Consider the following 60948-nt stretch of genomic DNA (forward strand, 5'->3'; position numbering starts at 1 on the left):
AGCCAAATTGTTTAGAGTTTCAGGTGAAGCTGCAATAAAGAGGCATCATATGGTTCTTGTTTTCACCATGTAAAACCACTAATGGAATATGTACACACTCACAATACTGGATTTTCTCTCAGCTGTACAAGTGTCAAGAGAACTGAATTTAAGATTTTTCAGTGGGGTGAACAGCAACAAGTTATTCAACATGCCCCAAGTGTGATGTGTGTAAATTTGTAAACACAAAATATGAAACGAAAACTTGTTAACATTTTCTGTGCTTTCCAGAGATAAATGGACTGTTGAGAGCGAAGCAATTTTTTTGATGCAAGTTGCTAGACAATAAAACAAACACAAGTAGTCACAACCATATTTAAAGAAAACATTGTCAAAATTAATTTACACTACTTTTCAAATGACAAAATTTGCAACCTGTAATTTTTTTTACCCAAGTACCATCCTGTGAATCGGCATGGGCTATATTAATTCGTTAAAGATGCTAAACAAATACAAGTAATAGTCTTATATCAGCAGGTATCACAATTCAAGTCCATTTGTTATGCAATTATGGAGTCTGGGAATATGTTAAATTTTAGCAACCATAATTAAAAACATTGGCAGGCAGGCTTCTCCTTACTTATTCACAACTGGGAATTGCATTAGTCTGGATGATGGGTGCTATAATTATCTTGGGGATATAGCATTTTAGTTGTAATGAGGATTGGGTATAAATAGATTAAGGCTGCTGCTCAACTATATTGGATAAAATAAGTGATTAAGAGATCCACAGATGCAACATTATATATTCATTCTTTCATAAAGAAAAAAAGCAACTTATTTACTAAATCATTAGTTATTGCATCACCACAAAGTTGTAATTTAACGTACATAAACAGAATGCAGTCGTATTTCTTACACACATTACTAAATTGCTAGTAGTGTCTTAAAGCTAATAAACAAAACTAAATTTATGTAAATTAAAGAGATCAAAAGAAACAAATTTCTTGCTGAAATCTGACAATAATCCCTTCGATTTATTAAGTAAAATACCAAAATTATAGAATGGCAACAGATTGTTCATTTCAAACAGACATTTTCATTGTGATTATTAGGTTTCTTTCAATAATTAGATTGACATGTCAAATGTTAACTTTAACAAGGATGTATTTATTAGAAAAGACCACTGCTTAAATCAGTAAATCCAATTAATTAATGTATTTAATAGAAAAGACCACTGCTTCAATCAGTAAATACAATTAATTAACCACTAGCCTCATCTGGCTGATTGAGAAGCCAAATGTGGCTAATTGGCTTTTTAATTAGCAAATAAAATGAAATAATAGGCCATCATTGGGCATGTGATCTCAATACTAAGCTACACAAGTGTATACATGTTTAATACTAACATGAGAAAGTGGTTAGTCTTAACTAATGTTAAGTAGCAAATTGAGAATTTACGTGTGTTTTTGATCACTGTGTGCCTTATGTTGGTTTCTGCTCATTACTTATTCTTCTAAAACTAAAGCATAAAAAAGAGTGAAAGAGGAACTTTAAAAAAGAATGCCTTCAGGTTGTTGCTAAAGCCTTGAAGGCCTTTTAAGGTTCTTAACACATATTCATCATACAGAAATCAAAATGCATGAGAGATGCAACATTGCAGAAAACCAGATGCCAAACAATAGACAGAAGCTAACGTAATGGGATAGGTCAAGGTTTAGGACAAGGTTAGATGTATGACCATCTAAACTTGCAGAAACCATTTGACTATATCAGACTAGACTACTTATTTTTGCATCAACAACAAATGACTTTGCAGCTCTTACTCATCTAGGATAGATTCCTCCACCTGAGACATCCATTTCAGGCTTGGAAACGGTATTCTTGGTAACATGTTTTGGTTCCCATGGTACTACAGTAGTTTAGTGCATAAACAAGTTGTAAAAAATAAAACAACCTGAAAATACCTGACCAAGCATAAATTCAAAAGATGCTCTGCATTTAATGTTGTAGAAGTGTCTAAATTATCTGGGAATTCAAAACTGTAGTAAGTATTTGTCTATTCTGTTAAGTTATTGAGCTAAAAGTAAACAAAAACACTCAATTGAAATATTTTAATTATTCAAGGTTAGTATATTTGAAACTTCACTAAATAATTCAGACATCAGTTAATGCCACTTATTGTTGATTGATTTAAATTCTACCTTACAGCATGAAATAGCAACACTAAAAATAACTCTTAAAACCTCCATCCTTATAGATAATTTATAACAAGTTTGGATGCTTGGAAAAATGACTCTTGCTTTTTTGTTATTTATACAGAAATTAAATGGCACCAATCTGTACATACAAAAGCAATGACAAATGCTTCATCAATTACACAGATTACACTGCATTCTTAGTCGGTATTGGCAAGATGATTATGACAATAAAGTCAAAAGACTATTGGTGCAACAGTAATTAATTTTGGCTGAATACAAGCAAGCTGTATCGGAAGATATTTCAAAGCAATTGCTTAGTGGAACACATGGTTCATCAAATGCTTTCTTCTCTATAAAAGGTATTGCAGGGATTTGCATTTTGCACACTACAGAAGGTGACAGCACACTGAAGCATTACTTCCTCCACACACACAGCCAAATACATACATTAAGGATTGAATAGAAAGAGGACCTTGATTGTTAAATTGTTCACGAACAGCCTCTTTTGGTTGACAGAACAGAAAGTAAGGAGGAAGTGGTGACTGCAGAAATTAACTAGATGAGCGTATTTGGAAGAAACCTGTTTTCGTGTAACCAGAATAAACTATTTAAGAATTTGATAATTCTTTCCCCTCTTCAACAATGTCCAAAAATGTAGACAGATCTTATTCATTGTAATTTGCAAGACTTAAGTAGAATTTGGAGGCATCAACTGGGATTTTCCATTTCTAAATGGAGCTGGGGGGGGGGGGGAGAAGAAACAAATCAAAGCCATGATCTCAATGTGTAAATAAATGTAATCTAAGCAGCTAGAAATAATAAAACTCTGAACAGGAATAGGCCACTCCAGGTGCGAGTTCACCACTTTTAGTAAATTTCTTCTCAGTCTGAAATGGCTTACTCCATATCCAGAGATCACAGCTCCTTGCTTTGGCCACACCCTACTGTCATAGATGTACAGCACAGACATCATACCCTTTGGTCCAACTGGTCCATACCAACCAGAAACCCAAACCTAATCTACTCCCATTTGCCAGCACTTGGCCCATATCTCTCTAAACCTTTCCTAATCCAGATGCCTTTTAACTGTTATAATTGTAGCAGCCTCCAGTCAGGGTATTCATCACCACTGCATTCAGAGTGTTTAGCCTGGTCAGAATTTGATTTTTTTTTATACGAGTATCTTCCAATCCTCTAAACTTCAGTGAAAACCAGGGTTTTCTGACAATGGCATGAAAGGGTGCTCCTTTAAGCAGTAGAGAAACCAAATATCATAAAATTAAAATATTTATATCTGAAGCCAGTTTAAAAACTCTGGCATCAGATGGCCACTTGTACAATCAGACTAATGAGAAACGCAAACACATATCAATTGACAGTGCAATTCAAATACAAATCTCAAGTCAATGTTTAATTCTTAAAGCTCATTCTCTACATTAGGCATAAGTATTCTCTTGGAATCTTTCAGTTATGTCTAGAAGGCTTCACTTCCAGTTGGACACAAGGCCAAATAACCAGGGGTAGTCACAACACAAACCAATCCAAAATGCTAATCTTCGATCAATTGGAAAAACAGTGGAAGGAATGAAAAACATTCAGAAAAAAGCATTAAGGATAGAGTGGTGATGACACAATTGAAAGTGTTACTGCTGACACGAAGTACTTAAAATATAAAAAATGTTCCATTCTCTGGTGCTATTACCTACCTCGATGAGAACAAAAAAACCTCATGTTTGAAAAAATACTGCATACTGGTCAACATTCTGGAAAGAACTCCTTAAAACTGACCAGCCAACCTTAGTTACACAGTGAAATAAAACAAGTAGGCAGGTTGCTTTATATACTTTGTTTAATCTTAAATGGTGACAAATTCATTCATTTGGCTAGCTAGTTCTTAATTAAGTGTCACTAAATGACAAAGTGTTCAAATTAAAATGAGACAACCAGAAACCTCAAAGTGATGACGATAGAAAAAACAAATTTACAATATAAAAAGTGTACAGCAACTGTCAGATCACACATTGAGAGGAATTTTGTAATCTGACCTGTGGCAGTGAATAGAATTTAATCAGGTGGAGAGGTTGATGGGTGAGAATCGGGCCACCTACAGCCTGATTAATTCTATGCTGGACAGTCTCCCTGTCCCGCTGCCAATATAGGCTAAACAGGCAATTCATTCCCAGTTAGAGCCTCATCCTGCCAAAGCAGATATTAATTCAGTACCAATTGTGATAACAGCTGCTTTTCTTGTAAAGGTTGGGGCGGGGTGAGGAATGCACGGGGCGTTTGCCATCCAGGGAGCACAACAAGCAAACTCAGGAGTAAGGGAAATGCCTAGTTCAAAGAATTCAATGCCTGAGGGATATGGCACTTCATTGGTTGTCAGGGAGGGGAGGTGAAAGCCAATACCAAATTCATGTGTCTCCTCCACATGCAATCAATCATCCTTATCTCTATTCTATTAAAGATCATCGCGGGTGTCATACCAGGGGTCTTCATCCTGGAAAAAGACCTGCTACTGCGCCCCACAAGGTAGTGTATGGAACATAACATGGTGGGCCTTCCCATCCACAATTTCCACAAGATTCCATCTGCAATTGTCAAACTACATCGGATTCCAATTTTGGCTTTCCCCATTCATCAATTCAAGTTTAAACTGCACAAAGGCATTAGATATTTCAGGTCAACATTTTCTGCTTACAACACATTTATAATGCCAAAGTGGCATTCCTGGATTTTAAAAATAGAAGTTGATTCAATAGGATGAGAAATTGACAAACAGGCAAACATAAGACATGTCCTGTGAGGACAACATTTTAATCTTACACTTTACAAGTACTCTTGTAGAAAAGTCTTAAATTACTTTTTACAGAGAGTTCTTTCTAGATAGCAACCTTCAAAATCCAGGACACAATGAAACTGCCTCAGTGAAAGAAGGGTATCTCATAGCCGATGACTATTCACAGAATCTGTATCGACAAACTTTTGCAAATTTGGTTTAAAATCTCAAATATGCAATGCTCCTCTGTATTTTACTGGAATTTAACTTTTTTGTTCTTCTTTCTCTCAGCTTTAAGTACATCGTCATGAGCCTTCCTCTTAGCTGCCAACTTGTTTTGCTGGAGAGAGAGATTAAAAATAAAGGTTGGATAGAGTAACAATAGTGTTAAAATACAAGTCTTCAAATTTTAAACAATGGTAGCTAGCAAAAGGAAAACAGGAATTTCACTTCACAATCTAGAAATTAAGTTAATTTCCTGGGTTGCCATTAAATTTCCTGACCAGAACAGTACAAATTGCTTTTTTAAATACAAAAACATTGAGCTTGTTCTACACAGATGCTGCCTGACCTGCTCAGTTTTTCCAGGCTTTTCTTATCTCATAAGACAGTCACCAAGAAATCCCAACAGGATATTAACAAACTTCTTCAACCAAGAGTGGAAGAATATGGAAATTGTTCTCACAGGAAGTGCTTGAAATGACCAGTATATACATGTTTAAGGGAAAACTTGACAAAAGTGGAATAAATGCTTAAAATGCTGAATTTAGAGGATGAGAGACAAGATTGGAGGGACTGAGTACAGAATAAACATTGCTGCATTGCCTGGTGCTGAATGGTTTCTTTCTGTTTTGTACCTACCATATATTCCTACATTTATGCTGGTAGGAGACTGGGTATTATCCTATAGAAAGCAAATGTCAGTCTGTTTCTCCCCAGCTATCAGTCAACCTTATAAAAGTCACGTTTTGAAGCGGAGGGACAGGGAAGAAAAGGAATGCGAACTGAACATCGTGAATATGAAAGACTGTTTTATTCCCACTAGTTGGTCCCCTTATAGTTTAAGAATTATAAGAATTTCAATTATTTCCAATAAAAATGTGGGCATATGCTTTTTTTCCCTCATATAAAGACATAAAGCCTTTCTTTTAAGCAAAAGTAAACTTCAGGTAGTGTGTCACAAATGGTTACATGAGGGCCAAACAGCATCTAGTACACATGCAGGATTAAATACTCAACTGAACTTAAATAGGAAATGAGTTAAAAGTTGCAACTCAAATTCATCGTTGAGAAGACTTGTGGTTTTGACTGGCCTACTCAATAAGGTCAGATTTTTGGTTCCAATTATTTTGTATGCTAAAACCATAATGTGCTCCAGTCAATGTAAACAAGGAAGACATTCAAGCCTGCAAGCAATGCAAATGAGGAAAACAAGCTATTCAGCCTTGAAAGAAAAAGAGACTTACAGTGCATTTCCATTTTAGTTCAGTCTTGGTACGGAGCCAGTCAGTTAAACTGATCCTTTAATTTTGGCTTGCACTCACTCGCTCTATTGTAACATTTTCATCTTACACTTTCAAAGATTTAGCTCCTTACTTACAAAATGTGGTACAGCTTTATGAACCTCCCTTCCATAATACTGAGGTTTTTCTTTGCCTCACCTTATTCCTGGTGCCCCTTTCACTGGGTAATAATATCTAGACTTAAGGACTGAACCAACAAAAAAGATCTTATCATTTAAGGCCACCCCTCGTTAGCCCTCAACACTTGCAATAAATTCAATTACTAGTTTTTGGGTAACAATTTTGCTCCCACCAAGATCTGTGAAGAAATGAGAATGATGTTTCCAGTCTTAGTTAGACCCTTTAAGAAAATCTTAAAGACTTGTATATTGTCATATCTTATTTAGTACTCAAGTACTTAAGACCACACAGCATTTCACACTGTAGAAATAAAAACTGATGAAAATACAAACCTCACGAACTTTTCTCTTCTTGCCAAACATAATTTTGTTGTACAAATACTTCTCTTTTTTCTTCATCATCATGATAGCTAGGCGCTTCTCTTCGGCTTGTTCTCGTTGGGATGCTTCTGTTTTGTTTTCCAGCTTGACTGCTCCTGCAGTTACTTCCACATTCAGTTGCTGTGGAAACATCCGTAAAATCAGTGACTCAAGAAATACAACCAAACGGATTAACTTGTGGGTTCATAAGTAGTCAACGAACAGCTAATCTCTTCCTGAGTATTCTTATGAAGATGCTGAAACATGCAAGTACACCAATTTTGCAGCTACAGCAAAACAATCTTCCACTTGAATTGTAGCAGTATTTTTTCTCAAAGCACTTGGGTGTATTTGACTGTCTGTTTATGACAAAGATGCATGTTAGAAGTCAACGCTCAACTTGCTACAATTAGGCTTTTTATACTTTTGGGGAAAAAAACTCAATTTGCAGGAGATACCAAAATGTCTAATTATATAGTTGAAAATTCTCTGCAAAAAAAAACTTAAGGAACACGACTGTTCCAAAACAGTAAGAAATTCCTTCCTAACACTATTTACGTTCTGCTATATGACTGCTGTTCTATATTCTATGTCATGGTCCAGTTAAGCCACTGTTTAAGAAGGGTGGTAAGGACAAGCCAGGGAACTAAAAACTAGTGAGCCTGAGGTTGGTGGTGGGCAAGTTGTGGGAGGGGATCCTATATGTACATATATTTGGAAAGACAAGGACTGATTAGGGATAATCAACGTGGCTTTGTGCGTGGTAAATCATGTCTCACAAACTTGATGGAGTTTTATGAGGAAGTAACAAAGAGAATTGATGAGGGCAGAGCAGTAGATGTGATCTATATGGACTTCAGTAAGGCATTCGAAAAGGTTCCCCATGCGAGACTGGTTGGCAAGGTTAGATCTCACGGAGTACAGGGAGAACTAGCCATTTGGATGCAGAACAGGCTCAAAGGTAGAAGACAGAGGGTGGTGCTGGTGGGTTGTTTCTCAGACTGGAGGCCTGTGACCAGTGGAGTGCAGCAAGGATCAGTGCTGGGTCCTCTACGTTTTGTCGTTTATATAAATGATTTGGATGTGAGCATAAGAGGCACAGTTAGTAAGTCTGCAGATGACACCAAAATTGGAGGTGTAGAGGACAGCGAAAAGGGTTACCTCAGATTACAACAGGATCTGGAGCAGATGGGCCAATGGGCTGAGAAGTGGCAGATTTAATTCAGATAAATGTGAGGTGCTGCATTTTGGGAAAGCAAATCTTAGCAGGACTTATTCACTTAATGGTAAGGTCCTAGGGAGTGTTGATGAACAAAGAGACCTTGGAGTGCAGGTTCACAGCTCCTTGAAAGTGGAGTTGCAGGTATATAGGATAGTGAAGAAGGCGTTTGGTATGCTTTCCTTTATTGGTCAGAGTATTGAGTACAGGAGTTGGGAGGTCACGGGGCAACATTTCCACACAGAGGGTGGTACATGTATGGAATGTGCTGCCAGAGGAAGTGGTGGAGGCTGGTACAATTGCAAAATTTAGGAGGCGTTTGGATGGGTATATGAATAGGAAGGGTTTGGAGGGATATGGGCTGAGTGCTGGCAGGTTGGACTAGATTGGGTTGGGATACCTGGTTGGTTAGGCCACTGATGGAATATTGAGTGCAATTCTGGTCTTCTTCCTATCGGAAAGATGTTGGGAAACTTGAAAGGGTTCAGAAAAGATCTATAAGGATGTTGCCAGAGTTGGAGGATTTGAGCAATGGGGAAGAGGCTGAACAGGCTGGGGCTGTTTTCTCTGGCGCGTCGGAGGCTGACGGGTGACCTTATAGAGGTTTACAAATTTATGAGGAGCATGGATAAGGTAAATAGGCAAAGTCTTTTCCCTGGGGTCAGGGAGTCCAGAACTAGAGGGCATAGGTTTAGGGTGAGAGGGGAAAGATATAAAAGAGACCTACGGGGCAACATTTCCACACTGAGGGTGGTACATGTATGGAATGTGCTGCCAGAGGAAGTGTGGAGGCTGGTACAATTGCAACATTTAGGAGGCATTTGGATGGGAATATGAATAGGAAGGGTTTGGAGGGATATGGGCTAAGTGCTGGCAGGTTGGACTAGATTGGGTTGGGATACCTGGTCGGTATGGACGGGTTGGATCAAAGGGTCTGTTTCCATGCTGTATATCTCTATGACTCTAAGAAGTGTACAGCACAGAAACAGGCCCTTTGGCCCACAGAACTAAAGAATATTCACTGAAGGTTCAAGTAATGTGTATACCTCTCATCTGGTCCAGACAGATATGGCAAAAAAATCTGTGACAATCAAGTAACTGAAACCGCTCATAAGCAGATGTAGGTTTGGAGGAGGAAATCTTAACTCACCTAGCCCCACTTGGGAGTGGTACGCCTTTCCTGATTTTGCAGGAGCACCATTGCTCAATGTGTGCATGGACTGTAGGGTGATATGAACCTTGGAATACTTATGCACTGTAACAGCTGACATCTGAAAATAGGGCTATGTGAATTAAACAGGCCCACCCCCAAATCGAAGTCTCTAATTTGCCATGGTTGAAATCAGGAGTTCCACAGGCTGGAGTTTAATTTTCAAAGTGTAAGTATTATGTCATAACAAAAGACTGAATCTTACACGTATTTAAATCAAAAGGCTCCTTCTATTGGAACTCACTTTGTTTTTCACCTTCTCAGCCTCCATTTTCTTCAGCATTTCTTCATCTTGCTTTTCAGTTTCATCCATATCCTCATCTTCTTCATCCTCAGACTCATCATCCTGTTCATCCTCTTCGGATTCATTTTGGCTTTCATCTATGATAAAAACCATGATACATGCAAGTTGTATGATAACAGTGACCACTCAAAACAAATTGCATAAAAAGAGACATGGTGAAACCGGATCCCCCTATCAATGCTCATAAAGGGGAGGAAGCTTAAGTCAGCTTTTCAAAAAACATGGCTGACATTTGTCTTTTAAGGGGGTCATGGGTATCAGTAGCACTAACAAGTTTCATAATCATCTTGGGTAAAGTTAAACATTTTTAAAAATAGTTCTTTGTCTTTTTGATTTCAATGTTATTTGCACTTGGAGTAGATTTTAATTGTATTTTTAAATAATGTCTCACTTTTCTCCTCCAACTGCAACTTTTCCCTCAAAATTTCAATTACTGAATTACCAACCTTTATACTTTACTTTCATTAACTTCAATTACTCCATTCTTAATTGGACACAGCATGATATTGACAGATGCTGTTAATTTTCAATCCAAGATGGATAAATTTTTGTAAAGCAAAACGTATCAAGGGAACATGGACCAAAGGCAGATTTATGGAATTAGGCCACACATCAACCATTATCTCACTGAATGGTGGAACAGGTGTGAAGGGCTGAAAGCCCATTCCTGTTCTTATGTTCAGATGTTTTTAATCAGGTGGAATTTAACATTGAGATCAGAAAGTGCAAGGTAGGCATTAACAACTTGCATTTGTATGTAATAGAATATCGCAAAGTGCTCTATAGGACCGTTCTAAAAGAAAATATGACACCAAACTACATAAGGAGATATTAGATCAGATGGGCAAAAGCTTAGTTTTATGGAGCATTTTACAGGAAGAAAGTGGGATAGAGAGGCAGAGAGGAACAGGGATGTAAGGAATTCCATAGCTTAAAGCCTTTGAAAGAGTGACAGGCAATGGTGCAGCAAGTGAAGTCTGAAAATGCTGAAGTGCCCAGAACAAAAGGAATACAGATACCCTGGGGCATTATGGGGATGAAAGGAAATAGGTTTCCCAACTATAAACATCACGATCAGAACTTAACTAGACCAGATATACAATACTACAGCTAATGCAGGTGAGAGGCTTGGAGTTACACAGTTAACTAGTACCTATCTACCACCTACAAACACAAGTCAGGTGTGAGATTGAATGTTCTGGACAGGTGCAGCTCCATAAGACAAAACCAGAAGTTGGCTATTTGGCCACTGAGTGTGCTCTAAATTCAGTGAGAACACTGCTGATCTGATAATCCTCAAGTATATTTTTCTGCCTTTTCTCCTTGATTGCCTCACTAATTTTTAAAAAATCTATCAAAGCAGTAAAAGTAATCATGTCCTAGCCCCTACAGCCCTCTATAGTAAAGAATTCCATAGACTGACAACTCAAATAATTTGTTAGATATGACTTAAATGGGTGCACCCTCTTACACTACAATTATACTCTCTGGTCCTAAACTCTGCCACAAGGGGAAACAACCTCTCTACAACTACCCTGTCTAGCCCGTAAGAATCTAATGTGTTTCAATAAGGTCACATCTCATTTTCCTTAATACAGGCACAACCTATTCAACCTCTCCTCACAAGAAACTCCACACCTCCGTCATGCACAGGATCAATCTGGTGAATATTCTCTGGACTACCTCCAAGTTGGTGGCACGGTGGCTCAGTGGTTAGCACTGCAGCCTCATAGTACCAGGGACCTGGTTTGATTCTGGCCTCGGGTGAGACTGTGTGGAGTTTGCACTTTCTTCCAGTGTCTGCTTGAGTTTTCTCCGGTTGCTCTGGTTTCCTCCCACCAAATCCAAAGATATGCAGGTCAGGTGAATTGGCCATGCTAACTTGTCAATAGTGTTAGGTACATGAGTAAATATAAAGGTTGGGGAATGGGTCTGCGTGGGTTACTTTTCAGATGGTCGGTGAGGACTTGTTGGGCTGAAGGGCATGTTTCCATACTGTAGGCAATTAATCTAATCAATGCCAGCATACCTTTCCTTAGTTCGGGCTTCACAGTATTCTAGATGTTGTGTCAACTAGCATAATTTTAGCATGACACAGGTACTGTGTTTCCTTTGAAATCAAGGCAAATGTCATTTGCCCTCCCTATTGCCTGAACTTTTGTTCATAATGCATACTGTCTTCCTAATCACTTGTCCTTTCACCTATTTTTGTGAAATTTGCAAACTTGGCGATAATACATTCACTTTGCTCAACCAAGACATTAATCAATTGTAAATAACTGTGGCCCCAGCACTGATTAACTGGTTGCCATTGTGAAAATGTTTGCCTTATCCCAAATCTATTAGTTGGCCAATCCTCTACCACAGTCAACAATAGCCTTACCTTAAGTAGCCCTATATGCAGTACCTTATCAAATTCTTTGAAAATTAAAGTATATTACATCTACTGCGTCCCCTTTATTTATACTGCTTGTTACAACACTCAAAACATATTACAATTCACGAAAAAGAAAACCATATGACAGACACTCCAATGCCTTCAACATTCACTTCCTTCACCCACCAATGCACAATGGCAGATAGCATACCACCTAATGGATGCAATGCAGCAATACATCAGGCTCCTCCAACACACAACTTCTAACACCAAGACACAGCAGATGCATGGGACCATCATTACCTGCATGTTCCTCTCTAAACTAATTACCATCCTGATTTAGAACTATATTGCTGTTTGTTCACTGTTGTTGGGTTAAAATCCTAGAACTGCCTTCCTAACAGTACTGTGCTCACCCCCATACCTCAAACACTGCAGCGGTTCAAACAGTCAACTCCCCACTTTAGGGAATTATGGTGGGTCCAGCCCAGCCTATGATGGCCATATTCCCAGAATGAATAAAAACAAAAGACAAACCAATGGATGTGAATATGTCAGGAATCTTTGCAAGGACAGAAGAACCAACTTTGATTTTTTTTTTGTTGAGGTAGTGTTGGAGTGATGTTAATAGTACTTTTGAAAGATGGAGAATGGCACTGTATTGAGAAGCATGAATATATCAATAAGACTGAGGTACAGGTCAAGTATGTAATACAACTGGTAAAACCTTTTGAAGGTATTTACATCAATTCATGCCCATTATGAAAGAGTTGCATAAAGTCATTTAAAATGAGCAAGCATTATCGACAAGACTGCTTTCAGTTTTGCAAGTCAACCAATTTAGACCATTTTTTCCCCAACTTATGAAGTTTTATATTTTTGTAAATCATAAATCTATTAAACAGAAATTGATGTCTAAAAATTTTGTACCTCAAACTCCTGATCCCCTTAAGCTTGCAAATCAGGATAAATTAGAGTAGTGTTCAGGGAGAATATGTGCATTTGGAAATAAACTAAATACAAATTAACGAATCAGCCAGCTTACACGTGCTCTCGCCTCTCTGAATGGCCAAAAGTTTGAGTTTCTCTGGTGGAATGTAGTCTCCTTCTTTCTCCTCCACAAATGGGGACAGGTGAGGTGGTAAGATTACTCCCAGAAAATAAGCTTCTACAGGAAGAAGTGTTTTAGTATTAACACTATCATAGACCCACTGAGGCTGGATATAATACCTGCAAGTTAAAAACAGAGAAGAAAATAATTGGAGCAGTTTAGCCAGTTATAGTAAAAATGAAAGTAGGTACATCAAACAGAGAATTCACTTTGAATGGAGAAAAAAGAAGAGTACCTCATCACTTTCAATGGTACAATGTCAGATTCAAATTCCAAGCCTGTATTGGTAGGCTAGCTTTAGCCATAGCATTCCATTGTTCCAGCTCCACTGCTGGCTGCTATACCACAACTATCCATTTCAAGGAAGGAGATGCAGAGCAGATACGGAGACTTAATAAATTGTGTGACTCATCTTAAAAGTTGGTGGTTAACCTTTCACAATATGCTTTTTTGCCTTCTACTCCTTCATGGAGGAGAATGTTGTTGGTTAGCCCAGCCTTTATTGCTCATCCCAGAGAACAGTTAAGAGTCAACCACATTGCTGGTGGCCTGGAGTCACATGTAAGACCATAAGACAAAGGAGTGGAAGTAAGGCCATTCGGCCCATCGAGTCCACTCTGCCATTCAATCATGGCTGATGGGCATTTCAATGCCACCTACCCGCACTCTCCCAGTATCCCTTAATTCCTTGTGAGATTAAGAATTTATCAATCTCTGCCTTAAAGACATTTAACATCCCGGCCTCCACTGCGCTCCATGGCAATGAATTCCACAGGCCCACCACTCTCTGGCTGAAGAAATGCCTCCTCATTTCCTTTTTAAAATCGATCCCCTCTAATTGTAAGGCTGTGCCCATGGGTCCTAGTATCCCTGCCTGACGGAAACAAATTCCTAACTGTCCACCCTAAGCAACGCATTATCTTGTAAGTTTCTATTAGATCTTCTTCTAAAATCTAATGAATACAATCCCAGGATCCTCAGCCGTTCATTGAATGTTAGGCCTATCATTCCAGGGATCATCCGTGTGAATCTCTACTGGACAGGCTCCAGTGCCAGTTTGTCCTTCCTGAGGTGTGGGGCCCAAAACTGGATACAGTATTCTAAATGGGGCCTAACTCTCAGAAGCACGTTACTGCTTTTACATTCCAACTCTCTTGAGATAAATGACAACATTACATTTGCTTTCTTAACCACAGACTCAACCTGCAAATCAACCTTTAGAGAATCCTGGACTAGCACTCCCAGATCCCTTTGTACTTTGGCTTTAGGAATTTTCTCACCGCTTAGAAAATAGTCCGTTTCTGTATTTTTTTCCCCCGAAGTGCAAAACCTCACATTTGCTCACATTGAATTTCATCAGCCATTTCTTGGACCACTCTCCTAAACTGTCTAAATCTTTCTGCAGCCTCCCCACCTCCTCAGCACTACCTTCCTGTCCACCTAACTTTGCATCATCGACAAACTTTGCCAGAATGTCCCCAGTCCCTTTATTATTAACATGTTAAAATGAACTACTGCGGTCCCAACACTGAACCTTGCAGGACACCAATTGTCACTAGCTGCCATTCCGAAAAAGAACCTTTTATCCCAGATCTCTGCCTTGTAGGCCAGACCAGGTAAGGATGGCAGTTTCCTTCCCTAAAGGGCATTAGTGATACAAATGGGTTTTTCCAATAATCAACAATGGATTCACAATTATCATTAGACTGTTAGTTCCAGATTTTTACGGAATTAAAATTCCACCATTTGTTGTGGTGGGATTGGAACCCAAATTCCTAGAATGTTACTTGAATTAGTGGATTAACAGTCCAGTGATAATACCAGAGGCCATTACCTCTCCCATGGCGTTGTTAGGCAAGGGGATCACATTCTGATTATATTGTTCACTCGCTCATTTCACAATGAAGAATTTAGGCTTATTACAAAACGTAAAAAAAAATTATTGGCATTCATTGAATTATAGATTTAACTGTCCTGGAAGCCCAAGGAAAATAACATGCGGAATGCTTAGAAAAGCAAAATAAATGCTTTTAATTTAAATATATCCATAGAACATAGAACATAGAACAATACAGCGCAGTACAGGCCCTTCGGCCCTCGATGTTGCGCCGATCAAAGCCCACCTAACCTACACTAACCCACTATCCTCCATATACCTATCCAATGCCCGCTTAAATACCCATAAAGAGGGAGAGTCCACTACTGCTACTGGCAGGGCATTCCATGATCTTACGACTCGCTGAGTGAAGAACCTACCCCTAACATCAGTCCTATATCTACCCCCCCTTAATTTAAAGCTATGCCCCCTTGTAATAGCTGACTCCATACGTGGAAAAAGGTTCTCACTGTCAACCCTATCTAACCCCCTAATCATCTTGTACACCTCTATCAAATCACCCCTAAACCTTCTTTTCTCCAAAGAAAACAACCCCAAGTGCCTCAGCCTTTCCTCATAGGATCTTCCTACCATACCAGGCAACATCCTGGTAAACTTCCTCTGCACCCGTTCCAGTGCCTCCACATCCTTCCTATAGTATGGCGACCAAAACTGCACACAATATTCCAGATGCGGCCGCACCAGAGTCTTATACAACTGCAGCATGACCTCAGGACTCCGGAACTCAATTCCTCTACCAATAAAAGCCAGTACGCCATATGCCTTCTTCACTGCACTATTTACCTGGGTGGCAACTTTCAGAGATCTATGTACATGGACACCAAGATCCCTCTGCTCTTCCACACTACCAAGTAGTCTACCATTAGCCCAGTAATCCATCTTTTTATTACTCTTACCAAAGTGAATCACTTCACACTTAGCTACATTGAACTCCATTTGCCACCTTTCTGCCCAGCTCTGCAGCTTCTCTATATCCCGCTGTAACCTGCCATATCCTTCCTCACTGTCTACAACTCCTCCGACTTTCGTATCATCCGCAAACTTGCTCACCCAACCTTCTAACCCTTCCTCCAGGTCATTTATAAAAATGACAAACAGCAATGGTCCCAAAACAGATCCTTGCGGAACACCGCTAGTGACGGCACTCCAAGATGAACCTTTGCCATCAACTACTACCCTCTGTCTTCTTCCAGTGAGCCAATTCCTAATCCAAACCTCCAACTCACCCTCAATGCCATATCTCTGTATTTTCTGCAGTAGCCTACCATGGGGGACCTTATCAAACGCATTACTAAAATCCATATATACCACATCTACCGCTTTCCCCTCATCTACCTCCTTAGTCACCTTCTCAAAGAATTCAATAAGGTTTGTGAGGCACGACCTGCCCTTCACAAAACCATGCTGACTATCCTTGATCACATCATTCTTATCCAGATGTGCATAAATCCTATCCCTTACAATTCTCTCTAAGACTTTGCCCACAACAGAAGTGAGACTCACTGGCCTATAGTTACTAGGATTATCCCTACTCCCCTTCTTGAACAAGGGATCCAGAAGATTTAAATATCAGTTAAAATAACGGACAGATTTCAAAGACATGCAATAACTATTTTTGAAACAAACTCTCCATCAGTCATAGGGTCATAGAGATGTACAGCATGGAAACAGACCCTTCGGTCCAACCCGTCCATGCCGACCAGATATCCCAACCCAATCTAGTCCCACGTGCCAGCACCCAGCCCATATCCCTCCAAACCCTTCCTATTCATATACCCATCCAAATGCCTCCTAAATGTTGCAATTGAACCAGCCTCCACCACATCCTCTGGCAGCTCATTCCATACACCTACCACCCTCTGCGTGAAAAAGTTGCCCCTTAGGTCTCTTCTATATCTTTCCCCTCTCACCCTAAACCTATGCCCTCTAGTTCTGGACTCCCCGACTCCAGGGAAAAGACTTTGCCTATTTATCCTATCCATACCCCTCATAATTTTGTAAACCTCTATAAGGTCACCCCTCAGCCACCGACGCTCCAGGGAAACAGCCCCAGCCTGTTCAGCCGCTCCCTGTAGCTCAGATCCTCCAACCCTGGCAACATCCTTTTAAATCTTTTCAAGTTTCCCAACATCTTTCCAATAGGAAGGAGACCAGAACTGCACACAATATTCCAACAGTGGCCTAACCAATGTCCTGTACAGCCGCAACATGACCTCCCAACTCCTGTAGTCAATACTCTGACCAATAAAGGAAAGCCTACCAAACGCCTTCTTCACTATCCTATCTACCTGCGACTCCACTTTCAAGGAGCTGTGAACCTGCACTCCAAGGTCTCTTTGTTCAGCAACACTCCTTAGGACCTCACCATTAAGTGTACAAGTCCTGCTAAGCATTGCTTTCCCAAAATGCAGCACCTCGCATTTATCTGAATTAAACTCCATCTGCCACTTCTCAGCCCATTGGCCCATCTGGTACAGATCCTCTTGTAATCAGAGGTAACCCTCTTTGCTGTCCACTACACCTCCAATTTTGGTGTCATCTGCAAACTTACTAACCGTACCTCTTATGCTCACATCCAAATCATTTATGTAAATGACAAAAAGTAGAGGGCTCAGCACTGATTCTTGTGGCACTCCACTGGTCACAGGCCTCCAGTCTGAAAAACAACCCTCCATCACCACCCTCTGTCTTCTAACTTTGAGCCAATTCTGTATCCAAATGGCTAGTTCTCCCTGTATTTCATGAAATCTAACCTTGCTAATCAGTCTCCCATGGGGAACCTTGTCGAACGCCTTACTGAAGTCCATATAAATCACATCTACTTCTTCAAAAAACTCAATCAAGTTTGTGAGACATGATTTCCCACACACAAAGCCATGTTGACTGTCCCGAATCAGTCCCTGCCTTTCCAAATACATGTACACCCTGTCCCTCAGGATTCCCTCCAACAACTTGCCCACCACCGAGGTCAGGCTCACCAGTCTATAGTTCCCTGGCTTGTCTTTACCGCCCTTCTTAATGGGTCGCACCACGTTTGCCAACCTCCAGTCTTCAGGCACCTCACCTGTGACTATCGATGATACAAATATCTCAGCAAGAGGCCCAGCAATCACTTCTCTACCTTCCCACAGAGTTCTTGGGTACACCTGATCAGGTCCTGAGGATTTATCCACCTTTACCCATTTCAAGACATCCAGCACTTTCTCCTCTGTAATCTGGACATTTTGCAAGATGTCACCATCTATTTCCCTACAGTCTATATCTTCCATATCCTTTTCCACAGTAAATACTAATGCAAAATGTTCATTTAGTATCTCCCCCATTTTCTGTGGCTCCACACAAAGGCCACCTTGCCAATCTTTGAGGGGCCTTATTCTCTCCCTAGTTACCCTTTTGTCCATAATATATTTGTAAAAATTCGTTGGATTCTCCTTAATTCTATTTGCAAAGCTATCTCATGTCCCCGTTTAGCCCTCCTGATTTCCCTCTTAAGTATACTCCTATTTTCTTTATATTCTAAGGAATCACTCGATCTATCCTGTCTATACCTGACATATGCTTCCTTCTTTTTCTTAACCAAACTCTGAATTTCCTCAGTCATCCAGCATTCCCTATACCTACTAGCCTTCCCTTTCACCCTGACTTCAACGTGAAAAAAGAACCTAAACCAAGATCATTTATTGCATTTCATCCGGAGCAAGGTTAGGTGGGTAAAGAAATAACTTGCTCTTAACTGGATTGTGTGTTTTGGGCATGCAGCCAATGTCTAAAATATGTGACTAACAAGTGGAAAGCAGAAATGGAATAGGTTAACATGGTCTTGCTGTTCAAGAATGCAAGTCTGTGCCATGATCATGAACTATTTTATTTTAGATTTCTAACAGCTACAGTATTTTGTGCTCAGGTTCTTAAAGCAAGAAATGGAGGACACTGAATTAATTGTTTGTTTTCAGATATAATGGAAGTAGAAGTCAACACCGATAAGAAAAGCAAACTCATACTTACGGGACCTAGCATTTCAGTTTACATGAAGTCATACCTGTTAATAAACTGCTTATCCAGATTTGGCCTGTCCACAATCTGATGAGTAATGGTATCATCTGTTACAGGATAGGTCGCACCTATACAAAGTGACTTATCCCATGATACCTTGCCTCCAAAACACCTAAAAAAAAGTTTTAAAGTGGTTCAAAAGTTATTTTCTCCCTAAAACAGTTCTTCAAAGTAATGAATAAATACATTTAGAACAGAGTGAAATGTCAGCCACAGTTCCCACTCCAACCTGTTGCTACTGAGTCATTCCCCTGCAAATTATGCACGTGAATACTGAGCAAGAAGAGGTGGGCTCCATATGTTCTCCTATATATAATCAAATAGCTTATTGATATTCAGTGTCTCTGGAATCACACTCAAGTGAAATTGGTCAGATTGTGAAACTGTTCCTTCACAAAATTCATTGCCAGAGGACAAAAAGGATAGAAAAGCATTTGATTGCTTTTTTTTTTACTAATTTCATCAGTCATCAATTATTATGTTGACCAACTTTATCAGACAATTAGCAAAACCTCTTAGACTTGAAGATACGAGGTTCAATGTATCAGTTGATGCACCAAGTAGCTACATTTAGGGGATAAAGAGGAGGTGAAAATGTGCATACATCAGTGAGAACAGAATTGGTTTGGCCTCATGGTCAGTCAACCTCAGTCAGTCAGATAACCAATGGAATTGACAAATGAATAATGGTTGTGAGGTACAAACTGTATCCCAGAAGCAACAAGTTGACACCATCAGAAACAACTGAATGGGTTGAAGGATTAAAAATTGATCACATACAATAGAACTAGTAACATACCTTATGACAAATGCCAGTGATTCACGTGGAACTTCTCTGTTTAAGAAAAACTTTAACCCCTCAAACAACTTCTTCTGTTTTTCTAGCATTTGTTGTTCTTTTTGCCTCTCTTCAAGCAGTACTGCGTTTTCCTGAATAAATTATAGAAGTTACTCCAGTGTACCATATTATTTTGCCACTGAGAATAACCTCATACTCACAAATGAAAAACTGCCTCTATAACCTGGCAAACATTCAGTTTTAATCAGACAGACATGCACTTATAAAAACCAAAAGAGGTACACAAATCTATTAAGTTTCTGTAGGTAGAAAGTACTGCTTTATATTTCATTGTTCACATATTTGTCCCATAAATACTAACTTCCAAACTAAGTTTGAAAACTGTATTTTACTGTGTTATTAACAAATCAACCTGCCAACTTAATTTGACATTGGCTTAACATTCCTTTCCTTAGTAACAACATACAAATGCATCAACGTGAGCTAACAGAATACTAAGGGAAGATTAAACATACGCTGAAAGCAAGTTTTTAATGGACAATCTGGTTGAGTGCACAAAAACAAACTAAAACCTGAAAGCTCATAAGTCTTCAAAGAGAGGCCAATCTCGGTGGTTTTGTAAATCATTCAAAAATGTCACAAGGTCGCAAAGGATATGGCGCAATAAAAAATTATTTTTTCAAGTGCTATTTTGGGAGTAACAATGTTTATTTGTGCAATATTAAGTTATGTTTGTGTGCCTTGGGAAATTAAACAATTTATTTTTACTAAAATGGACTTCTAGAAAAGGTTAGACTTTTTGATGATTCCTTACCCAAGTGGTAACGACTTGTATGCGAGTCTCAAGAATTAACTTTTGTAGATACAAGCCCATAGACTTTGAAAGTCTGAAGTACTAAAAGTTTTCTTTTAATTTACACTTGTAAACTTTCAAGAAAGACAAGTTTAAGTTAATTCTGTCTTGATCCAACAGTATCACAATCAGCAGTCCACTCCAAGTAAATTTAGGTACTGTGTAAGATATTGTTGAAAAGCTAGATGGAGAAAAATTCAAATAGAGTAACTCTAAGCTGATTAAATTCTGTGTTCATTGCTCTATGGTGCATTCATATTTTATAGCTAGTATCAGGTTTTTTACTTTCAGCATGCAATTGATGCATTTTGGCAATTTAGAGAATCATTACTGGGTGAAGGCTTCCAACTTCAACAACCAAGACCCTATATTTACTATTTTCAATGTCCTCTTGATAATAGTGATAATTAACTCCATGGATGTAAATAATTGTCTGACTGCAATGGTATATAAAAAAAGGATCTGAGCTACAACTGTAGAATTTGATAGATAGTTCTTATGGTCGTCCAGGAAACAGTTCTGCTTGTACTAAGCTGCCCAATCTTCTGTCATGATAATTTAATGAGGCAGAGAGCAAATCAAACACCAAAATATTTAAAATTTAACTGAGCAAAGGAGTTTTCTTTTTCACTGAAAAAACACTTTGTTCAATAATGGCGAACTATACTGGTTTATACTTACTTCTTCTGCAGGGAACTCATCAGGTACCACATCATCCTCTTCACTTGAGGATATCACACGAGCTAAACTTGCACCCAGCGCAGCCAGTTTCTAAGTAAATCACAAAATCAACATCAGTGCTTTGAATAAAATAGCAATTTTTTTCTGAAAGTCAGACTTCAGCCAGGTTCACCACTTACCTCCATATAACTTTCAGAATCCATTGCATATTTCTCTTCATTGTCTTGCTTCAGGTCACTTTCTTCAGCATTGTTTTCAAGCTGAAGATAAATTTTCAGTTTAGTTAGTTTTGTGAAATAAAATGGAAAAGAATCCTCCAAACTTCTCAATCCATAAATCTGTTGTCAATCACAACAGTAGCTACAATATGGGCTGCAGTACGCAAGAAATACAGGCACAGCAAAACAACCAGTAACCACAAAATGGGAACCATAAAGTAACCACTTTATGGGAAGACTCTAAAACAGAGTGAATATAATCGCACATTAAAATGGCTACATAACAGGACAGAGAATTAAAAAAAGCATATATGTAGAACATATCCATTTTATAGCAAAGAGAAAAGGTTTGCTAATCATACAAATATTTCATTATATTACACAACTTACAATGTTTTGGACATTTGTCAATTTTGGTCTTCAGTGATTAGTTTCCCAAACTGAGATAGCAACTTGACATTTTGATGAACCAGATCAGATTTATTTTACTTCCCATCTTTAAATTATTTAACTTGTCTGGATCTTAGCAATAACCAAACACATTTTGATAACTTTATTTCTGAATTCACATTTTTACACAGTAAAAATATGTAGTCCATAAATTATAGATGAATGATTTTGCAAATATGGAAGCTACGTATTAAATCCTGTCCAGTATTTTGAATGCTGCACAAATTAGACAGCATTTTTCCCCCAAAAATGTATTTTTAAAAGAAACAAATCTCAATAGTTAAAGACTCACAGTTCTCACTCATGACCTAATGAAATATCAACAATGGCATTTTATGAATTTATGCATTTAAACAGCTCATAATTCAAAAGGTCACAAATGGAAGTGAAAGAAGGGATGATATGTGCATATATCCAACAAGGGGGCTGAAAGAAATGCAACATGTTTCAACAGTGTTTGTATGTGCTATCCAACAGCTCAATGCAAAAACAAAGCAAAGCACTTTTGCCATACCAGGTCAAACAGTTTGCTTCAACAGCTGGTTTTACAAAGCACCAACTTTGTTTCATGCTCATGTAGTTGGTTATCAAACAGGTTTGTGAAAAAAAAACAAGCATTTTCCACAGGGAGATTCCCTTACTTTTCAGGCAACACTACTCATTTGTCTATCAGTAACCAACTGAAGGGCAGTGCTGGAAGAGTTTTGCTAGATGATTGCCCACTAGCTTTCTCAGGGCGTGGAATGTACCTAGCAAACATTTCAACCATATTGAACATTCCAAAAGTGTTTATGCTTGAAAAAAATGTACAATGTTAGAAAAACAATCACACCGCATTCCCTTCTCACTTTTAAAGAACTATTCCAGCATTGAATACCACTGTACTGTCATTATGAACAAGACTAAGTGGATAACCACTGCATGTGCAAAAAGGTAGAACTTTGGCCTTTGTTGATTTAGAAAAGTTCTTATCATTTCTGAGTAAACGACTTCTGTTTAATTACTTAACACCTGTTGAAACATTAATTCAGCAGAAACATTACCACTGTGGAATTCAAGTTATTGAAACAATAAAATTACTTTGTACTTTTGATGATGATCAATGATTTAACACAACAGGCTGTTCAGTCATTAATACTTTCACTGTCCTAAATATGCTTTCCCATCAGACTTGGCCTACAAACCAAAGAGAACAGAAAAGATACAGTTGCACAAAAACTGAAGAGGGAAGATGAACATATATAATTGAAATCAGATCGTTCAGATATATATTACAAATATGAAGGTGCAAATCACCTCTGGGTCACTTTCAAAGATTAGACTTCTGTCAAATAAATTTAATCTACCTTTGGGGGATAAAGAAGATTGAGGCTCTGGTACAGTCTAAAGTTGACAAATCCAAGAAGGGTTGTGAAAAACTCTGTGAATGTTGCCATCACTCTATAGTCCACATCTGTGGGATGCTGAAAAACACAATTTTAAAACTTAAAGAAGATTTAATTGAATTGTATGACTTAAATCTGGACACACAGAAGCCTTTTAAATGAAAGTATCTGTTTAAAGAAAATTATGCTTTGCTCCACTTGGGAACTACAAAATCTAAATCAAAAGGGGTTTTCTTTATAACGTTAAGCTGTATGTAGTTTGAACAATACATGAAATCAGCAAGACATCCAAAGCAGGAGCGCAAGGATCTACCTGAATAATTTGCTTGGTCAGCATTGAACAGTGGTAGATTAATAGCTAAATATCAGAACAGTACTCCAGATTCCAGTCTACCAGTGAACAACACAAGATTAGCATGTACTGTTATTAAAAGAAAAGCAGAAAATTGGTTGGTTACTATTTTACAGTTTTGTAATTATAGTAAGCATTTCATTATATAGGGCATTAACAACTTGGAACATCTTTACTTCTAACTAGCATTATTTTTCAATCTTGCCAAATGACACCAACCTATCTGGCACGGTTTTAACGATTTCAGAACTGTTCACTTTCAAACTTGGCTGCTGCAAACAGTTGCTGCAATTTATGATGGCACACTTTTCAATTTTCTGTGTGTCTTTTTCTTCAATGATAGTAAAATCAGCATAGAGCTGTGGTGTAGAGAGCACATTATCAATAGTGCTCCCTCATAATTCAAAACTGTTGGCACGTATAAGGGACATTTCTTTAGTCCACTGGGAGAATGAGATCATGAGTAGTTCAGTCCATCATTCTGTGACCTGGAGATAGAGTCAGCCTGATGGCAGACAAACCTCTATCAAAACGTGAGAATTGTGATTAACCATTTAACAAGCAAGTATTACATTCTCATGAACTACTGATTCAGTTAGTGGTAATAGTTTTAAAAGAGCAGTGCAGTCCAATCTCCTAAAAAAGGATACTATGCTTTATGTATTTCTTCCAACATGTACTACTATTTCTACTGTAGTTCCCATCTACCAAACTGAACTCAAGACCCCATCACTGTAAGCTAAGCTGCCAGATTCACACAGCCCATTTTTGGAACAGCAGTGCCAAAGTTAAGAAATATCACATGATTTTCATATGGGACCATTCAAACAATGAATAAAAGGAATTGCTAAGTTCTTTGTTCATCTACCACCAGGCATAATGGAGGCTTTATTGCTAGAAGCCAGCTGCAGTGCCCATACCAATGTTACAAGGGACTCTTTTCAGTAAATGAAAGCTTTTAAAATATTAAAAAAACGCCTACAGCATTGCAGTTGGCTAAACAAATGATAGGCAAGAGGTGGCCTGAGCCTTGTAGCTGTCCAACACACCGAGGAATGCAACACAAGAATTACATTTGACAATGGTTTTAGAGAAATATTTCATTTAAAGTAAAACCCATTGATGTCCATGCTGTTAAACTACAAAAATCCTATATTACAACTAACAGATTTCAAATATATAAAAACTAATATAATCCATTTTACAAAGGAAAGAAAACATTCTGATCAATTTTATTATTACAATATTTCTTGGTTAAGACCACCTTTAGTTACCTTCACAAATTTGCTCATACTTTGAAGGCCAACCTGGTATCCCAAATTCCTGATAAAACAACTGAAGGATATTTTTACTACATACAAATGTCAGTCTTAATACAAAGAAAATGTTCAAGATATTGTGTAGCATTTGTATCTAGATGACGAAGGCTTGGATGAACTTCAACTCAGCCCACTGTCAGCATATCTGCAAATCTGTGGGGAGACCAGTTTTCCCCGAATCAAAAGAAATCCATTAGTCAGCACCTTTCCTGCACTTGTTGGCTGCCATAAAAATAGCTGAGCAGCAGCAGAAGCAATATTAATACAGTGCAGTTTGAATGCTTCAGCCTTCACATACAAGCAAAGATACACTTAATGTTTCTGCACAGTTGGAGAACAAAAGTGTCAAAACATTTATGCTTGTAATAAGTTGGCGTTAAATAAAATAACCAGACTTTTTCCATTCATTCAACTTTACGTGGATCTGTCGGTTTGTCCTCATTTCCAAAGCAAACTTGGAGATTACTGTTGACCAGGAGCAATCACTTAAATATGATGAGCTGTTATAGTGTTTCTCAATCTCAAACAAACAAACAGTCAGTCAGTCAGGACATTCACTAATTTAAAACTATATCTGAGGCGTCAAATCACTAAATAGCTGTATTTGTTTTGTATTAAAATTCAAAAGAAAATAGCTTAGGTTGGAAGAGGTGCAGCGAATGGCCACAATGCCCAGCATTGCCAGTTAAACATATTTGGAGGAAAGGGAATGAGACTGATTAGTCATTTCAGATAGCTCGTGGATGATTTATAAGCAACCAGTCTCCAGTAAAATTCTATGATTGCAACCAAATCTGAACTTCACTTCAACATTGTGAGCAAGCTTTGACTCCTGGCAATCTTGTAACTTTAGCATTAGAATGCCAAACAATTGTTATCTAGTCAGCCTGTGTTTCTGAAGTCGGACTGACTTGTGCTTTAGTATAGCGTGTGAAGTAATCCACAATTATGTTTTGAAACCTGAACCTGCCATGATGACAAAACTGACTTGAAGGAGCACTTCCTTCCAAATTCCACATCTAAACATACAAAGATTAATTTTCTACAAAACAGCAGCATTGGCTTAATTCTTGTTTAAAATGAGCAGGACTTAATCATGAGATGCACTGTTGGTGCAGGCAAACATGTTCCCTTAAAAAAAAATTGAGTTGGGATGAAACGTTACATTTTGAGGTGGTACGAATGCTAACAAAGATATTTCTCCAGCTCTTTGCCACTATGTAACTACCCCAATTCTTTTCCCTCAAAATAGTTTTCTGGGGCTATTGGAAAGTTATTGCAATATTATGAAATTTAAAGGTCAATTCAATGGCTAATAGTGAAATACTGACAAACATTTGAAAATAATCATTCTAGAGACAGCCAGCCAACAATAACACAAGCTACCTGAAACAATACACACTATATTTCAGCATATTCACTCACTACTGTTTTAAAGGGTCATTACACACTACTGAACAGCAAAAATGCAATCTGCCAGACTGCAGTCTAAATACTTACATCATGTGCAAACGTATAGGGCACAATCCAAGTTATCAGTTGACCAAGAATTTCAGCCTGATAATAAATTCCTTTGATAGATAAGAATACCTAGTAAAAAAATTATAATCCATTAATTTAAACCAAAAGGATAAAAAGAGGTTGTCTCAGTAAACAAAAAAGAGCAGTGTAAATGATTTACAACAGCTTTTTAAAATGTATTATGCAGTAAATGTTTGTTATGCAATTAAATTTGGACAATTATTTCTTAAAAGTATAATAAACTATACCACCAACATATAATTTTAATTTGCAAAAAACATATGAAGTATCAATTCATTGGACTCAGAAGAACACAGCACAACTTCTATTAGTAAATCATTTCCATGGTGTTTCAGTGCACATAACATTGCAGCTGCTTATAGATTCAAACAGCATGGAAACAGACCCTTTGGTCCAACTAGTCCACGCTAATTGTATTCCCAAGCTAAACTAGTCCCACCTAGTTTGGGCCATATCCCTCTAAACACTTCCTTTTCATGGAGTTATCAAATATCTTCGAAACATTGTAACGGTACCAACATCCACCACTTCCTCTGGCTGTTCATTCTACATACAAATCACACTCTTAAAAAGGTTGCCCCTCATGTACTTTTAAAAATACCTTAAAAATATGCCCCTAGTTTTGAATTTCCTCACCTTAAGGAAATGATCCTTATCTATGTCCCTCATGATTTTATAAACTTCTACAAGTTCACCCCTCAACTTCCTATGCTCCAGTAAAAATAGCCCAACCCAAAAAACTTTATTTTCTATAACTTGCATATAACAATCCTCAGATTCTATTACGTCTCTTTAATCTTCCAATTTCAGGAGACTGCTAGCTAACTAATTGGCTGCCAGTCTATTGGTGTTAAATTCTGTTGTTATAGATTAAGAGCTTCCTAATTTGAAGCAATGGGAGTGCCCATCAACCCCACTTTATTTGAATTCTTCTGCCAATTTCCTTACCTTCTGAAGGCATTGACTATTTGCTGCTTATGGTTTCATAGCTATCATGAACAAAAGAGCACAGTGGCTTATTTCACCATGCTATACTTGAATTCAGATTCTGAGTTACAGTTCCACATGCAACAACCTTATGAAACAAAGACCCAGGTAAATTAGAATCTACACAGTGAGCACCTGCTATTCACCTATACCAAGTGGGTCTGAATGATCAACACATTCACACAATGTTAGCTAAATTACTCCTGCAAGAGTCATACAGTCATAGAGATGTACAGCATGGAAACAGACCCTTTGGTCCAACTTGTCCATGTCGACGAGATATACCAACCCAATCCAGTCCCATTGCCAGCACCTGTCCCACATCCACCCAAAGCGTTCCTATTCATATACCCAATCAGAAACCTTTTAAATGGTGCAATTGTACCAGCCTCTACCACTTCCTCTGGCCGCTCATTCCATACACGTACCACCCTCTGCGTGAAAAAGTTGCCACTTAGGTCTCTTTTATATGTCTTTCCCCTCTCACCCTAAACCTATGCCCTCTAGTTCTGGACTCTCCCACCCCAGGGAAAAGACTTTGTCTACTTATCCTATCCATGCCCCTCATAATTTTATAAATCTCTACAAGGTCACTAGTCAGCCTCCGATGCTCCAGAGAAAAAGCCCTAGCTTATTCAACCTCTCCCTATAGCTCAAATCTTCCAAACCTGGCAACATCCTTGTAAATCTTTTCTGAGAGTGATCCTCAGGCTAGTCTAATGACCAAATTTCCACAGCATTTCTAATGGAGGCTCTCAGTTTCTCATAACAGTGCCATGGGGACTATTATGAAGAAGGCAGAAACTATTCTATGATATCTGGAGACAATACAATGTATGGGTTTCCTCCGGGCGCTCCGCTTTCCTCCCACAGTCCAAAGATGTGCAGGTCAAGTGAAATGGCCATGCTATATTGCCCATAGTGTTAGGTGCATTAGTCAGGGGCAAATATAAGGTGGGGGCATAGGTCTAGGTGGGTTACTCTTCAGAGGGTTGGTGAAGCCCAAAGGGCCCGCTTCCATACTCTAGGAAATCTAATCTAATCCTAGTACAGGTCTTCAGGTCACAGAATCCCTACAATCTCCATTCGGCCCATTGAATTGCCACCGACCCTCTGAAGGCATTCCACCCAGAACTAGATGCCTGATTCTATTCCTTTAACCCTGCTAATCCACCTAGCCTCTACTCTTTGGACACTACAGGGCAACTTAGCTTGCCAATTCATTTAACCTGCACATCTTTGGACCGTTGGTGGAAACCTCAGCACCCGGAGAGAATGTGAAAACCCCATACAGACAGACACCCAAAAACGGAATCAGGCAGCAGTGCTAACCACTGAACCACCATGCCGCCCAGTGACACCTGTTTTGAGAAAAATCAGAAAGAAATATCAGGTGTTTTAATTAGTTTACACAGACAGGAGGGGAAAAGACACGTTCAAAGAGTATACTATCCACACCTTTCCTCTGCTTCAAACCTTTTCAGTTCTTTAATCAAACCCTTACTCTCATATTCTTGGTATCAGTCCTATTGCCCTTTTCTAGTGCAAGGTTTGTTTTTGCGCAAGGCAAAGAGAATAATAATACAACAATCTAAAGACTAAGTACTGAGCCACCTAACTCCTGTATTCTTATAGTCTATGGTTTTAACTGGCATTCATTAACCAATGCCCTTTTTTGGGTCATCCTGAGATTGCATGAAAAGCAACAGATAAAAATGCAATATTCCTGGTTTCTATTGGGCCTAAAATTCTGGTGGTAGTTCTTTAGGTTTCTTCATCATAATGGACAATTCAGGACTTAACACTGCTGTCTTTACACAATGATAAATCTCTTTTTGCCATTTATCTGCCCAAAATAGATCGAAAACTGGCGACACTTACTTTGTTATTTTTGTATTGCTATCAAATCTAACAAGCACCTCAGATTTTTCTGAGGATCATGTTGTTATTCATAACCGTATGAATAGTACTCTAATCATCAATGCAATTCAATTCAATTATCAATGCACTGAATTGTTAGCTGATAAATCTGTAATTTATCAAAATAACCTTAATGTAAATATGATAAAATATGAACAAATAAAGTCTTTCAGCTTTTCCAGCATTATTGTTTGAAACTGACATTCAGAATCATAGTAGCAAAGACTGATTTAGCAAAAACTTTCCAGGAGTATTTTGAGTGGCTTTCTGTCAATACTCTCGCTCTCCGCAGCAATACCTCACATGATTGCTAATAATCGTGACCCAAATACTTCTCCAGAACCAATCCACCCATATAACATACAATTTGCATGGTTTCAAACTCTCACTGCATTTTAATGTTGTAGATCTGGGAAACATGTACATTACCACTTCTTGTAGTTTATACTGGCAGCAAAAGTTCCAAAAATAAAAATCAATAACCCCACCATCATGCTAAACATAACAACCCCTCTTTCTCCATGCCTACATTTCTGGAAATTATTTCATAATATCAGATTAGCTGAGACTTACCTTTCGAAGTGACCTGGAGGCAATAACAAAATTCATAAACTCCACAGATAGGCGCCGACATAACTGAATTGTATGTACGTGACATTTACCCGTGCGAGGGAATGTGGCAAATAGGAAGCACATAGACAAGGCATCATCAAGATCACGGAGTGCATCTATGAAGGTAGGATACCTTAAAGGTGAAAAAAAATTAAAAATGTTAAAATCTTTTCAAAATTTTGTCAACAGGAAAAACAGGAGCCATAACATTCAACATGAGTTATAAAAATTATGGATTGAATTAGAGCATGGGAGAAAGTAAATAAGTAAATCAGGGTTACAATGTATGCATGTGAAATCATACAGTATAATTTAATAAAGATTGGGGAGTTACTATCACAGACTACCATGTGAGATTATGACGCTTTTATGACAACAAATCTTGTTGAAATAAGGGAAGGACTAGGATTTCAGAAAGAAAGGGAAGGGAAGAAAAAACAAGGGTGATATTTTTGTTTAATGAGAACATTACAATGCTTGTGGAAAGCAGACAAAGAATATTGCTAGTCTATCTTCCCTGGATTCAGGAGTGTTTTCAGAGGATTGGAGATTTGCAAACAATATGCTCTTGTTCAAAAAGGCTGCAAACGTAGCCACAGCAATTACCTATCAGTTGATTTAACTTCAGCTGTGCAAAAACTTCTCGAAACAATTATTTTGGATAGGTTTAATAGTCACATGGAAAAACATGGGCTAATTCAGAATAGTCAAATGGATTCGCTGAAGGGAAAATTGCATCCAATTAACTTGGGAGTCTTTTTTAAAACATTAACAGAGAGAGTTGATGAGGCATACATATAGATTTTAAAAAGGCATTTGATGCACTACCACACAACAGACTTATGAGGAAAGCTACGGGTCATGGAATAAAAGGGACAGTAGCAATGTCGATGGCTGAGGTGTTGAAAACAAAGTAACGGTTAACAGGTATTTTTCAGGCTAGAGGAAGGTTTCTAGTGAAAGTCCTTAGGCTTCAACTTGGACACTGCGTACAGTTCTGGGCACCACTTCTATGAAAACTTGTGAATACATCAGAGAGAATGCAGAAAGCTCTAGGAGGATGGCTCCAGGGAGAAGAAACTTCAGATTAGTGAAGTTGAGACCTTCTCTTTGGAGAGAAGGCAGAGATGAATTTGATAGTTTTCAAAATCATGAGAAATCTGGTCAGAGTATTCAGGAAGAAATGGTTCTCAATCAAAGATGATCAAGAACTATGAGGCAGTTTTACCGTATTATGCAAAAGGAACAAAGGCAAGATGAGAAAGGGCTTTTCCAAAGTCAAATGGTTACGGTGTGGAATGCACAGCTTATCTACTGTGGTGGAGGTTCAATCGAGGCATTTAATTAAAATAATCACCTAATGTGTAAGATTACCAGGAAAAGACAGCAGATTGGCAATAAGTCAAAATTCTCAAGAGAGCCAGTGCAGACAGGATGGGGGTGAACAGTGTCCTCCTGGACTGTAACAATTCTAAGATTCTGTGAACAAATATAGAGATCACCAAAGAGATATCTGTAAAATTTGTAAATCATCTCATTATAATCTGGATCAGAGAATGGCAATTCTCTTCTCAAAAACGTAGCATATCTAACTTCCTGAAGTACACAAGAATATTCTGGTATATTTCTAAGCTCACACAAACAATGCACTGAAGGAGGAGAGTGAGAAAGGAGGATTAGGATGAGGATGAAGAATGAGGTTAAAGTCTTGAACAGTCTTATTTGGGGATGAGGGGTGATGACAGTCACCAGTCATGTTAAAATATAATCAACGTAATGGAGAACAACTGAAGTCTCAGAGTAGAATGAGGAATTGTCCTGAGTGTGTGTTTTGGAAAACTGTAGTCTCTGATCCAACAACTGTCAGGTAATTGTGTGGGACTGCCTTTCAGAGCAGGTTTAAACTGCCAACTGAAGCCTGTAGGCACGAATCACTAACATAACTGAATACCACAGATCTTTTTAAGTCGGATATCCTAACTCAGCATAGCAATACATGCAAGTATTTTGAAGAACATAAGACTAAATGGCAGAAGAACATGTTCACCACATCACAAAATGTGACCAAGAACACGCAGTGAACACTGGCTTTATCAGTGATGTCCTCGTCTAGCAAGATCTATGGAAAATTTGAGGTTGAGGGAGACAAGTTGAGTTTAGGGCAGAGGCATCAGGACCATAGATTAGGCACGATATTTTTTATTGCTCTGGAGAGAACGTGAGCCTTAGTTTGAATTTACAGTGGGGAGGGAAGAAGTCAGACTAGTACAGGGAAAGCAGGAATCCAAGATATAGTGCAGAAGACAGCAGAATGGATAGCACATGTAATTTTTGCACAGACAACAGGGAGCCAAATCCAGCCTACCTGCACACTCAAGATTGGGCAAACCCAGACTAGGGGGGTTGATATGCTGGTAAAATGAGATGTTAAAGCTGCTGTCAATACTGAAGAAATATAACCAGCTTGTCTCTTTTGTAAATTCTTCAATTCCACAGGGCAAAAAATTTAGATGACTTAATTTCAATTAAAATTGAACCCGAGAACAGATGGAAGTACAGGACAGGTGAATGCCATATAGCAGATATATGAGAAAGAAGGAAAACTCAATATTTTAGTGACAAGGTGAGACAAGTCGTTTCAAAGCCAGTAAGATTTGGGGATGTAACTATAAAGCTAGACATAACTCTTAGTAGTAACCGTACAATTGCTGATATCTCAAAATGCTTCACAGACAGACAGATTTGGTGCCAAATTTGAAAGGCAGCAATGTGGAATTGAAGGAGTTAAAGTTAAGCCAAATAGTTTTAGAATGCTTCAAAAAGGACTGGTCTGGCTGAAGGTTTTAGCAGCAAAATTAGTTGCTAAGAGTGGGGAAAACGATACAGAAGGTCAGGATCAGAGGGAATGTGCAATTTGAGAAGAGTGAATAAAAAGGGTAGGACAAGGTCATGGATGAAATTACAGGTGGGTATTTTGCATTAATTTAACTGGGAAACAGGAGATGTCAATGTTTCTAAAAGGTTTTAAATACTTACAAATCCTATTGTTTTAAATGTAAACAGAAACCTAAAGATAACAGTGCAAATGGAGGATGTATTAACAGATTGTTCGTCAATCATTAACAGTTAGAAGAGCACCTTGAATTATTACTCCCCTAAAAGTAAGGATGCAATTTTGAACAGGTCCTTTTAAAACAAAATATATGTGAGGTATTAAGTGTTCATAAACAGTTGTTTTTAAGAATACAATGATTCCACATCAGCAAACACCATGAGAAGCTTGTTCTAGCATCAAAATCACTTTTTAGAAAAACAAAAACACCTTCTGCATCAAGTAATTTAATACCACATGGGAAAATAACAGAAGATACAAACTTCCAATAAAATTTAAAAAGAGAAAGTTTGTTGTTGTGGGGTAGGAGTACACAGAGGTAGGCTGGGGTAAAAGAGCAAAAAGCATATAGATAAGGAGGCAGAGAGAGGCTGGAACAGGCAGTATAGTGCAACCTGTAGCAGTCCAACAGCAGAATTAAAATGAGTCATTGGTAGTTACCACTGAAAACATACCAAGTAGTGTAAATTATTGGGGAAGTATCATGTTGAACAAGGGTAGTTGGATGGACTGAGAAAGGGAAAATCACAAAGGAGATAATTAGATTTTCCAAAACTCAAACATCTTTGAGGACACCTGATCGACGTAATTTGAGCTATGCTCTTTTGCAGTTATCCAAACCCCTTCCGAGATGCTTATAGCTTTGTAATGTCCCTAACCACCTTCATTGTTGTTTTTCTAAAAGGTCAGAACATTATTAATTTGTTACATGCACAATGTTTCACAACTGAACCAAAGCAGAACTCAGAAGCACAGGATAGATTAGTTTAGATAGATTAGATTACTTACAGTGTGGAAACAGGCCCTTCGGCCCAACAAGTCCACACCGACCCGCCGAAGCGCAACCCACCCATTCCCCTACATTTACCCCTTTACCTAACACTACAGGCAATTTAGGAGGGCCAATTCACCTGACCTGCACATCTTTGGACTGTGGGAGGAAATTGGAGCACCCGGAGGAAACCCACGCAGACACGGGGAGAACGTGCAAACTCCACACAGTCAGTCACCTGAGTCGGGAATTGAACCCAGGTCTCTGGCGCTGTGAGGCAGCAGTGCTAACCACTGTGCCACCCACTACTCAAACAGAAAACCAAAAATGATTGAAATCTGGAATTTAAAATAAAATCAAAGGATTATCTTAAATTGTTGCTTAAGCATTGACTGATTAATATTTACAATTTCCTGTTTTCATTACCAATGAGAGCCAAAGGTTAAAATCACTGTGTTTCCTCTCTTAAGTACTATGCTTCTCACAGCTAGCTTGTCTACTAGATAATGGTATGTCACATGGCACTATTTAATAAAATGGAGGGGGGGGGGTAGTTTGGGGGTCGGAGCAGGGGTAGGGGTAGTGATATGAATAAAAAACACATTCCAGAAGAGCTTTCAGGGTCAATGAGGACACATCATTTTTTTAATATTCCCAATTAAACGAGTAGATACATCAAGCGATCAGGCAGACATATATGAAGCACACAATGTGATTTTAAATCTAACTTGAATCCATTTTCATTGTGTTGATACTAAACCACTGTGCTTTCAGGTGATGGGTTGGCAGAGTGACATATGGGGATACTGATCATCAAAAGGAACACAGTAAGACAATTCGCTAACTCTTCTTCTACGATGAAGCTTTGCTTTAAAAGATGTACCAAGTAAGCCATGATTATTTAAATGTTCCCAAAGTATTTATATTATTAAAATTCTTACCTACGCCTGCAGTGCATGAGGAAATGAATGTCATACTCACTGACTTGTCAAACACAAACAGTATATTTGTTCAATTATGCATAGATAGGAAAATCGATCACAGCCAATCACAAAGCCACAGCTAAGTAGGAAAAGCTGAACATAGCAACCAAATCATCCTTTTCTCCTCCTCAGTCAAACCCAGCTAAAGCTACCAACTATGTTCAGGAGGGTTTATACTAGTTTGGCAAAGGGCTGGGAACCAGTGCTACATATCTGAGAGGGGGTTAGTTGTAGATGGGGCAGTGACAGGACGTAGTGAATCTATTTGGAAGGTTTTGCATGTGATAAAACAAAGGGAATGGTTAAAGTCTGCTTTAACGCAAGGAGGGTCAGAAATAGGAGTGATGAACTTACAGCATGGATCAATCAGTACTTGGGACGATGACGTTGCGGCTGTAAGGGAGACGTGGGTTTCACAAAAGCAGGAATGACTGCTAGATGTTCCAGGGTTTAGAACGTTTAAAAAGAACAGGGAAGGTGGAAAAAGGAAGCGATGTAGCATTTCTAATCAGACAATGCATCACAGCTACAGAAATGAAGGTTGTCGAGGAAGGTTTGTCTACTGAGTCAGTACGGGTGCAAGTTAGGAACAGCAAGGGAGCCCACCTCATCGGGGGTTTTCTACAGACCCCCTAATAGCAGTAGGGAGATTGAAGAACTCATAGGCTGACAGATCTTGGGAAAAATGCAGATGTAGCAGGGTTATTGTTATGGGGGACTTCAATTTCCCCCAATAGTGACTGGAACCTTCTCAGTGCAGATGATTTTGGTGGAGCCATTTTTGTCAGCTATGTTCAGTAGGTTTCCTTACTCAGTATGTAGACAGGCCGATGAGGGGAGACGCCATTTTGGATTTAGTGCTTGGCAATGAGCCAGGACAAGTGTCAAATCTCGCGGTGGGAGAACACTTTGGTGACAGTGACCACAACTGCCTCATATTTACCATAGCCTTGGAGAGGGAATGAAGTAGTTACTAAGGGAAGATATTTAATTGGGGAAAAAAAAATTATGATGCTATCAGACAAGAGTTGGGAAGTAGAAATTGGGAGTAATTGATTCACAGAAAGGGCACAACAGACATGTGAAAACTATTTAAGGAGCAGTTGTTGCAAGTAATGCTCAAATTTGTTCCTCTGAGACAGGCAAGATGGGGTAAGATTATGGAGCCTTGGATGACTAGAACAGAGGAGCTTCTTGTTAAAAGGAAGAAGGCAGATTACGTAAGGTAGAGGTAGCAAGGACCTAGCACAGCTTTAGAGGATTCCAGGCTTACTAGAAAGGAGCTCTGAAATGAATAGAGGAGAGCCAGCAGGGGGCACGAAAAAGGCTTGGCAGGAAGGATTAGGGAGAACCCAAAGGCATTTTACTCATACGTGAGGAATAAGGGAATGATCAGGGAGAAGTTAGGGCTGATCAGGGATAGTGTAGGGAACTTATGTATGGAGTCTGAGCAGATAGGGGAAGCCCTAAATGAGATTTTTGCTTCAGTTTTCACAAAGGAAAGGGACCTTGTTGTGAATGAGAACTTTGAGGAGCTGGGAAACAGGCTTGAACAGATCAAGATTGATGAAGTTGATGTGCTGGAAATTCTGCAAACATTAAGATCGATAAGTCCCCAGGGCCAGACCAGATTTATCCTAGGTTGCCCATGGAAACGAGAAAGGAGATTGCTAAGCCACTGGCGAAGATCTTTGCTTCCTCACTCTCCACGGGAGTCGTACCGGAGGATTGGAGGGAGGCGAATGTTGTTCCTCTTTTCAAGTAGGGGAATGGGAAATCCCTGGCAATTACAAACCAGTCAGTCTTACGTCTGTGGTCAGCAAAGTTTTGGAAAGAAATCTGAGGGATAGGATTTATGACTATTTGGAAAAGCATAGCATGATTAAAAGGCAGTCAACATGGCTTTGTGAGGGGCAGGTCATACCTCACAAATCTTATTAAGTTCTTGGAGGAGGTGACGAGGCAGGTTGACAAAAGTCAAACAGCAAGGCATTTGATAAGGTTCCCCTTGGCAGACTGATTCATAAAGTCAGGAGGTATGGGATACAGGGAGATTTGGCTGTCTAGATTCAGGATTGGTTGGCTGACAGAAGGCACAGAGTGGTTATAGATGGAAAGTATTCTGCCTGGAGGTCAGTGTCACACAGGGCTCTGTTCTTGGGCTTCTGATCTTTGTAGTTTTTAATTAACGACTTTGATGAAGAGGTTGAGGGGTGGGTTAGTACATTTGCCGATGACCAAAAGGTTGGAGGTGCCATTGATAGTGTCAAGGGCTATTGCAGGCTGCAGCGTGACACAGACAGGATGCAGAGCTGGGCTGAGAAACAGCAGGAGTTCAACCTGGATAATTGCGAAGTGATGCATTTTGGAAGGAAGGTCGAACTTGAATGCTGAATATAGAATTAAAGACAGTATTCTTGGCAGTGTGGAGGATCAGAGGGATCTTGGTGTTCACGTGCATAGATCCCTCAAAGTTGCTACCTAAGTGGAGAGGGTTGTTAAGAAAGCATATGATGTTTTGGCTTTCATTAACAGGGGGATTGTGTTTAAGAGCCACGAGGTTTTGCTGCAGCTCTCCAAGAATCTAGTGAGACCACACTTGGAATATGGTGTCCAGTTCTGGTTGCCCTGCTATAGGAAAGGTACAGAGGTTTTGGGGAGGGTGCAAAGAAGGTTTACCAGGATGCTTCCTGGACTGGAGGGCTTGTCTTATGAAGAGAGGTTGACTAAGCTCAGACTTTTCTCTCTGGAGAGAAGGAGGAAGAGAGGTGACCTGATCGAGGTATACAAGGTAATAAACGGCATGGATAGAGTCAATAGCCAGAGACTTTTCCCTTGGGCAGGATTGACTGGCACGAAGGGTCATAGTTTTAAGATATGAAGAGGAAGGTATAAAGGAGATGTCAGAGGTAGGATCTTTATGCAGAGTTGTGAATGCATGGAATGTGTTGCCAGCAATGGTGGTGAAAGCAGAGTCATTAGGGATATTTAAGCCACTGCTGGACGTGCACATTTGCCGAAAGGCCTGTTCTGTGCTGTACCTTTCTATGGTCTATAAACAAAACAAACCAAATTCACTCAACACTTTTTATTTAAAAAACTAATTTGAATTATTTTCTTACTTAAATCCTTTATAGAGTTATAACATTTATAAAATTGTGGTGGCAGGGGAAGCAAACTTACCCATAAATACATCTTTCAAAAGTCTAAGTAATTATTTGAAGCAAATATGTGAAGCCAAGGGAAAAAAAATGGACAGTGTGATTATTTTTCGGTGCAAAGAGGAAGCTGACAATTGCTGAAAGCTTGTCTTCTGTGGTTCTGTCTGCTAAACAGTAGCAGCTTTTGTTCTGGAGATCATGTGGGGTAATTATAAATGCTTTAAACTGTATGCTCTGTTAATTTAAGAATCAGGGGTACACATGGTCAAGGTAGTAGAAATGATGTCATTCCACCTGGAACAGTGCCACTCCATGCTCATATTGAAGTACTACCACTATAAAATAAATCACTAACAAAAAAAAGTTTAAAACCATTTTTTAAAAAGCATTAAATTTATACAAACCACATTTTCAAATTCATCCCACCCTGATACAGGGATTTCACTATCTCCAGAGCTTTGCTATTGAAAGTTTTGGTAAATCACTTACTCACACTTTGATATCTCATCAGATTCTGACTTCAAATGCAACAAGTAGTTCAGCAGATAATTGTGGTTAATTGATGGATTAATTGGCAGGTTAGGCACAAAGGGGAACTGGTGAGACTGATATGTTGAAGGAGCTGAAAGACTGAGTTGTTAGTAAACTTTATCCACAAACAGAGGTATCTTGATTTCTGTCTCACTGACTGGCTTGGCTCTGATTTTACATTTGTAGCAGAGACTTGTGTAAAGGTGAAGATTGGAAACTAAGTGTTATTTTCAGACAATAGCTATAAATTTGAGTTACGTTTGAGAAGAATGGCTGAACCCAACTGTATGGCATCAGGACATGATATCCCACCAATGCTTTGAGAAGATGAACCTTACCCAAAACATAGGAAAAATGTGCCAAAGCCATACTTTGTCACTTCCTATTTGAAGATGGATCAGGTGTAAAGTATTCTCAGAAATGAGAGGCTCAGAATTCGATACTGATAAAATTTGGATAATCTATGAACATTTAAGGACAAAATTTATAAAAACTACAAATCTGTTAACGCATATCAGATATGATCAACTTGATAATTATTCAGTGAATATATAGTTGAACTTAAACAGACTACATTAGAAATTGGAAAAATTTTACTTGAAAAGATTCCTAATTCAGCATTTACCATTAAACTATAAGACTGATCTAGGGCCTCACAAAGAGTGTTTAATTTTGCAAAAGAAACATTACTTTGGAACAGATGTCAGAAACCTTAAAAAAAAACTGCAAAGAAAACATTCATTCCCAATGGGCCGAGTAGCTCAACTGGGACATTCAGCAGTAACACATGGGATGGAGGATTTAACAGCAACAGAAATGCAAGGCTATCCAGACACAGCCCAAAAGTGTCAGAATGATAGGTGAATAATAGCTAAAGGAGACATGAGTATAGAGGTACCTTGGGCAAGTTTAGAGGAAGAGGAAAAAGAAACAGAAGAAAGAAAACCAGGATTGGCTTTCCTGTATGTTCACAGATGCTTTGGATGTAACTTAAAATAGCATTATGTAAAGGATTGTCCTAAATGGAATAACACTGATTTCAAAACTGTGGAAGTTTCAGAAGGGGATGCTGATACAGGTCAGGCAGAGGGAAACTACACAAGAAGCTTCAACTCAGTAATGAATGTTTGAGTTGCAATGGAGGACATGCATTCATTGTCCAAAACAGCTCAATGTATGGAATGGATTTGGTAAAATATCCCCAAAAAATCATTAAATAATAAGCCATAAGATATGGGAGACGAATTAGGCCATTCAGCCAATTCAGGGCTGATATGTTTCTCAACCCTTCTCCCCATAACACTTTATTCCCTCACTCATCAAGAATCTTTATCTTAAACACACTCAATGACTTAGCTTTCACAGCCTTCTGTGACAATGAGTTCCACAGATTAACCACCTTGCATCTGAAGAAATTCCTCCTCATCTCAATTCCATAGGGTCGTCCCATCACCCTGAGGCTGTGCTTTTGGGTGCTAGTCTCTCCTCCTACTGGAAACATCTTCCCCACATGCACTCTACCCATGTTATTCAGTATTCTGCAAGTTTCAATAAGATAACCTCTTATCCTTCTAAACTCCAGATCATTAATGCATAATGTGGATAGTTGAGGTCCCAATACCAATACCTGTAGAATTCCACTACTCACTGGCCATCATCCTGAAAAAAACATGTTTATCCCTAATCTCTGCCTTCTGCCAGTCACCCAAGACTCTATCCATACTGGTACATTGCCCCTAATACCATGGGCTCTTATTTAGCATCCACCTATGTGGCACCTTGTCAAAGACCTTCTGGAAATCCAAATAGATTACATCCACTAGCTCTTTTTTGTCCAACTTGCTTGTTCCCTCCTCAAAGGGTTCATAATAGACTTGTGAGGCATGACCTCCTCTTAATGAAGCCCTGCCAATTCAGCCCTTTTTTACCACACAGACAGCATAGTGGTCAGCACTACTTCCCCTCAGCACCAAGACAAGGTTTGATTTCAGCCTCATTGTGCAGACACCACAGACAGTCAATCTCCCAAAACTGTATATGTCTCCATTGGATGCTATGGTTTCCTTCCACAGTCCAAAGATGTACAGGCTAGGTGGACTAGCCAAGGTAAATGTGGGGTTATGGGGATAGTGTGGAAGATGGGATCCCTTCAGAGGACTGGTGCAGACTTGTTGGGCTGAATGGAGCCTACCTGCACTGTGGAGTTTCTGTAGTTCTCATTTCAAAGTATCCCACAATCTCATCTTAAATAATCCAACTTTAAAATCTTATCAATGACCGAAGTCAGGCCAAAGGCCTATAATTTCCTGCCTTGTGCCTCCCTCTCTTCTTAAACATGGGTGATGTTGTGAAACTTGAAAGGGTTCAGAAAAGATTTACAAGGATGTTGCCAGGGTTGGAGGATTTGAGCTATAGGGAGAGGCTGAACAGGCTGGAGCTGTTTTCACTGGACCATCGGAGGCTGACGGGTGACCTCATAGAGGTTTATAAATTATGAGGGGCATGGATAGGGTAAATAGACAAAGTCTTTTCCCTGGGGTGTGGGAGTCCAGAACTAGAGGGCATAGGTTTAGGGTGAGAGGGGAAAGATATAAAAGAAACCTAAGGGGCAACGTTTTCACACAAAGGATGGTACGAGTATGGAATGAGCTGCCAGAGGAAGTGGTGGAGGCTGGTACAATTGCAACATTTAAGAGGCATTTGGATGGGTATATGAATAGGAAGGGTTTGGAGGGTTATGGGCCGGGTGCTGGCAGGTGGGACTAGATCGCATTGGGATATCTGGTCGGCATGGACAGGTTGGACCGAAGGGTCTGTTTCCATGCTGTACATCTCTATGACTCTGAGACTCTCCGACTCCAGTGATTCCTGAAAGGTCACCACCAATGTCTCTACAATCTCCTCGGCTATCTCCTCCAGAATTCTAGGGTGTAGTCTACTCAGTCCGTGTGAAATTATCTGCCTTTAGACTTTTCAGCTTTCCAAGTATCTCCTCCTCAGCAATGGCTACTGCACTTACTTCTGCCTCCTGACTCTCGAAGTTCTGTTGCTGGTTTCTTCCACTGTGAAAACTGATGCAAAAGTACCTATTCAGTTCCCTTGGCATTTTTTTGTTACCCATCACTACTTCTCCAGCCTCAATTTCCACTGGTCCAATGTTCATTCTTGCCTCTCAATTTTCAGATATCTTAAAATAAAACTCTTACACCTTATATTACTAGCTAGCTTAATCTCATTTCATCTTCTCCCCACACCTTTATTAGGTTTTTAGTTCTCCTCTGCTGGTTTATAAAAGGTTCCCCAATCTTCCCTGTGTTGCATGCTTTTTTTTTTGCTTTTCTGCAATCCCTAACTTCCCTTGTCAGCCACTGATGCCTCGTTCTCCCCATAATATACAACTTCTTCCTTGGGATGAATTTCTGCAGTGACTCTTGAATTAGCCCCAGAAACTCCTGTCATTGCTGTTCCATTGTCTTCTCTACTAGACTGTCCTTCCAATAACTCTGGCCAGCTCCTCACCCATACCACTGTAGTTAACTTTACTCAACTGTAATACCATTATATCTGATTCAATCTATCATATTATAGTCACTACCCCTTAAGGTTACCTTCACCTTCAGCTCTCGAATCAAGTCTGTCTCATTCTACATTGCTAAGTCCAGAAGTGCCTGTTCCTTAGTAGGCTCTACCACAAGTTGCGCCATAAAAAAATCTTGTAGACATTCCACAAATTCCTTTTCATGAGATTCGCTACCAACCTGGTTTTCCCAGTGTACCTGCATATTGAAGTCACCATGATTAATTTAATAGTGCATTTCTTACATGCCTTTTCTATCTCTGGATTTATTTTCTTCTTCACCTCCTGCTACTGCGAGAAGGCCTGTACACAACTCCCAGCAGGGTCTTTATTCTTTGTTGTTCCTCAACTCTACCCACATAGATTCTATACCTTCTGACCCTATATCATTTCTTGCTATTGTTTTAATTTCATTCCTTACTAACAAGGCAACCCTGCCCCCTCTGTCTGTCTTTTCCATAGAACATATCCTTGGATATTCAGTTCCCAGCTCTGATCCCCTTGCAGTCACATCTCTGTAATACCCAAAATATCATCCAATTTCAATCTGTACTACAAGTTCACTTACCTTGTTTAATCTATTGCATGCATTTAAGTACAATGTCCTCAGTCCTGCATTGATTGCCCTCCCTCCCTTGCTCACTTGTTCCCTTATCTTCTGTACCTCACTAGCAGCAGAAGCAAAATCAAGAAATTTGAGAAAGCTACTTGTTACAGATTTGGGATTGTCAACATGCCGAAGTCAATACAAGGTGTTACAATTCCCTGAAAATAAGGATAAATGGTCTTAATCAACACAGATGTAAAGTGAAATCCCCTTACTGTTGAGCAAACCATCTATGAAAAGAACTCAAATTAAAACTGGAAATGGAACAGAGCGAGGCAGTTGTTTCTGGGAAGCCAGTGGATGTAGTTTGTATAACCTGAACATTATTGGAACAAAAAGAACCAAAGTGCTGGAGAAATTTAGCAGCTCTAACATCTTAGCAGCATCTATGGAGACAGAAATAGTTAACATTTTGAGTCAGACAGGACTCTTCCTCAGAACATGATACGACGTTATTGTAGTCATTTCACAAGACCTAACATCGCCAATGAATATATTTGGTAGATGAGATTAGCAATAAGAGTTTAACTGAATTCTCTTAAAACTACATTGGCAACTTGTACATACAGCGACTCACACAAAAAATCCTAAAAACTACAGAAGTTTGAATATGCTAAACTTATAAAAGAGATTGGCTATAAACTGTAATGTATGTGAAAAATGAGGCCACCTCAGCCTGAAGTGAACTTGGACAAAATTGTAGCAACAAACTACAACGAAGAAAAAACATTCTACCTTGCACTTAATAGTCATGGCAACTAGATTTATTTGGTCTACAATAAGATGTGAAAAACAACATTAGTGGAAACTTTAATGGAGAAAGGGAAGCTATGGGAATTTGAACAAATGTTTAGGGACTGGCTGATACAGGTAGGGTATGGCATTTCTCAGTTAGTTGCATCTTGCTGAATATAGGTTGCTTTCAGCTTAAAGCATACCCACAACACTTTATTGATATCACAAAGATGCCTGCCAGTTTCTCCATGATACAGGTCAATGCTAGAGATGGACATTCTTCAAAATTAGAATAATGTGTGATAGATGAAACTAAAAAGCAGTTTAAGATTGGTAGTCAGGCTTTTGGGGTCTTTAAGTGTATATAGTTAGATATTAAGCAGAACAATTTAGGAGTGACTTTGAATTAACAATTTTTTTTGTGGAAAGTGTTGCTGCATCTCAATAAAGTGGGTCTGGTCTTGACAGAAAGATGATTTTGCATCCAGGGAAGAAACAGACCATTTAAGAGATTTGATTGGACTGCTATCCTTGTCATGCACTCAGTTTAAACTGGATAGCAGATATGCTGTATTGTAACTGTGTACTATGATTAAATGTGCTATTACAGTCAGAGTGTCAGAGATGTACAGCACAGAAACAGACCCTTCAGTCTCATCCATGCCGACTAATATCCCAACCCAATCTAGTCCCACCTCCCAGCACCCGGCCCATATCCCTCCAAACCCTTCTTATTCACGTATCCATTCAGATGCCTTTTAAATGGTGCAATTGTACCAGCCTCCACCACTTCCTCTGGCAGGTCATTCCATACACGTACCACCCTCTGCGTGAAAAAGTTGCCCTTTAGGTCCCTTTTATCTCTTTCCCCTCTCACCCTAAACCTATGCCCTCTAGTTCTGGACTCCCCCACCCCAGGGAAGAGACTTTGTTGATTTACCCTAGCCATACCCCTTGTGATTTTATAAACCTCTATAAGGTCACCCCTCAGCCTCCGACGCTCCAGAGAAAACAGCTCCAGCCTATTCAACGTCTCCCTATGGCTTAAATCCTCCAACCCTGGCAACATCCTTGTAAACCTTTTCTGAACCCTTTCAAGTTTCACAACATCCTTCTTATAGGAAGGAAACCAGAATTGCACACAATATTCCAACAGTGGCCTCACCAATATCCTGTACAGACGCAACATGACCTCCCAACTCCTTTACTCAATACTCTGCCCAATAAAGGAAAGCATACCAAATGCCACCTTCACTATCCTATCTACCTGCAACTCCACTTTCAAGGAGCTATGAACCTGCACTCCAAGGTCTCGTGGTTCAGCAACACTCCCTCGGACCTTACCATTAAGTGTTTTAGTCCTGCTAAGATTTGCTTTCCCAAAATGCAGCACCTCGCATTTATCTGAATTAAACTCCACCCCTCAGCCTATTGGTCCATTTGATCAAGATCCTGTTGTAATCGGAGGTAACCTTCTTTGCTGTCCACTACATCTCCAATTTTGGTGTCATCTGCAAACTTACTAACCACACCTCTTATGCTCACATCCAAATCATTTATATAAATAACGAAAAGTAGTCAACCCAGCACTGATCCTTATTGCACTCCACTGGTCACAGGCCTCCAGTCTGACAGACAACTCTCAGTCTTCTACCTTTGAGCCAGTTCTGTATCCAAGTGGAGAGTTCTCCCTGTATTTCATAAGATCTAACCTTGCTGGGGTACTTTGTCAAATGCTTTACTGAAGTCCATATAGATAACATACATCGCTCTGCCCTCCTCAATCCTCTTTGTTACTTCTTCAAAAAGCTCAATCAAGTTTGTGAGACATGATTTCCCACGCACAAAGCCATGTTGACTATCCCTAATCAATCCTCATCTTTCCAAATACATGTACATCCTGTCCCTCAGGATTCCCTCCAACAACTTGCCCACCACCGACATCAAGCTCACTGGTCTATAGTTCCCTGATTTGTCCATACCACCCTTCTTAAACATTGGCACCACGTTAGCCAACCTCTTGTTTTCTGGCACCTCACCTGTGACTATAGATGATACAAATATCTCAGCAAGGGGCTCAGCAATCACTTCCCTAGTTTCCCACAGAGCTCTAGGGTACACCTGATCAGGGGTTTATCCACCTTCATGTGTTTCAAGACATCACATGCTTCCTCCTCTGTAATATGGGCATTTTTCAAGATGTCACCATCTATTTCCCTACATTCTATATCTTCCATGTCCTTTTCAACAGTAAATACTGATGCAAAATACTTGTTTATTATCTCCCCATCTCCTGCGGCTCCAGACAAAGGCTGCCTTGCCTATCTTTAAAGGGCTCATTCTCTCCGTTGGTTCTTCTTTGTCCTTAGTTTATTTGTAAAATCCCTTTGGATTCTCCTTAACTCTATTTGCCCAAGCTATCTCATGCCCCCTTTTTACCCTCCTGATTTCCCTCTTAAGTCTACTCCTACTGCCTTTATACTCTTAAGGATTCACTCATTCAATCCTGTCTGTACCTGACAGATGCTTCCTTCTTTTTCTTAACCATTACACTCCATTTCTCTAGTCATCCAGCATTCCCTACACCTACCAGCCTTTCCTTTCACCCTAACAGGTATATACTTTCTCTGGATTCTCGTTATCTTATTTCTGAAGGCTTCTCATTTTCCAGCCATCCCTTTACTTGTGAACATCTGCCCCCAATCAGCTTTTGAAAGTTCTTGCCTAATACCATCAAACTAGCCTTCCTTCAATTTAGAATTTCAACTTTTAGATCTGGTCTATCCTTTTCCATCACTATTATAAAACTAATAGAATTATTTCACAAAGAGAAAGATGCTTGATTCAAACATGTTTTGGAGATACTTGAAGGGATGCTTGCTGGCATGAGTCAGGGACAAGAAGAAAAATCAAGTTTTATTTGGGTCATTTGTGATTAAACACATTATTTGTTTCTATAAAAAGAAATGGAAGTTTAATTGTAATATATGCACTATCCCATCTTTTGGACTCATCAATATTATATCACATTTCTGTTGCAGCACAGTCACCTAATGAACACTTTGACCTTATCCACAACCTTCAAATGGCAATGAAAATTTCAACACCATAATTTGTCCATGCATTTCTCTATTCCCTGCAGAAATACATTATTTTAAAAAAACTTAGAAGTCCAAATTGATCTCAGGTATGAGGCACATTGAGTACAAGAGATGTGCTCTGACTGAATACAAAATATGATAGCAAAATCCATTCTTTCATATATCCTTACATTTGGAGAAATTTAGGACAAACCAGCCAATCAGTACTTGGTGTCTCATGCAGAATAAATTGATGTTCCTTTGAGATTTGGCACTCTTGCGATTCTAAACCAATGAGAGCATTTTCTCTATTTTTCAGCAAAATATAAATTAATGCAAGTTTATCATATCTGGAGGAAAATGTAGATAGTAATTTCTAAATTTAATCTGAGATCCTCTAAGGGTAATCTAATATATGTGCACAGACCAGAGTCTGGCAATCTGAAAATATGTTTTTGGAAATTTGTAAAGTTTCTAATTACTATCATACTAATCTTTTAGCCTACGGAAGCAGAATAAAAATGGAAATTAACATCCACTGAACTGTTGAGAAGCTGTCAATCAGCATTTTGAATGTTACCACGGTTAATGCACCCAAAAACTAAAAACAGCACACTTTTCATCATTTGAAATTCATATAATGTAAAGTTGGAATAATGAAAATGACAGAGTTCACTTTTATGAACATGAGTCGATCCAGAAATTACCTTTCTTTGACAATATGATCTAGCTTGTACACAGGTTTATTCTCCTGAAGCTTTTGAGCTGTTTCCCATTCAGCCTTTCCATAGGCCTTCCGTAATTTCCGGACAAATACCTGAAAGAAGGAAACATAACCATATCACAGAACCCCTACAGTGTGGAAACAGGCTCTTTGGCCGAACTGAACCTCCGAACAGTAACCCACCCACCCTACATTTACCCCTCACTAATGCACCTAACCTACACATCCCTGAACACTATGGGACAATTTAGCATGAACAATTCACCTGACTTGCACATCTTTGGACTGTGGGAGGAAGCTCACGCAAACACGGGGAGAATGTGCAAACTCCACATAGACAGTCACCAGAAGCTGGAAACGAACCCAGATCCCTCACGCTGAGAGACAGCAGTACTAACCACTGGGCTGCCGGATATATTACAGCTTTACATTCTCATATCAGTTTAATAGACCAAATTACAAAATAAAGTTTTTCCTATGAAATAGTCACCGAATGTGCTTTAACCACCATAGAGTTTTATAAATGAAACAGAAATTGAAGTAAATGTCAAAAAAAAAAATTCCTGGATCAGATCTTCCTTTATTTATATTGAAGTTTGCCTACAGAGAGGATTCAGTACTTTGCTATTAAAGTAATTGTGACCATATTGTAAAAAAGGTCTTTCTAGGGTTGCAACAGAATAAATAACTCATCTTAGACAAACTACTCGAAAAAATTCTCGATGTCTAGTTAAACTCCAAAATGGTAGATATAACTAGGGTTGTTAAGAAAGCATGTGGTGTTTTGGCTTTCATTAACAGGGGGATCGAGTTTAAGAGCCATGAGTTTTTGCTGCAGCTCTACAAGCCCTGGTGAGACCACACTTGGAACATTATGTCCAGTTCTGGTCGCTTTATTATAGGAAAGATATGAAGGCTTTGGAGAGGGTGCAAAGAAGGTTTACCAGGATGCTGCCTGGACTGGAGGACTTGTCTTACGAGGAGAGGTTGACTAAGTTTGGACTTTTCTCTCTGGAGAAAAGGAGGAAGAGAGGTGACCTGATTGAGGTATACAAGATAATGAGATGCATGGACAGAGTCAATAGCCAGTCTTTTCCCCAGGGCAGGTTTGGCTGGCACGAGGGGTCATAGTTTTAAGATTAGGAGGAAGGTATAGAGGAGATGTCAGAGGTAGGTTCTTTACACAGAGTTTTGATTGCATGGAATGTGTTGCCAGCAGTGATGGTGGAAGCACAGTCATTAGGGACATTTAAGCGACTGCTGGACAGGCACATGGACAGTGGTGAATTGAGGGGATCGTAGGTTAGGTTAGGTTATTTTATTTTAGATTAAGAATAAAATTTCAGCCCAACATCATAGGCTGAAGAGCCTGTTCTGTGCTGTACTTTTCTATGTTCTAATGAATGAATATCATACGGTGAATGAAAAAATGCCATGGCACTTAATACTGGAAAAAATGGAGAGAGGTGGAAGGACTTTTCGGAAGGTTGTGCATAAAGGGATGATGATGATGATAGGGAGCGGAGTTGCCAGAGAAAATTGTATTAAAAAAAAATCTGAGAATCTTAAACTGGAAACAGACAGAGACCAGGAGCTAATGAGGAATAATTAGAGTTGCACAGTGGTTAGCACTGCTGCCTCAGAATGCCAGAGATTCAGTTAGTATCCAGCCTTGGGTGACTATGTGGAGTTTGAATATTCTCCTTGTGTCTGCATGGGTATCTTCCCACAGTTCAAAGATGTGCATGTTAGGTGGACTGACCATGCTAAAAAATTGCCCCATAGTGTCCAGGGATGTGCAAGTTAGGTTGGAAACAAGGTAAAACCCCATGGGAGTTTGCAGAATGTGGATTGGTCTTGTGGGACGTTCTCTAGAGGGTCGATGCAGACTCAATGGGCCAAATGGCCTCTCTTAGCACTTGTAGGGATTCTACAATTCCAGGAATGATAGAGATGTAGGATTAAATATAGGACAGTGTGTTACAAACTCTGAAGTTTACACAAAGTGGTGTGCAGAAAGTTGACTAGGAAAACATTGTTACCTCAAGGCTCAACTAGTTCAACGTCACTGTTGAATGTTTCAGCAGATGCATCGAATAGACAGTGTCTTCAGTAAGAAGATTACAAGATCAGAAGTTCAATTTGGGTCAAAAAGAATGCTGGTGCTATGAAAACTCCAGTGCAATCTAGGATTATGGAGACGGAAAACATGCAATCAGTGGCAACAGCTTGCCGTGGGAAATCGCACAGCACCTTCAATCTTCTCAATGTTTAATTAGAAGGTTTTGCATCCCAAACACTGGATATTAGTCAAAAGTACATTGTGGAAGGCCAATTACTTCTGTGCCAGGACCTCACTGCAGGAGGTCTTCAGGGTTGTTATTTTTAAAGCAACCAGTTCAGACATGTTATGACATGGCTGTGGGATAATTAGGACTTTAATGCAGACCTCCTGGAAGAAGGCACACATCCCAGTTCCAGGGTAGATTTTATGAATTAATTTGTTCATATTTGTCATTATACGCCTTGGGAACAGTTGGGATTTGAACAAGATCTCCTTGCTCACAGGTAGGAACACTACCACTGCACCACAAAAGCCCAATGTCTTATGCTCAACTATATTCAGCTATTTGATCAATGACCTTCCTTCTGTCACACGGTCAGAACTGGAGATGTTTGTTGATGATGCACAATGTTTAGCACCATTCGTGACTCTTCAGATATTTAAACAATCCATGCCCATATGCAGCAAAAATCCAGATAACATTCAGGCTTGGGCTGCTAAGTGGGAAATAATGTGCACAACACAAGTGCCAGATAATGACCATGTTCCCTTCACAATTTTATTACTATTACTGAATCTCCCAATATCACTAAGGTATCTATAGCTGAAAGGTCAGTAAAAGAAAAGATGGATGGTAGCAAAGCCAAAAGCTAAAAAAGACCCAGACAAAACATTATTGGAATACGAAGAAGAATTAAAGGAAATTGCGAATTGCTGTAACATACTTTTTTAGTTGGTCTCAGCAAAAATGAATGAATGAACCTTCAAAAGATTTTTTGGAAGTTTTTTTGGGGGTGGGGGTTTAAAAAAGTGGACCCACTTTATAGATCCTTAATAGCCTGCCGTGTTAAGTTAGTACTATTTGCTTTTAAGTTTAGGTTTGCACACAATAAAGTTTATTTTTGCTTAAAAATGTGGAATTACACAATGGTAATTCTGCTGCTTGACTTGGTGTTCAGATTTCTTCCTTAAAAATCCTTGGCAAGATCTTAACACTGGACAAATTAAATGCATGGAATCTCAGAGCTTGATGAGGGCATAAAAAGGATATTGGAAAAGGGTGATGTGGTTAACTACTTGTGAGGTTGCAGAAGCAGAGAAGGGGTAATGCACAATGATCACTGAAATAGAATGCCCTCTAAAATTTCAGAGAAATAAATGTTTGAAAGTGAGCAATATTTGCAAGATTAGCGTTGTCAAGAAGGTATATTTTAAGAAGTTAATGATGGCTACTTTGAAAGGGGTGACAATGTATCTTTGTAAACGGAATCATTCACACCTCAATCCAGGGGTGCCTCTGGAGTAATCAGGCTTATCAGCAGTTTACTGCAAGTGGGGTGAAAGGAATGGGAACAGGATTTCCTGGACAGGAAGAGACTACATGGGGACATTGTAGAGAAATAGAAAACGAGTTCAGAGCTAGGGCAGGTTTGTTTTGGTGAGTTAGAGGGAACTGTATTTCAATTATATCCTCGATTTTAATGAGACGTATCGATGATCTTACTATTGCAAAAAGCGGGTGAAGAAGGAGGGCTTAAGCAGACAGTTGCTTGAGAAATGATGCTACCAGTTACCCCTGATTTTTAGGAATTTACTGGAATATGAGCAGTTTTGGGAGATGATGATGAAGAATAACAGGTTTTTTTGGGAAAAATAATATTTCAAATACAAGTCTTAAAAATGAAGGCTTAAGAAAAATAAATAGCTCAAGTTTTTGGAGAGCAAAATATTTTAAACTTACATTTATAATAAAAACTACAGATGTCTTAAAGACACATGTGAACCACAGGAAAAAATGTCCAATAAAAACACAAATTACAGTTGTGCTTTGAACACGTTCAACCAAGTTTTCATACCAAACAACACCCCCACCCCCCGCCACCACTGAGCAAACATGTCTTAGGGATGCGCAGAAACCATTTTCCAACTTACAAATTTGAAAAGAAAACTTAAGAACAAGTCTTATGATTTTTAGCTTCATTTCTCCTAAATTACAATTTTCAACCAAGGAAAAAACAAAGTGATTCAGTGAGAAACCAATGCAGCAGCCATAAAAAAAAGCATGGTCACAAATAAACCTTTGCAGACTTGCTACAGAATTAAGATTCATTCAGTTTAACAAACTACCAATCTTATGCCAAATATTTATAAAATAAGCATATTCCACTTGTTATTCGATAAGAAATGAACTTAAGAGAGAATGTAAACTTACTTTATAATCACGAAATTTATGCACTATAGGCTCATGCAGTAAGAATTTGATATCTTTGAAGAGGTAGAAAGTGCGTGGAGCTGTTGAACCTTTGTTAACTTTCTTCTTGTGCTTTGGTTCATGAGGATAAATACCCTTCAGAATGCATAGTCGCCTATTGAAATAAATGAAGCAAACACATTGAAACTATTCTGCAGAAATACAATGAATAAGCAGGAAACTACTTGGCTCAATAACCCAATTTTTCATCGATCGCCTTTCATCAATAGTTGCTGTTGAAACACTAGATCATGTCTGTCTACAGTAATGTAGGGTTTGCCTTGCCATCCTCGCATTTTTGCCCTGCACAACACGGTGGCTCAGAGGTTAGCACTGCTGCCTCACAGCGCCAAACACCCAGGTTTGATTCCCGCCTCAAGCGACTGTGTGTGGAGTTTGCACATTCTCCCAGTGTCTGCATGGGTTTCCTCTGGGTGCTCCGGTTCCCTCCCAGACCAAAGATGTGCAGGTTTGGTGAATTGGCCATGCTAAATTGCCCAATGAGTACATTAGGTGCGTTAGGCAGGAGTAAACGTACGGTAGGGAAATGGGTCTGGGTGGTTTACTCTCCAGAGGGTCGGTGTGGACTTGTTGAACCGAAGGGCCTGTTTCCACACTGTAGGGATTCTAATTTTAAAAATCTTAAGCTCAAACCAATATTCGAATTCACAACTTTCCATCCATCATACCAGATGACTTTCACTGACTCCTGCTCCAGTAACATGAGTGTTTTAAAATTCCCATCCTCGTTTTCAAATTCCTCCACTGTTCTTCCCTATTGCTGTGATCTCCTTTTACTCTCCAATGTTAAAATTAAGAAACCCAATTGAAACAACACACATTCTGATGAATTCTGAACTGTAGTCAGATCTCCACATAACCTTCAGAAACACAAATAGTATATAAAGTGGAAAAATGCCATTCAGCCCATCAAGTCTGCATCAAGCCTCCAAACAACATCCCACCCAGGACCAGACCCCACTCTATCCCCATAACCCCACAACGACCCTGGCTAAGCTACCTAGCTTTACATCCTTGTACACTATGGGGCAATTTAGCAAGTCCAATCCACCTAACCTGCACATCTGTGGTAGGAAACCATTGCACCCGGTGGAAACTCATGTTAACACAGGGAGAATGTGCAAACTTCACACAGACAATCACCCAAGTCTGGAATTGAACCCAGGTCCCTGGTGCTACAAAGATAGTGGTACTAACTACAGAGACACTGTGCCATACAGCTCCTCTAAAAGTCAAAAGAAGGACAATGCAAAGACTTTGTACCTCTATCCAATTGCTTCTCCTCCAGGAGCTGTGTTACTTTCTGTGAGGGTATTTTTCAAAAAGTGTTATGCCCTACCAACAGCATGTTGACTAGTATTCCAGAAGCAGTTTCAATGCTATTTTGTAATGTCACTTATCCTGATTAATGAAAGGTAAAACATTAGCTGAACCATCTAATAATTACATACAAACACACACATGAATCAGGAGCAGAGGGAGGCCATTTGGCTGCTTGCGTCTTTCTGCCATTCAATCAAAAAAAAAAGTATGGCTGGTCTTTAAAATGTTTTGAATTCTATGTTTTTATCTACCTCCAATAATCCTTGATTCCCTTACAAAACAAGAATCTATCTACTCATTACAAAATCCAGTGACCCTGATTCAGAAGCAAAGAATTTAAAAATCGCAGGCCGCAAGTTTGCTAGCCACTTTAAAAGAATGACCCCTAAATTTTTTAAAAACAGTGCCGACTAGTCCTCGACTCTCCAACTAGAAATATCCTTTCCACATTCACCTTGTCAAAAATATGCAGAATCTTACATAAACAAATAATGTCACTCTCTTCAAAACAGAGCCCAATCTGTCCAACCTTCCCTCAAAAGGATAAATAATATATTCTCAGTATCCATGTTGTACATCTCTAGGATTCTAGTATCCCTGTCTAAACAGCCCCCAATGCATTTACATTCTTCCTTAAATGAGGAGGCCAATTCCAGCCTTGGGTGACTGTCTGTGTGGAGTTTGCACATTCTCCCAGTGTATGCGTGGGTTTCCTCTGGAAGCTCCGGTTTCCTCCCACAGTCCAAAGATGTGCAGGTCAGGTGAATTGGTCATGCTAAGTTGCCCATAGTGTTGGGTGCATTGGTCGGGGAGGGGAAGAGGGGGTTTACTCTTCAGGGTGTCAGTGAGGACTTGTTGGGTCGAAGGACCTGTTTCCACACTGTAGGGAATTTAATCTAAAAACTGCACGTTATTCAAGATGTGGTCTCGCTAATGACCTGCATGATTGAAACATTACATCCTTATTTTCATAAACAAAAACAGAAATTGCTGGAAAAGCTCAGCAGGTCTGGCAGCATCTGCGGAGAGAAATCAGAGTTCATGTTTCAGGTTGAGTCAATGGAGTAGAAATGTTAACTCTGATTTCTCTCCACAGATGCTTCCAGACCTGCTGAGCTTTTCCAGCAATTTCTGTTTTTGTTTCTGAATTACTGCATCTGCAGTTCTTTCTGTTTTTATCCTTATTTTTATGTTTTATAAAATTTCACACTTTCATAAAATTTGGCAATCAATTTTCTTTATTTACTTGCAGTACTTGAACACTAACGTTTTGTTTCACATTCATTAGGATAACTAGATCTCACTGCACTTTGGAATTCTTCGTTGTTTATGTAATACTCAGCTTTTCAAAAAAAAAATGACTACCAAATATCTGTGTGTAGCCTCAAGACCTCCACATAACACTTTACTACCTATCCTTGTGAAACTTGCAAATTTAACTGTGTTCTCATTCCCTGCATGTAAAGTTATTGACTTCCTTGTTAGGTCCACAACCCCACCTACACACCCTCCACTCTTGGCACCTTCCTTTGCTGCCACAAGAGGTGTAAAACCTGCATCCACACCTCTCCCCTCACCTCCATCCAAGGCCCCCAAAGGACCCTTTCACATCCAGCAGAGACTTTCCTGCACATTCAAACACCTCATCTACTGTGGCCGTTGCTCTTGATGTGGTATCCTCTACGTTGGGAAGACAGGACACCAACTCGCAGAACATTTCAGGGAACATCTCTGGGATACATGCACCAATTAACCCCACTGCCCTGTGGCCAAGCACTTCAAAGCCCCTGGCCACCCGACCCCCACAACTCCTGGGCCACCTCCACCACCAAATCCAAGGCACCCAATGCCTGGAGGAAGAACGTTTCGTCTTCTGCCTTGGGAACCTCCAAGCACACAACATCAATGTCGCCTTCACCATTTTCCTTGCCGCCCCCAACTCTACCCCAGATCCAACACTACAACATGGCACCGCCCTCTTGAATTGTCGTACCTGTCCACCTTCGTTTCCATCTATCCACTCCAACCTGCCCTCCGACCTATCATCCCCACCTGCAGCTACCTTTCCCCCACCCCCATATTTATCTCTCAGCAGCACCCCCCACCCCCACATTCCTGATGAAGGACTTATGCCAAAAATGTCGACTCTCCTGCTTGTCAGATGCTGCCTGACCTGTTGTGCTTTTCCAGTGACTGTAAAATTATTGATGTAAATTGTAAAAAGCTGAGATCCAAGCACAGATCCCTCCTTCACTCATCACACCAGTGATGTATAATCGATTTTCTGCTTGCCAACCAATCAATCTTCTATTCCTGCTAATGGTCTTCCCTACGTGAGCTCATACTTTGTGCAACAACCTTGTATGTCACACCTTGTCAAATGCCTTCTGGAAATCAAAGTGCAGTTTATCTCTAAAGGTTCCCCTTTATCTATGTGTATTTCTTCAAAAGAACAGTAAATAAGTTAAACCCAATTGCCCCTTCACTAAATCATGCTGATACTTCCCGTCTGCCTCCCTTCCTTTTTGAAGTGGGGTTATGCTTCCAACTTTCCAGTTTTGACAGAACCTTTCCTGAATCTAGCAAATTTTGAAAAATAAACGTCAATGATCTACTACTCCAGTAGCCATCTCTTTTAAACATCCTAAATTTGAATTCAACAGGAAATATTTAATGCAATCTTCTTAATAATATTCACCCTCCAAACACACAAGTTGCTCTACACATTTAATAAACATGATTTTACCCAAAACAAAAACAGAAATTGCTGGAAAGGCTCAGTCTCGGGACCTTTCCTCAGAACCGGACCCAAAATGTTTACTCTGATTTCTCTTCGCAGGTGCTGCCAGACCTGCTGAATTTTTCCAACAATTTCGGTTTTTGTTTCAGATTTACAACATCTGCAGTTCTTTCAGTTTTTATGATTTTACCTGAAATCTGCAAGACTAAGTTGCAGCTTCTTCCTGGCTTTATTTCTAGTAATGTAGTTTGTGGCAGCTCCTCGCTCATACTGATGAAAAACAAAGCACTTTAGTTTTCAGCAGAAGAAAAATCTCAGCTTTGAGCTTCAGTTGCAACAGCACAGAAAGTATATCAACTGGAGAATGGCAGGAGCTGTAAGAATGGCAGAAACAGTATGGCAACACCATTGAAGGGAGACTGATAGTACCACCTGATTGGGGAAGAGGATTTAGTGTAAAAAGTGAAATGAAAAAGCAGTTACTCTCTACTGGCTAATGGGTGCTTTGTGGAGTGGGGGAAAGATATTACAGATTTGGGGTGGGGGGGGGAAGGGGGGAGAATGGGGGAGAATGAGAGAGAGAGAGAGAGAGAGAGAGAGAGAGAGAGAGAGAGAGAGAGAGAGAGAGAGAATTTGTTACTAAACTATCAGTGGTAGTGGGAGGGAAGGAGAGAATGTGATTATACAGCCACATGGAGAGATTTGGGAGCTGTAGGATGGGGGAATGTATTATCAGTCATTAGATTCGTGGGGCAGGGGATGGTATGTGTGGTTACATGTTACAAGATAGCTGGGGGAAGGTTACTGATTGCAAGACAGTGGGGGTGGGGGGCACAGTAACTGTTTGCCAGGGCCATGGGCACAGTGAGGAGATTTACTCAGTACTAGACAGTTGGGTGAGGGGGAGAGGGTTGCTTACTGAGTACTTGATAGTGAATGGTGTCATTATTGATTACTAGATATTCGAGGGTGCTTTACTAGTTACTAGCCAGTGGTGGCATTCGTGGCCACTTACAGGTTTCCAGACAGTGCAGGGGCAGGGAGGTTACTGGTTACCAGGCAGAGGGATTTTTGCTCATTAGGCAGTGGAGGGGTGTTTTTTACTGGTTACCAGGTAATAGGGGTTGGGTGGGGTGGGGTGGGGTGGGGTTGGGTTGGGGGGGGGGGGGAAGGGGGTGAGTTAACTGGTTACCAGGTAGTGGGGGAGGGGGGCTTACTCGTAACCAGGCAGTCAGGGAGGAGAGTTACTAATAGCCAGGCAGTGGGGGAGGGAGGATTACTAGTAACTAGGCAGTGTGTGGGGAGAGGTTAGTAGTAACCAGGCAGCGGGGGAGGGATATTAGTTACCAATCAGCGAGGGAGGGGTTACTGGTTACTGGTTACTAGACCAGCTGCCAGGTCCAGGTCCAGGTCCAGGTCCAGGCCCGAGGCTGCCACGGGAAAAAAGTCGCGTTCTTGCCGCAGCTAAATCGCTAAAGGAAAATCGAACAGCGGGGCTGAAAGAGATTTTATACCGCGGATCCCAGCCCAATACTATCTTCTCCCTCCCCGCTTTCTCCCCAGGCCCCGCACCTTTTTTTTCTCCGTGCCACCCATCACCAACCGGTCCCTCCGCACATGGACAACAAGAAAAGACCCCGGACCCTCGTTACAGCTGGCTGCCCCCACGCCGTACTAAATAGGCACCAGTTCCGCATTCCGAAATAACGTTACAAGTTTACATAATCAACTTTTTAAAATACTAAAATTAGGCAATGCATTGAAAAATCAGGACTGTCAAGAATTAATTACAGGCATTTCGTGGGGCGCCCGAGTATGGCCAAGCGGTTGCTGCCCTGTTCCAGGGAGGGGGAGGGGAAAGGCACCTTTTCACTGGAGCTGGTCATATAGTTGAGATGTTCAAAATGTCGAAGCAATTCCACAAACCAAATAGGGAGAAATTATTTTCTCTGGTGGGGAAATATATAAGATGCTTATTTAATGGACACCATGAGTGGCTTCTTCTGTTGTACATGGTTCCTCATGATTTGGAGATGCTGGTGTTGGACTGGGGTGTACAAAGTTAAAAATCACACAACACCAGGTTGTAGTCCAACAGGTTTAATTAGAAGCACTAGCTTTCAGAGCACCACTCCTTCATCAGGTGGTTGTGGAGTATAAGATTGTAAGACGCAGTATTTAGAGCAAAAGGTTACAGTGTGATGTAACTGAAATTATGTAACTGAAACTGGATTATTTGTTAGTCTCTCATCTGTTAGAATGACCATGTTGGTTTCAGTTCTTTCATATATAAATCCCAAAACTCTTTTAAAAGTTACATTCTCACTTGAGAATGTGTATATGATTTTATATACGTCACACTGCAAACGTTTGCTATAAATTATGTGTCTTACAATCTTATACTCCATAATCACCTGATGAAGGAGCAGCTCTCCAAAAGCTAGTGCTTCTAATTAAACCTGTTGGACTATAATCTGGTGTTGTGTGATTTTTTAACATGATTCCTCAGGGTGGTGTCCTAGGTACAACCATCTTCAGCTGCCTTATTAATGTCCTCCACTATAAAGTCAGAGGTTGGGATGTTCACCAATGATCGCACAGTGTTCAGCACCATTTATGACTCTTCAGATTCTGTTCAAATGCGAGAAGATCTGGACAATATTCTCCACTTGCCAGCTTGACACCAACCTGAACAAAGCAGCCAACTTGATTAGCTGGTTGACAAGTATCCACTTCCTCCGCCACAGATGCTCAGTAGCAGTAGTGTATATTGTCTATAAGATGTACTGCAGAAATTCACAAAAAGATCCTTAGACAGTTCCTTCATAGCTGAGAGTGTGGTCCTGGAAAAGCACAGCAGGTCAGCCAGCATCCAAAGAGCAGGAAAATCGACGTTTCGGGCAAACACCCTTCATCAGGAATGCAGTTCCTTTGTACCCCATGACCACTTCCATCTAGAGGGACAAGGGCATCACATATATGGGAACACCACCATCTGCAAGTTTCTCTCCAAGCCACTCACCATCCTGACTTGGAAATATATCACTATTCTTTCACTGTTGCTGCATCAAAATTCTGTAATTCCCTTCCGAAGCGCATTGTGGGTCAACCAAAGCACATGGATTGCAGCAGCGCAAGAAGGCAACTCACCACTACCTTCTCAAGGCCAACTAGGAAAAGACAATAATATGCTGGCCAGTCCGCGTTGCCCGTGTTCTGTGAGAGAACAAAAGAAAGTGACACTTTTGGTGTTGAGGGACAACCTGTAAAAGGAACCAATAGTCCTTGGAAATGAGTGTACTGATCATACTGGGGCACTGTTCTGGGGTATAAAAGACAAGTTGAATCAGTAAGCATCATTGATGAGTTTCCCTGGTGTTTCCTTCTGGGCCTCAAGGCCCCTCATGCTCACAGCTGGTTTAAAAGTTGTTTTCCACTAACATCATGCTTAGCGTTAACTTAGTTAACACTAGCGTTAACTTATTCACTTAGTTATGTACATTTAGTAAGCTGCTGAATGTCCTTTGTTTAAATGACCATGGAAGGCACTGGGACAGATTTTTAAAATTCTTTCATGGAAAGTGAGAGCAACTGGCAATGTCAGTAGTTCCTGTCCATCTCTAACTGCTCTTGAAAATGGTGCTAAACTGCTTTCTTATGCTGCAGCTAAGACAAGAATATTTTCAAAAGTCCAAATGGCTTGAAACTTTAGGTGAGCAATGGCAGAAACATGGTGGATGGGCCATTGATAGTAGAATCATAGATTAGAATCACTACAGTGTGGAAACAGGCCCAAATCCACACTGACCCCCTGAAGAGTATCCCACCCAAACACATTTCCCATTACTCTACATTCATCCTTGACTAATGGACCTAACCTACAGAACCCTGAACACTATGGGCAGTTTATCACAGCTAATTCACCTAATCTGCATATCTTTGGAAGGTGGAAGGAAACCGGAGCACCCAGGGGAAACCCACACAGACACAGGACCATGTGCAAACTCCATCCAGACAGTCGCCTGAGGCTGGAATTGAAGCCCGGTCCATGACACTGTGAGGCAGCGGTGCTAACTGCTGAGCCACTATGCTGCCCACTGCTAGTAGGTGATCATGTGATGACATCTCCCAGAACATATCCAGCTGAATTTTGTTAAGCAATCAAGTCATTCTAAAGTTTAATATAAGACTGATTGTGCCATTGAGTTCTCTGCTGTAAACACACTCTTTAGAGACCAACAGTAATGAGATGGGATCATTCTAATCTGTATAGCGATCAATTGGTGAGGTAATACCCGAAGCCAATGGATTATAAAGGAGAAGGGCTGAGATGCTGAGTGATTACGGAGTGCTGCAACAAGTTGGAATGAGCAGCTGTTGTGATATCATAAGAGCCAAGTAAATGGCAGGTTGCAGCAGTGAACATACAAACAAGAAGCAGGAGTAGACCATTCAGCCCCTTTAGCCTGCCCTGCTGTTTAAGAAGATCATGGCTGACATGAGCAAGACACTAGAGCAAAAATGGCAGGAGTTTGTAGGTATAATTGAGGACACTGTACAGAGGTTCATTCCCAAGAAAAGAAAGATTAACCGGGGAGGGATTAGACAACCTTGGCTGACAAAGGAAGTCAGGAAATGTATTAAAGAAAAAGAGAGATCCTATAAAGTGGCTAAGAACAGTGGGAAATCAGAAGATTGGGAAGGATACAAAAGCAAACAGGATAACAAAGAGTGTAATAAGAAATGAGAGGATCAAATATGAAGGTAGGCTAGCCAGTAATATTAGAAATAATAGTA

At 39.8% G+C, this 60948-nt stretch overlaps 1 protein-coding gene across 1 annotated transcript; it reads right to left on the minus strand.

Moving 5' to 3' along the window:
• Positions 1–4011: 4011 nt before the first annotated feature.
• On the minus strand, positions 4012–57845 carry pes (pescadillo). Its single transcript, XM_072588084.1, has 15 exons — positions 57724–57845; positions 56342–56421; positions 52029–52182; positions 47516–47625; positions 30212–30383; positions 26690–26779; positions 23480–23596; positions 21645–21725; positions 21466–21555; positions 19932–20062; positions 19119–19244; positions 13117–13301; positions 9635–9771; positions 6935–7102; positions 4012–5299 (listed from the first exon to the last, which is right to left on the minus strand). The coding sequence occupies exons 1-15, from the start codon at positions 57745–57747 to the stop codon at positions 5213–5215; spliced, it is 1752 nt and encodes a 583-aa protein (XP_072444185.1). The 5' UTR covers positions 57748–57845; the 3' UTR covers positions 4012–5212.
• Positions 57846–60948: the final 3103 nt, after the last annotated feature.

Source organism: Chiloscyllium punctatum, chromosome 17, assembly GCF_047496795.1.
Source record: "Chiloscyllium punctatum isolate Juve2018m chromosome 17, sChiPun1.3, whole genome shotgun sequence".
NCBI classification, from domain to species: Eukaryota; Metazoa; Chordata; class Chondrichthyes; order Orectolobiformes; family Hemiscylliidae; genus Chiloscyllium; species Chiloscyllium punctatum.

Excerpts from the sequence above, each read along its gene's own strand:
- pes (XM_072588084.1), bottom strand. The coding sequence starts at position 57,747 with ATGGGTGGCACGGAGAAAAAAAAG. Across the intron at positions 47,626-52,028 it reads ATAAATTTCGTGATTATAAA|GTATTTGTCCGGAAATTACG; the intron begins GTAAGTTTACAT and ends TCCTTCTTTCAG. Across the intron at positions 13,302-19,118 it reads GATAAGCAGTTTATTAACAG|GTATTATATCCAGCCTCAGT; the intron begins GTATGACTTCAT and ends TTTAACTTGCAG.